We start from the raw sequence: 72,089 nt of genomic DNA on the forward strand, positions 1-72,089 counted from the left end.
GCACCCACATGTAACACAAAACACAAACACAAGTCCACAGTGAGTGATTTAGTGCTTGTGGTGCAAATACAATTTATCGTGAACAATGGTACAGTGTAGTCCGGATAAGTGCTGGCCCCTGGCGACAGCTCCGGATCGTGTTCAGCTGTCTAATAACAAAACAAAACACTCACGATTTATAATACACGTTATCCTTCCGGTTCATCTTTAACCATGCAAAGGAACAGATCACTTCGCTACACCCCCTTTTGTACCGTCAGTCATGACCACGTGTGGCGGAGTGTCCCGCCCCTATATTTGTGCACTGTTTATTATTATTTGTATTATTGTTTGCGGCGCGGATAAAAGTGCAGCGTATTTGTTATTGTTTTTATATTTTAAAAATCTCGTGAGGATGCGTGGCTGATTAGCTACTGATTTATTTAACTAGCTGTCAGTCACGCATCCTTACTAAACTCGTGCAGACTGTGGCCTAGGGGTAATAAGATAATTAACAGCTCGTTAACCCCTCGGCCAGAGTATAAGAACCTGCAGCTGTCCGTGTTGCAGGGAGGGTGTACAAAGGAGAGTACGGGGAGCGGAGAGAGTGAGGAGAGAGAGAAAAACTACATTTAAAAAACAACTGCTAAGTATCATGCTGGTGCTAAAACCAGCACACTTATTTGTTTCTATTTGTTTGGCCAACGCGACTTTTTGTTTTGTGTTTTGTTTGTTTAAATCTTTTGTTTTGTTTTATTATTTAATAAATACGCTGAGCGCAGTAGCGTTCAGCTTCACCCGCCCATCCATTGTTTTGTTTCTGGTACTTCCTGGTCCGTGACGTCACCACACACGCCACTCAACAGCTGCTCGACCACATATGGTGTCCTGCGTGGGACAAACAACGCCTCCAAAAGCCGGACCAGGAAGGAAAAGGACATTTTTTTTGTTTTTTTCAAAAAGTGTTTTTTGTGTTTTGGGGGAAAAAAATGCTGGAGAAACAGTTGCGGGGAACTGGAGGACCTCCTCGATGGTCTGGAAGACCAAGGCTGGTGCCTTGCTTGTGGGGTGTATGGGCACACTGTAGCGATCTGCCCCTTCCAGGACGAGGAGGAGGAACGGGCCCAGGAGAGGAAGGCAGGGAGAAGGAGCAGGAAGAGAAGGGTGAGAGGTAAGCTGCAACAGCAACAGCAACCGCAGCAACAGAAGGAGGATGATGATGGCTGGGAGGTTTATATTGCGAACCTCTTGGCGGAGTTGTGCCCTGGCTGTGGGGCATATGAGCACACGTTGGCCATATGCCCCAAGAAATACGGAAGGAGGGGTTTCAGCTTCAACAACATTACTGGGGAGTTGGTTCCAGACCCTCACCATTCTCTGTGTAAAAAAGTGCCTCCTGGTCCCATTGCCCCTGATTGGAACCCTTTTGAAAGGACTGCAATGGGCATAGTGGGTCCACTGAGCCCCTCTGATTCTAGATATACACACATTTTAGTAGTGGTAGACTATCCTATGAGATATCAAGAGGCAGTGCCATTGAGATCCACTTGTACATCAGCAATCGCCCAAGAGTTAATGCAGATAGTATATAGAGTAGGGATCCCCAAAGAGATTCTGACCGATCAAGGAACTAAATTGTCTAAATCAAATTTATAAATTGTTAAAAAAACATTCTATTAAGACCTCCGTTTATCATCCACAAACGGACGGACTAGTGGAATGGTTTAATCAGATCTTAAAACAGATGCTGAGGTGGTTTGTCAATCAAGCAGAATAATTGGGCAAAACCTCTTCCCTACCTCCTTTTTGCAGTGAGAGAGGTGCCACAGAGCTCATCAGGGTTTTCTCCCTTTGAGTTGCTGTATGGGAGACAACCCCGAGGTAGCCTCGATCTTGTAAGAGAAAGGTGAGAAGACCAAACCTATAATTCCAAAAATGTAGTGAAACATGTACTATTTTTGAGAGACTGATTGGTCGCTTGGCACAAGAGAATTTAAAACTGGATCAACATCGCCAGGAGCAACAGCACAACAAAAAAGCAGAATTCAGACTTTTGACCTGTAGACAAAGTACTGTTGCTACTTCTCAAATCAGAATCTAAGTTATTTGCTAAATGGCAGAGACCTTATGAGGTGACTCGGGCCATTGGTAAAGTAAATTATGAAATTAGACAACCCGATCACCGACATGAACTCCAAATTTACCATATCAATTTGTTAAAACCTTGGAAAGTACGAGAGGCCTTGTTCATAGCTACTGATAACCCGGAAGAGGATTTTGGCCCCATTGTCAATCCACTTAAGGTAAGTAAGATTCCGACAGGGGAACAGTTGCTCCCTGGTCAGAAACAGGAGCTGCAAGAATTGGTTTAAGGATTTGGTGATGTTTTTTTCTGATGTACCCAGTAAAACTAATGTTATCGAACATGCTATTGTCACTCTACCAGGTGTCAAGGTCAGAGAGAGACCGTACCTGATCCTGGAAAGTCACCAGGATGCAGTTCGCAAGGAGGTGGGGGCAATGCTCGAGCTGGGAGTCATTCAGCCATCCCGGAGCAAGTGGTGCAGTCCTATAGTGATGATTCCTACGAAGGATGGCACCACTCATTTCTGTGTGGATTTTCATAAGGTGAGTGCAGTCTCAAAGTTCAATGCATATCCTATTCCCTGAGTGGACAAACTCCTCGACAGACTGAGGAAAGCTCAGTTTATCTTGACTGGATCTGATGAAGGGATTCCACTAACTCACAGCTCGCGAGAGAAAACTGCTTTCTCTACTCCAGGTGGGCTGTTCCATTTCCCGACCATGCCTTTCGGACTGCATGGAGCCCTAGAGACTGATGGACCAGCTCCTATGCCCCCATAGGAAATATGCAGTCAAATATATTGATGATTTGATGGTTTTTATCTCTAACTAGAAATAGTCTCTTGCTAGACTTTCGGCCATTCTACAGTCTCTGAGGGAAGCAAGGCTAACAGCTGATCTGGGTAAGTGCGCATTTGGCAAGAAAGAGACCCAATATCTTGGTTATATCATGGGTAACAGTCGGGTAAAGCCAGTAGCCTCCAAGGTCCAGGCTTTGATGGAGGCGGCGATCCCAAAAACCAAGTCTCAGGTGAGATCACTACTGGGGTTAGCAGGCTATTACCATCGCTTTATACCAGAGTATTCCACCATAGTTCATCCCCTGGTCGATCTCACCAGGAAAAATGCACCAAATTTAATTAAGTGGACAGGTGAGTGTCAGGGGGCCTTTGATATGATAAAGAGGAGACTGTGCCAAGCCCCTGCCCTAATTACACCTGATTTCAGCAAGTTCATCCTTCAGACTGATGCCTCCGACATTGGTCTAGGGGGCTGTCCTGTCCCAAGAAGTAGATGGAGTAGAACATCCCATTTTATATATGGCAAAAAATGGCTCTATGAGAGGGTATGTGGGTGATTCACTGAGAGAAGCAGAGCTACTTAGTTTAGTTGAAATGCCACCCAGCCACTCTGATTTATTTGAAAATACCAACAATGGTAATTTGTTCTTCTTTTATTTGAAGACACAGTTATGCAGCACCTTCAAGTGCTGTAAAGAAAATATATGGTTCAAAACCAAAAGATGAAAGACAAAAAGAAAATAAAACACTGTAACAAAACTACAAAAAGTGCTTCTATAAGCAGGGTTTCACCACCTCCACTAACCTGCAAGGTACAAGATCAAGTGATGTCCTCCTATTCCCGTAATACTTTAGATCCCCCCTGAGTTAAAATAAATAATGTCCCAGGGACTGTACTTCACTTGTATGGGTACGTGGTAACTAATGACACAAACGCCCATATAACTTGTGGTATCTGGTGCTGGACTAAAATGCTGATTTTTTTTTCTCGGGAGGGGGGACAATCTGGAGAGCTAGGGTTAGCCGTGTGTTCCTTTGGTGCCACTCTGAGGGGTGGGATATATGAACAGAAGAGAAGGAATCTGAGCTGCAAATCTACCTCCCAACCAGGCAGGGCGCTAAGTAAGGTTGGTGGTACACCTTCACAGGGATCGGCCAACTCAATGGTAGGTCGGAACCGGAAGTCGGCCATCTTGGGGAAAGAGCGTAGCTGTAAGACTGCTGAACGACTCTATTGTGATCAGCTGTGTTGTGTGCAGTGATAGGATAGAGTGGGGCGCCACACTGATTACAGGGAGGAGTTTAGCAGATTATTATTATTATTATTATTATTATTTATTTCTTAGCAGACGCCCTTATCCAGGGCGACTTACAGTTGTTACAAGATATCACATTATACATTATTTCACATTATACAGATATCACATTATTTTTTACATACAATTACCCATTTATACAGTTGGGTTTTTACTGGAGCAATCTAGGTAAAGTACCTTGCTCAAGGGTACAGCAGCAGTGTCCCCCACTGGGGATTGAACCCACAACCCTCCGGTCAAGAGTCCAGAGCCCTAACCATTACTCCACACTGCTATACGCGAGTATGGCCCCTTACGCCGAAACGTAACCTAGCCAGAGCGTTGCTTTGTTTTGGCAGATGGAGACCATGGGAGCTGAAGCTACCAAACCAGCACAACCACCCACAGTACCTGCACTGCCACAGCACAGTCTCCTGGACTTTCCCTTGGAGAACCTTCACTTCCCCACCACCTCAACCCATGTGTGCACTTGTGAATTGGACTGTGATTATTGTTTATTATTTGAAACCATCTTCTTTCATTTGGGAACTGCAATCCCACCATCTGTGCTCCCCCAATACCATTGTTGGTAGAGGGGGTAACTGCACCATAGTTGTGGACCTTGATTCCTTCCTGCACTACTCACATCCTGACACCCTTATAAAAATAAAATTAACATCTGTGCCACAGCTGAGTGCATAGCTGTATAATAAAATTGTATAATGGCACAGTACCGAGAGCCAATTAACAGCAGTATACATAAATATGAAATAATTAAGTAGCAGTGCCTGGTTACTGAGGGAATATTTACACAGTGGAGGGTAAGGAAGTTCAGTAGTGAAACCGTCATGTGCTGTTCTTGAAAAGAAACATGGCTAATAAATTGCATCGTATTCTACTGTGATGCAGGTTTCATCTGGGGCTGTAGTATATGTATATGACTATAATTACACGTTGAGCAGTATAACTGCATGGTTGAGGAAATATTTACATGATTTGGGGTGTATTTCTGCTCGGATTGGCTAAAAAGACCTTTATAAATCACAGACATTCATATCTTTATAGTTTTACAAGCACTTTTCTTATTTCTAAATCTGGACATGAAAAAATTATAATAACAAACTGTCTTGATATTTTATTGGCTATGTCATTAGGGCACAACATCTTTTAAATCCTAAGATAATTCATCTCTCAATGTAACTAATGTCGAGGTCATGAGATCATTTATCCAGTGATCTCTCGACATACAAATTAAAATCGTCAAGATCCAGATAAAAAAAATGTCTTGTGACCTTGACCTACAATAAAATGTTTTTTTGTGTTTTTTTTCGACCCTCATAACCAAAACAAGGCCATTTGTAGCTTTCAGCCAGTGAGCAGGAAGGATTTACAACAGAAACAACTGGTGACACAGACGTCAACTGTTCTGATTGATTGTGAATTGAGGTTTTAATGTAACATTCCAATTTGTTTGATTGGAAATGGTTGTTTTAGAAGATAAGAAGCCCACCAACTACAGTGCTTGGATAAGTAAAAGTTTCTAAATGACAATTTTTTCAGTTTTTCAGTTCAGTTTCATGTTTATTTTTGTTTAACACTGTTTATTCACTTGATCTGTTTTTATTAAACGCACATTAACCACATTTGAACTGACTGACACAGCTGTCCCTTTTTGCTCTGTAGACAAACATTGATTTTTTTGTCACAGGGATTTAAACACGGACAACAGTGTTCAGTGACATATATTTAGGAACTGCCTAATCTAATGACATCTGTGGTAAAATAAGCTTAGCTTTTTCTTTGGTTTAGCAGTAACAGTGGCAAATTTCAGACAGGCATCGAAGAAAAACAACATTTGAAGTCATACAACAATCCTGTAGCCTAAAATATATAAATATAAAATACACTGCTAATAAACTCAGACACTACCAGTTGGCATTAACACTTGGTTATTGAAGGTCATGACACACTGATGTCTGCAACTACTATACTGTTTTACTTGTTTACTACTTGCCAGCTTTAAAATCTAAACCTAGTTGTTGTTTCCCAATCCCTTCATCGTTAAAGACCAACACAACTATGTTCAACTAAGGTTTGAGGAACCGCTGAATAACTGCATTTGGTACTAAAGCACAGGGACTTGACAGGCACTCTCAACGGAACTGAACATTAAATTACATTAACATTTTATAAAATTATGTTTACTTCCTGACAGTGTTTGACTAATAAATAGTTAAATAGTTTAAATCCTGCAGTTCATAACCACCAGTAATGGTGGTGAGATTCACTTTAGTAAAATAAGTAAACCTTTTAAGATAAGTTTGTTGTGAAATGGTTATATGCTCCTTTAACACTAGCGTTCCTACCCGGGTCCTGACCCGGGTTCTGGCTACCCGGGCCACAATCCTGCGTAGTGTGAAACCACGTACCTGGGTTGTACCCGGGTCGGCAGGGCCCCATCTCAGGATGTTGGTCAACATGCTTTGACCCGGGTCAAGCAAGACAAAATCATGATGGATGTTCGTAAGCGGACAAAGTTACAAACGGCCACGCCTGTGTGAAGGTTTCTCTTCCATAAGCAACATTTCTGTTTATTCTGTTTAGCCATATTTTTGTTGATCGAGACATACCATGAGCCAGATTGCAGCAGGGATGAAACATTTGCTCTAATCAACATTGTGGGCCTATGATTCAATATAGAGAAGAAGGAATGGAAGCGTCTGTAACAAGCTGCTTCCAGGGCATGGTGTACATGCATTTACTTGCTTCTGTCACCCAGGTCATCCCTGCTTCTTCAAAAAGCAGTGTGAAATCACGTAGCTGACCCACATGACACTGGGTCGCGACCCGGGTAGGGTCCGACCCAGGTAGAGCATGCCAGTGTGAAAGGGACTATAGTGATGCACTAATGCAGCTCTGTGCCCTTTCTCTGGTTGAGAACATTTCCTCTGTTTTTGCTTAGCCGAGTTTCATTGGCCTGTGCATTATTTTTTTTTCTTGTTATGATTTACAGCACAATTACAAACCAAGATCATGCAACAGTCTCTTGACACAGGGGTTGTACCGACAGACTGGAGAATTGCAAACGTATACCAATCCACAAAAAGGGAGACAAAACCGAACCAGATAACCACAGACCAATAAGCCTGACTTCCATTATATGTAAACTTATGGAAACTACAATAAGATCCAAAATGGAAAATTATCTATATGGTAACAGTATCCTGGGAGACAGTCAGCATGGTTTTAGGAAAGGGAGATCGTGTCTAACTAACCTGCTTGATTTTTTTGAAGATGTAACATCGACAATGGATAATTGCAAAGCATATAACATGGTTTATTTAGATTTCCAGAAAGCTTTTGACAAAGTCCCGAATAAAAGATTAATTCTCCAACTGAATACTGTAGGGATTCAAGGAAATGCATGCACATGGATTAGGGAGTGGTTAACATGTAGAAAACAGAAAGTACTGATTAGAGGAGAAACCTCAAAATGGAGCGAGGTAACCAGTGGTGTACCACAGGGATCAGTATTAGGTCCTTTGCAACTCCTAATCTACATTAATGATTTAGATTCTGGTATAGTAAGCAAACTTGCAGATGACACAAAAATAGGAGGAGTGGCAAACACTGTTGCAGCAGCAAAGGTCATTCAAAATGATCTAGACAGCATTCAGAACTGAGCAGACACATGGCAAATGACATTTAATAGAGATAAGTGTAAGGTACTGCACGCAGGCAATACAAATTTGCCTAATAAATATCATATGGGAGATACTGAAATTGAAGAAGGAATCTATGAAAAAGACCTAGGAGTTTATGTTGACTCAGAAATGTCTTCATCTAGACAATGTGGGGAAGCTATAAAAAAGGCCAACAAGATGCTCGAATATATTGTGAGAAGTGTTGAATTTAAATCAAGGGAAGTAATATTAAAACTTTACAATGCATTAGTAAGACCTCATCTAGAATATTGTGTTCAGTTCTGGTCACCTCGTTACAAAAAGGATATTGCTGCTCTAGAAAGAGTGCAAAGAAGAGTGACCAGAATTATCCCGTGTTTAAAAGGCATGTCGTATGCAGACAGGATAAAAGAATTGAATCTATTCAGTCTTGAACAAAGAAGACTATGCAGTGATCTGATTCAAGCATTCAAAATTGTAAAAGGTCGACCCAGGGGACTTTTTCGACCTGAAAAAAGAAACAAGGACCAGGGGTCACAAATGGAGATTAGATAAAGGGGCATTCAGAATAGAAAATAGGAGGCACTTTTTTACACAGAGAATTGGGCTGTTGGGGCCTGTTTAATAAACAGGCCATTGTGTACATCGGAGCAGAAGCGCTCCTGACTTTTCTGCCTACAACTGTAAATAGAAAAAGGGTTTGTTTGGTTATAGGCCGCTGTGTTGGGCATCAACCCGTTTACCTAAAGTCACTCTTGAACTGTGTTAAAGTTAAACAGAGTGCAGAAGATCTGTGAGTCACCCCATGGGACTGTATAAATTAATCGGGGTGCAAAACAAACCTTTGAGTACCACTGCTGGAAAGTTTCCCAAAGGACTGTAGTTTATTTTTAAAAAAGGGGACACTGCAACCAGCAGACAAAGATACACCCAGTTTCAGGTTTCAGTTTTCAGTTTATTGTGTTGTTTTTTTTTTGGGGGCGGGGGGGTGGGTTGCAGTATTGTAAATAGTAGGCCAGCAAACAACGTGGTTCTTGAGCTGCAACTTCAAAGCATCACCGATAGAGGGCGCACTTGGCTTCTGGAAAAGAAAAGACAAAGGGAAGCAGTGTTAATCCAATTGAATCCGTAGAACTACAAAAATAATAATAAACATTAACCTGTACTTGCCTGACCTGGACAACGCGACTGGTCCAACCTCAAGACTGGAATACTTACCATTGACCTTTGAAAGAAAGTACACTCTGTGTGCCACTCTGACCGGATTACAATTGATTGCACCAGTAATTACTTACCTCCGAGTGACCTGGGTGGGCACCAAGCCTTCACTAACATTTTCATACAATGTTGGCTCCTTAATGTCTAATGTACTGATACCACATACAATGTAAAGGGTTAAATAGAGGCTAACTGTATATTGCTTAGCCTCTTCAAAATGCCTTCTTCCTATATCTCCCCCGCCCCATTCATTTCTCCCTTATTGATTAACTTGAATAATGTTTTTTTTCCTCCAAGTGATTTGAAATGTATTGTGGCGCAGCTCCATCCCCCCTCCTCACTGAGACGTTTTTTTTGAGCAATTGGTTAGTTTATACTTATAGCTCTCTGCTGGGCCAGTAACCTAAGGCAATGATAATAATTGTAAGGCTTGGTCATTTATCTTGTTGCTGGTGTCCGATCACCACTACACCTTGGCAACCTTTTGTCTTGGCTGCCTTCATCTAAACGCGTCTAGTAGATTTCAGACACGAGTTGTTGTTTTGGAAAATATGGCATGGGAGAAATGTTTCTAAATGCTAAAGTAAATTAAGCAGAAGCGTGTACCTGGAGGTTACGATTTCAAATGATGAGCGTTATAAATATAATTACTGTTGCTACTAGCAGTTGCATACACAATGAGAAACACTTTGATTCAAAGCTTTATTGTTTAATAATATATAAAAAAACAAGCAAAAATAAACAAAGGCTAACATGCTCCCATATGTAAATATTGCTTATGTAAAGTATGAGTGAAAGGGTTTGAGGGGCCGTTCAAATAAATGGCGAACTAAATATGTCATATAGCAAAAAAGATACATATATAGCAAAACAAATACATACAGCAAAAACGATATATCATATGCAGCATATAGCTAAAAAGATAAAATATAGCATAGAGCAAAACAGATATATCACTTAGCAAAATGGATATATCGCATATCAAAAATGATATATGTCAAAAAAGTTATAACATATGTTAAAAAAGATATGATATACCAAAGTCACGTGGTTGTTGTGTTGATCCTGCGCAATGTGCAATGTTCTAGACGTCGAGACGAGTACACTTCTAAGTGCATTTAGAGCTGAATCAGAACAAAATCAATACATACACCTGAACTAATGCCATGGCAGAATCAGTAAATGCAGTTATTGACCGGCTGACCGAGAACAGACATCTTTTGACCACTCTGGTCAATGCAATAGAAAACAGTAAAAGTGCTGGAAGTACCGCTAGGCAAGCGCATGGAAGTTAGAACCGGGGATCGGGGATTCAGAACTGGGAAAAAACACACACACACATGCACACACACACACACACACACACACACAGAAAATAACATCTGTAGCATCAGTGAGTTCTGATTTTAATGTGTCATGATTAGTAAAATGATCCCCGGTTCCCTTTCAATTCGATCAGATCAGAGCTGCCGATAGGCCCCTTCCTGGGATGACGCACTCGGTCCCGCCCACGAGGGATTAAAACCGTCATCCTGAGGAAGCCATTTCTCTTTTTCCATCGAACCCGTGAGGGCGACCGATGCGACCTTGCGGTTGGTGGTTGTCTTCTCTTTCAGGGAACCAGGGTTACGGCAAGTAACCTAATGTTCCCTTTCAATTTGAAGACGACCACCGATGACATTATGTATGGGATAATGTATACCAGAGCCGTCGCGAGGTAGAAGGAATGGCAGCATGCGAGGGGACACTTCTTAATCGCCTAACCAAGGTTATATACCCGAAGGTTAGCAGTGCGAACGTGCAACCTCTAGAACCCTTGTGCCTACTGAAGGCATGGAAGGATCTACCACATTGAGGAGGTAGAACAAGACAAAGCTGGATCTCCCAGGGCTGGCCTCGTAAGAGCTGGCATAGAGTCAAGAACCATGTTCTCCTGGGCCACCGAGGGGCCACTAGGAGAACTGTCGCTTTCTCTAACCGGACCTTCTCCAAGAAGGCTGGGAGCAATGGTATTGACGGAAACACGTAGAGGAGCGTTCTGGGCCATTCGTGGGCTAAGGTGTCAATGCCTAGTGGAGGGAATACCACAGGGGCCAATGTGTCGTCTCTGCTGAGGCAAGGAGATCGACCTGCGCCCTTCTGAACTGTTTCCAAATGTGATCCACCACCTATGGGTGGAGTCGCCACTCTGACGGATGCATACCCTGCCTGGAAAGGAGGTCCACTAGTCCGTTTGCCACTCCGGGAAGATGCGTCGCCCGTAGGGACAGCAGGTTCCGTTGTGCCCATATTAGAAGCCTGAAGGCGATGCGGTACAACCCTTGGGACCGAAGACCACCCTGGTGGTTGACCTATTCCACAACTGATGTGTTGTCTGTTCTGCCCAACACATGTTTGCTGTGCAACACTGGGAGAAAGTGCTGGAGGGCTAGGAACACAGCCTGCAGCTCCAGTATATTTATGTGGAGGGATGTCCAGCGGCCCGACCAGGTGTGTGAGCCACTGCTCCCTCCCACGACTGAGCACAGATTAGCCAGTCGTCTAGATAGCTTAGTACTCTGATCCCCTGTAACGCAAGGGGGCCAGGATAGCGTATACACACTTTGAAAACGTACATGGGGCCAGGGAGAGGCCAAACGGCAGCACAGAGAACTCGTAAATGCTTCCCTGAAAGGCGAAGCGGAGATACTTCCTGTGCTCTGGATGAATGGGAATGTGAAAATATGCGTCCCGTAAGTCCACAGTGGTAAACCAGTTGCCTTGTCGGATGAACTGAAGAATGTGATGATAAGTTAACATTTGGAACCTCCTTTCCCTTAGGAACTTGTTGAGGAATCTTAGCTCTGAGATGGGGTGGAACCTGCCGTCCTTCCTGGGTACTATGAATTATCTTGAGTAGAACCTCTCTCTGCAGGAGGTGGGGTCTACGAGATAGATGGCTCACTTGCACAGCAAGGTGGCCACTTCTTCTTTGAGTACCAAGACCTGAAGAGACTCCGACACGAAAGTGTGCGATACTCCTCGGAGGGGGAGATCCAAACGGAACTGCAACGCGTAACTGTTGTACAATAGCAAGCACCCAGGTGTCTGAGGTGCAAGCATGCCAATATTGCAGCTGTTTTACGGTAAAGTGGGTCTGAGGCCGCAGGCCCTCAGGGCTTCTGCTGGGGCTGATGAGGTTGGGGCGGAGCTCTCTGTGGCAACTGTCTAGAACGATGGCCCTGGAATTGCCTCCTGGAACACTGTTGCGCGGAGGAAGCGCGGCTCGTGTTCCTGGCAGTTTGTAGAGGGGCTCTGTTTCCCGTCGCTGCTGAGGCCTGTATGCTGTGCCTCAGGTCACCCAGCGGGGCCGTGGGTACTGGGACCGTTCTTCTGATGGTCCTCGCTCAGGGGGCTTGCCAATGGCTCGACCTACTTCGCGCCGGGGCACGGGTAGGGAGCAGAGCGGCCACCTGCTGAGTTGCCTCAAGCTGCCGGTGGGAGTGCTGTAGAATCTCCTCCACAGCTGGACCAATGTATGTCCAGAAGATATCTGCGAGCCTAATAATGCCGCCTTATCTGCAATCCAAATCAGGTACCATAGCTTTCGACAGCCATAGCTGTCTGCGAGCTACCATCAGGCTTGCCAGGCTTCGGCCTAGGGCAGCGTACTAGATATGAGGCGGAGCTCCGTGGCCATCGGCTGTGGGAGCGGGGTCTCCGTGAGCACGCCATCCAGGTATGCGGTGAGAATACTCACTGTGTTAGCTAAGCGAGTCACCTGCGCTTCATAAGCCCTCTTTAGGTTTGTCTCCATAACCCTACTTACTTAGCATCCTTACTTAGTACCGCAGCTGGGGGAATCACTCGACAGCAGGGATGCGGCAAGGCCTAGCCCAGTGGAGGAACTACTCTCCCAAGAAAGAAATAGACAATCAATCACGGGGTGACTACACAGGCAGTCGCTCATACACGACAGACAGTAAAAGACAGAGCAGCCTACAATGCAAGCGAGAAGGCTGCTGAAAGGCAGAAGAAGAGATTCAAAATTAGAGAGTCGGTGATTCCAGTAAAGCAGCAAGCCAGCTTTCAGCACGATTGCAAGGAAAATACAACTCGACTCAGAAGCTCTTTCTATCAATATGCTCAGCTAGACATAGAGGTTACCTTACCATCTGGAGAAGGAAAAAGAGAAATGGCTTCCTCAGGATCACGGTTTAATCCCTCGGTGGGCAGGACTGAGTGCGTCATCCCAGGAAGGGGCCTATCGGCAGCTCTGATATAAAGAGCTCAGTAATACCTACCCAATGGGCAGGCATATCTCATACATAATGTTGGTGGTGGTCTTCGAATTGAAAGGGAACTGGGGATCATTTTACTAATCATGACACAGTAAAATCAAAATTCACTGATGCTACAGATGTTATTTTCTGTGTGTGTGTATGATTTTTTTCTTCTTTTTCGTAAATACCCGATCCCCGATCCCCGGTTCTAACTTCCATGTGCTTGCCTAGCGGTACTTCCAGCACTTTAACTGTTTTCTATTGCATTGACCAGAGTGGTCAAAAGATGTCTGTTCTCGGTCAGCCGGTCAATAACTGCATTTACTGATTCTGCCATGACATTAGTTCAGGTGTATGTATTGATTTTGTTCAGCTCTAACTGCACTTAGACGTGTACTCGTCTCGACTAGTCTAGAACATTGCACATTGCGCAGGATTAACACAACAACCACGTGACTTTGGTATATCTTATATCTTTTTTGACATATTTTTGATATGTAATATATCCATTTTGCTATGTTATATATCTGTTTTGCTCTGTGCTATATCTTTTTTGCTCTATGCTATATCTTTTCTGCTATATGCTGTATCTTTTTTGCTATATGCTGTATCTTTTTAGCTATATGCGATATCTTTTTTACTATATGATATATCGTTTTTGCTGTATGTATCTGTTTTGCTATATATATACAGTACTGTGCAAAAGTTTTAGGCAGGTGTGAAAAAATGCTGTAAAGTAAGAATGCTTTCAAAAATAGACATGTTAATAGTTTATATTTATCAATTAACTAAATGCAAAGTGAGTGTACAGAAGAAAAATCTACATCAAATCAATATTTGGTGTGACCACCCTTTGCCTTCAAAACAGCATCAATTCTTCTAGGTACACTTGCACACAGTTTTTGAAGGAACTCAGCAGGTAGGTTGGCCCAAACATCTTGGAGAACTAACCACAGTTCTTCTGTGGATTTAGGCAGCCTCAGTTGCTTCTCTCTCTTCATGTAATCCCAGACAGACTCAATGATGTTGAGATCAGGGCTCTGTGGGGGCCATACCATCACTTCCAGGACTCCTTGTTCTTCTTTACGCTGAAGATAGTTTTTAATGACTTTCGCTGTATGTTTGGGGTCGTTGTCATGCTGCAGAATAAATTTGGGGCCAATCAGATGCCTCCCTGATGGTATTGCATGATGGATAAGTATCTGCCTGTACTTCTCAGCATTGAGGAGACCATTAATTCTGACCAAATCCCCAACTCCATTTGCAGAAATGCAGCCCCAAACTTGCAAGGAACCTCCACCATGCTTCACTGTTGCCTGCAGACACTCATTCGTGTACCGCTCTCCAGCCCTTCGGCGAACAAACTGCCTTCTGCTACAGCCAAATATTTCAAATTTTGACTCATCAGTCCAGAGCACCTGCTGCCATTTTTCTGCACCCCAGTTCCTGTGTTTTCGTGCATAGTTGAGTCGCTTGGCCTTGTTTCCACGTCGGAAGTATGGCTTTTTGGCCGCAAGTCTTCCATGAAGGCCACTTCTGACCAGACTTCTCCGGACAGTAGATGGGTGTACCAGGGTCCCACTGTTTTCTGCCAATTCTGAGCTGATGACACTGCTGGACATCTTCCGATTGCGAAGGGAAGTAAGCATGATGTGTCTTTCATCTGCTGCAGTAAGTTTCCTTGGCCGACCACTGCGTCTACGGTCCTCAACGTTGCCCGTTTCTTTGTGCTTCTTCAAAAGAGCTTGGACAGCACATCTGGAAACCCCTGTCTGCCTTGAAATTTCTGCCTGGGAGAGACCTTGCTGATGCAGTATAACTACCTTGTGTCTTGTTGCTGTGCTCAGTCTTGCCATGGTGTATGACTTTTGACAGTAAACTGTCTCCAGCAACCTCACCTTGTTAGCTGAGTTTGGCTGTTCCTCACCCAGTTTTATTCCTCCTACACAGCTGTTTCTGTTTCAGTTAATGATTGTGTTTCAACCTACATATTGAATTGATGATCATTAGTACCTGTTTGGTATAATTGTTTAGTCATACACCTGACTATATGCCTACAAAATCCCTGACTTTGTGCAAGTGTACCTAGAAGAATTGATGCTGTTTTGAAGGCAAAGGGTGGTCACACCAAATATGGATTTGATGTAGATTTTTCTTCTGTTCACTCACTTTGCATTTAGTTAATTGATAAATATAATCTATTAACATGTCTATTTTTGAAAGCATTCTTACTTTACAGCATTTTTTCACACCTGCCTAAAACTTTTGCACAGTACTCTATATATCTTTGTTGCTATATGATATATCCATTTTGCTATATGCTGTATCTTTTTGCTATATGCTGTATCTTTTTGCTATATGTTATATCTTTTTTGCTACATGACATATTTAGTTTGCCGTTTTTTAATTGAACAGCCCCTCATAGAAAGGGATGTATAACAATACACAACCGTTTTTATATTATAGGAGAGAGAGAGAGAGAGAGAGAGAGAGAGAGAGAGAGAGAGAGAGAGAGAGAGAGAGAGAGAGAGAGAGAGAGAGAGAGAGAGAGAGAGAGAGAGAGAGAGAGAGAGCCCCCCCACCAACTTGGTACACACTATTTGTAGTCAGTGACGTTTGCTGGGTGGTTGTGGGGGGGAGGGGGGTGTACACCATGCCCAGCCTTTCAGAAACTGCCATTCACAACTGTCACAATGCTACAAGTTAAACAGAAACAACCAAATCACCATAACCTTTTCACTACAGAACATACAAGTACTTGCTGATTCTTGCCAGCACTTACTTATAAGGGTTCTGAGGCTGCGTCTCTTTTATTTGTCCATCACCAACTGACAACTAATTGTTAACACAGAAAAACATCACTGTAAAAGTACACTGTTGAAAAACAAAAGAAGAAGAATGGCAAGCGCAATCAATGGATCCTCAAACAAAACAGGGAACTTTTCTAACCAATTCATCCAGCCTTCGTGGCAGATTGGTCTCTGGTCTGTCGCGTATGGTTCTGTTGTGGCGGTGGCCGTATTTGGTAATCTGATTGTTATTTGGATAATCCTGGCTCACAAACGAATGAGAACCGTCACCAATTATTTTTTGGTGAACCTGGCTTTTTCTGATGCCTCAATGGCTGCCTTCAACACCTTGATAAATTGCATATATGCTCTCAACAACGAATGGTACTTTGGTCAAGGTTACTGCAAGTTTCACAACTTCTTTCCCATCACGGCTGTCTTTGCCAGCATCTATTCTATGACAGCCATCGCCGTAGACAGGTAAGCAAAACGGGCAAATAAACGTTTGCAAAAATGAAACAGAAGGTTTGCATTTTGATGCATTTTAGTTTAAATATAATTTTTAAAAAGTCCTGTTAAATGTGAAAAAGTCAACAGCAGTATGTATGTATTTTGCTTTTTTTTTTACTCTACAGTTTAATATTTTTCATTAAGATTAATAAGGATTTTCAATTTTAGTAGCCTTTTACAAAGTTACGATTTTTTTTTTTTTTTTTTTACTAAAGCAGTAGAAATGCCTTGATAATTAAAAACGGAATCGGCATAAAAAGGAATTATATGCGCACATTTTCATACACACTAAATCATATCCCAGGTTCAGTAAACTGTCTACGCCCTCCCACTGTTAAGTAGATCCATTTTTTTAAAATCGCTTGTTTTTATTGAAAAAAATGGCACGTTTCAGATGTGTGCATCACAAATAATCTCAACTCAAGTAGGCTGTCACGTAAATTAACATATATAACAGTAACTAACATCTTTCATCCATGGGAGGAGTCTAAGGATTGCCAATAATTCAATTTTCTCTTTCTTGCTTACTTTGATAATTAAAACGTTGAAATTTGTAATACAGGTTTGATACACCATATCTGTTTGATCTGTCAAATCACCAACCTCCCGCGTTTGATTTCAAATGCGTTTTATATAGAACGGATTTTAAAGGATTCAATAGAATCAGTTGTGTACAGATGAGAGTCTTTCAATAGAACTGAAGTTATCAGAACAATGTGATCCTGTTCCTTTAATGTTACAGATCAAATTTGATTATTTTGTATAATTGAATTTGTATGTTTTAGTTCAAAGGCAAACCAACACATAATGTACAATATGATACTAAATTGCTGTTTTGCATAAAGGTGTTAGGTCTTCCCTCTGCTCAAAATATGTTGTCTATTTGTCTTAAAAAGAATCACTTCAGAATTGCATTTCTTATTTTTGCTTTTATTATTAAACCATTTTAACACCTTGTCATCTAATACATCTGAATACACAAAGCTTTGTTTTACAGACTGTGCACTGCACACTACATAGAAAAAAGTGTTCCATATAGTCCATAGTTTCATATGAATCCTTGTTTTGTTTAGGTTTCATGTTGTTATATACTGAACACAGGGTTCTATAGAGTGGGTTCAATATAAAACCAAAGGGTTCTACTGGATCAAAAACCAAAACCACTGTTATATTGTGCCTCTGTTATTTAAAATGTTTGTATAACCTAAACAAAATAAGGTGTTCTGAGAAAGACCAAAGGTACCATGTGGTGGCATTTACCAGGGAATTTAGTACTGTATTTGATTTCCTATAATATTTTTAGTGTGACCATCTCAGTGTTCTACAGAAACCTCTGAAGCAGAAGTCTGACAGCTGCTCCGTTAATAGAGATACACTTATGCCATTAATAGAGATACACATATGATAATCTGCATGGGTCATATGAATTGTGACAAAAAAACTATGCCAAATTTTGTAGTGGTTTTGTGGTAAATACTACTAATCTCCAGGGCTAAGACGAATCCTCTAAACTCATTTCACATGTGACGTTATTGAAGTTAATCAGTAAGAGAGAAAGGCTACTGTGCCATCTTGTCAAATATTTAATTAACTTCTCATTTACTTTGGATTAATGTCTGTTTTCTTTTTGATTAGAGGACATTATATTGAAAGGATACTCTTTGATACTGAAACAGCAACAGGGTTGGACCGACTTGCATTTTATATGAGGATACTAATGTGTATTCAGTGTTAATAAAGTTCACAATAAATGCCCTGTGAGAGAGGTTTCTTCTGTGGAAACCTAGCCATTGTTGTTGTTTGTGAAGTGGTGACGTATGCATGCTTTCTGGCTGTTGAACACTTATTGACCCACACAGTAGTCTGTGCTCGGGGCATGATCATTTCAAAATGGACAGAGAGGAGTACAGCTTTTTGGGGCGATTTGTAATTATTGTTTAGTGAGGTAAAACCTAATAATTGTAATTAATCAAACCTTTTTGATAACACCTTTTCCAGTGATTCCTTAATTAATAACTATTTAAAATAAGCGATAGCTTGTCTGAATAACCCTAAGTGCTAAGGCTGGATAGCCTTCCTCATTCCATTAAAATCGTGTGATCTTTGAACTCTGCTAGCTTCACCCACTCTTTGTCTATATGTCATATGATTTGAATGAAATGCAGAAGACTGTTCAGTGCCGGCACTTGAGATTCTCCAGACAAGCTCAAATCAGATCAAAGCCAAGAGAAAGAAAATAAAAACTAAACAGAAGTATATTTTCATGAAGATTTATACACTATACATTTCTGAGTAAAACTGTAAGAAACTGTGTTATGACCAATTGTCTTTAGCCTATTGTCTTTGTCAATACAAAAATAGTGGTATTGTAAATTGACACAGCTTCTATTTAAGCGATAGTGCCCGACTGCCCGTTTTTGAAGGCTCTACCATGTGGTAGTTGACTGTCCAATAGATGTGAACTGAGCTTTCATTAAGTCAAGTCAAAGTTCTACCATGTGATAGAAGCCCACTAGAGCTGAAAGCTACTGAATAGTTTTCTAATTTACATTTGATTTTGACAAGCCGTAAGCCATATCTTGATCATGTTCTTACCCTTTTAGGTATGTTCATGCTTAAGGTTTCAATGTAGCATTTTTTTTTAAATACTGGTATATAGTGTGTTTAGTCTTTAAAACTTGTGAAAAGGAACACAAAGAAAAAAAATGATTTACATGTATTTTCCCTCCTTATTATGTAGCACACCCTTAATGACAACATCTGGTCCTGTATCAATGAATATATATATATATATATATATATATATATATATATATATATATATATATATATATATATATATATTGTGAGACAGCAGAGAGGGGGTTAAAACCTCTCTGCAGTAAAAACATGTGCGGAATGCACATTTGTCTGGGTTAATTGTTTTTCTGTTAATTGTTTTATTGTTAATTATCACCTGCACCTGGCTATGATTGTAAATTAGAGCCAGGTGCAGGTTTTATAAGGAGAACAGTCAGTCTGCTCTAGGCTGCTGAGTAGAAGGAGGCAGGAAGAGGTACTCTGCTTCCCAGCAGTCGTAAGGTAAAGTGTGTTGTATTGTTTAGTGGGGAAACAGCTTAGCTGTCCCACTGGTAGTCAGGGTGTTCCTGTGTGTTAGTTAGTGCTCGTACAGAACTAGGTGTTTGTTTTGTATTTTTGTTTATTTTGTGTTTATTAAAAATTAGCGCAACCGCGCTGTAAAAATCAATTTCTGTGTACCGGGTCAATTTTTAAAGGGGCAACGAACCCGAGTGGGTGAAGTTCTTTTACATTTGGTGGCAGCGAGTGTGGGCGCCCCTATAGACCCAAAGATGGATTTTAAAGAATTAATAGAAATGATTATGAAGAGCACCGCTGCTCAGGAGGAGCAGACAAAGAAAATGGAGAGGTGGATGATGGAGGTGGGGTGGGCACCGCCGAAGACTCAGGAGCGGGAACCAACTGAGCTGGAACGGTTGCTCCAGGAGTGGAAGCAGGTTAGCGCAGCTCCGCAGTCTCCCGAGCCAGAAAGGGAGGAGCTGCTACCGCCGCTTCCGGAGCCCAGAGGGGAGGAGCTGCTACCGCCGCTTCCGGAGCCCAGAGGGGAGGAGCTGCTACCGCCGCTTCTGGAGCCCAGAGGGGAGGAGCTGCTATCGCCGCTTCTGGAGCCCAGAGGGGAGGAGCTGCTACCGCCGCTTCCGGAGCCCAGAGGGGAGGAGCTGCTACCGCCGCTTCCGGAGCCCAGAGGGGAGGAGCCGCCGCTTCCGGAGCCCAGAGGGGAAGAGGCGAAAGGCATACCTCCACCACAGCCCCGACCACCACCCCTGCGGTCCAGTCCGGCACAGCTGCGTGCGGTCCCTTGCTCCTCGCTCCTGGACACCCTGTCGGTTAGCCTGGACTTCCCGTCACTAGACCTAGAGCCCAGGAGTCGGCAGAATCGGGCACAGTTCTCCACCTGGTCCCCTGCTCCGCTCCTCCCGGACACTAAGACGTCGCTGTACTGCTCCCAGACGTCGCTTACGCTCCCCCTGGTCACTGCTTCGCTCCCCCTTGGTGACCGGACGTCGCTGCACTGGGTCCCAGCTGCAGACCTCTTCCCGCTGCTGCAGCCTCCAGTGCCCCGGTTGTCATTCCGGTCGCCCCTGACAAACCGTTGGGGTCCCGTGTCGCCGGTTCGCGGTCCCTTCCTGGCAGTGCCGGAAGGACCGACCCATCCTCAAGCCCGCCCGTGGAAGAGGGCGGCAATGGACATTGCTGGACTTGAGGCTGGGTGGTCTTTTAAGGGTGGAGGGAGGTGGCCGTGGTATGGCCGGTGTCTTGAAAAGACATGGGGGGGGGGATGTGTGAGACAGCAGAGAGGGGGTTAAAACCTCTCTGCAGTAAAAACATGTGCGGAATGCACATTTGTCTGGGTTAATTGTTTTTCTGTTAATTGTTTTATTGTTAATTATCACCTGCACCTGGCTATGATTGTAAATTAGAGCCAGGTGCAAGGTTTATAAGGAGAACAGTCAGTCTGCTCTAGGCTGCTGAGTAGAAGGAGGCAGGAAGAGGTACTCTGCTTCCCAGCAGTCGTAAGGTAAAGTGTGTTGTATTGTTTAGTGGGGAAACAGCTTAGCTGTCCCACTGGTAGTCAGGGTGTTCCTATGTGTTAGTTAGTGCTCGTACAGAGCTAGGTGTTTGTTTTGTATTTTTGTTTATTTTGTGTTTATAAAAAATTAGCGCAACCGCGCTGTAAAAATCCATTTCTGTGTACCGGGTCAATTTTTAAAGGGGCAACGAACCCGAGTGGGTGAAGTTCTTTTACAATATATATATATATATATATATATATATATATATATATATATATTAGATTTGTAATCCGGTATGGACAAATATACATTTTATTGTCTTTATAATCCAGGTCTGGTGACCAAATAATAAACTCCGGTTATACACAGCGATGCGTAAAACACGGAGAACAGTAACAGGGATTGCAGCCCTAAACAATAAACACAGTATCTCTCCCACAATATACAACCACGGTCACCAGTCCTGGGTGTGTGCTGTAGTGCTCATGGTGGGCGATACAGTTTAAAGAGTGACAAATAGTGCAGTGCTGTTCCGGGTTCAGTGCTGGCCCTTAGCAACAGCTCCGGAACGTGTTAGCCATCTATAAACACACAAGTAACAATTATAGACAAGACAAAACAAACACTCACTATACTTTTAATACACAGTGCACAGGTCCTTCCGGGTCTATTTCGAAACCAAAAACGAAGGAAAAGATTTACAATTCTCTGGCTCCTTTTATGTGATTATGCATGACCCCTTGGTAAACGATTACAGCTGACTCTATTGCCTGCAGCTGCTACCTCGTTTACCTTCCAGGTCAATACATTCCCGCACCGGAGACTCGTCTTTTTCCAGGCTAACTGACTTCCCGACCCAGGGAATGAACTGTCAGGCCAACCTGTCCAAAGCCTTTCCCTTTCCTTAGTTAGTTCCCTCACAGGTCGAGAGGGAGATTTACAACCAGAATTCATTATATTTCCGTCACATATCCTCATTACCGTGTAGAGTTATTTGGGGATATTATGCGGGTTGGGATATAAACAGGGTCTCATGTTATCCTATGGCGCCACCACGCAGAAGAAAGTAAGGGACATTTAAGCACTCCATATTCAACCGTTTTACATATAAACAAAGAAAACTGAATATAATCCATATCTGTACGTCTTTTATTGCAATATTGTATTAATATTACAGTACTGTAACATCAAATAAGTTTTTCTAAAGAATGTTTACTTTAATTAAACAATAGCAGAAATTAATTATTTGTCTAGATAGCTTAAAAAAATGCTGCATACTTTAATTAGCTAGCTGACATGATATCAGCGCAGGGGGAAACCAGTCCACTAAAACAATTACCGCACCATAAGCTTAAGTTTATTGCTGTAACGCAACATAATTACTGTAGCTAACAACTCAAACAACGCTATGTGCAAAATCAGTAACAACAAAGCCAGCTCCCGATTTCGTTAGAATTTACTATCAGGGGACCGATCAATTCCGAATTGTTTTGCAATGTTTTGATGTGAAATCTTTTGGTGTTCCTTCACAGAGACGTATCATTTCCTGTTTCTGAGTGTCTGTCAGGTATTTTCTTTTTCGAGTAGACGTTTTTGCTTGTAGCTATGTACAGTACATCAGGCTAGTTATGTAGCCAAAGTCAGTTTAACCGATATTTTGAAGGCGTGACTTCTGAAGTAACGCCCTTCCAGTACCGCTTTTGATAGGGTTTACACAATGTTTAATAATCTAGGAATAATATAATTGGTTAAATTTATTTAAAACAGTACAACTCATCTGCGCAGCTTTGGTAGACGACTCAAATGGGGATAATAAACGGGGTTCCTAGTGATAATAAAAGAGTTAATTTAACACAGAAACCTGTGGTGAGTGGCAAGTGGTTTTAAAAAAAATGTGATAATAAGCGGGTTGGGATATTAACCGAGGGGACATTAACCAGGTTACACTGTGTGTGTGTGTGTGTGTGTGTGTATATATATATATATATATATATATATATATATATATATATATATATATATATATATATATATATATATTAGCTCAAAGAGCCAGCTGCCCAACGTTTCGATATGTTGTACATATCTTTCTCAAGGGAGCCTGTGTTTGAATCCAAACATTGGAGGTATTTATAGGTTTTTGACGGCATGACAACTACTTGTTATTGTTTACATAAGAACATAAGAACATAAGAAAGTTTACAAACGAGAGGAGGCCATTCAGCCCATCTTGCTCGTTTGGTTGTTAGTAGCTTATTGATCCCAGAATCTCATCAAGCAGCTTCTTGAAGGATCCCAGGGTGTCAGCTTCAACAACATTACTGGGGAATTCAACATTCATTTACATTCAAATTCATGATTTATTCTTACATGATGTAATGGTGTTCTATATATTGTGACATCATTTTTACTTCTATCTTTGAATCTGTATTAATTCTAATTAACACTACTTTATATAAACTTATATTTTTATTATATCATGCAATGCTGGCTCTGAGGATCAGTCTAGATTTGGCCTCCCCAGCGCATCAGCATGCACAACTTTTGAATGAATTTTGTTTATTTATTTAAATGTTATATATTTATTGAAGTTAATTAGTTCATTCTTTTCTGTTGAGTCCCGCTGGCATAATCGTGTTCAGTCTATTTATCCATTTACTTTCTTTTATTCTTCTATATGTCGCATTGTCTAATTTGAGCTGTTCTAATACTACAAACTTTACATCATTTATGTCATGTCCCTGACTGGTGAAGTGCTGTACTATTGGTTCATTCATTTTTTTATTTCTAATTAATGAAAGGTGGTTCTGAATTCTTTTATATAAAGTAGTTCCAGTCTCTCCAACATATTTGATTTCATCACATTTTTCACAGGCTATTCCATAAACAACATTGCTATTTTTACAGTAGGTATTAGTTTTTAGTGGATATGTGGTGTTCTTATGTTTAATTATATTTTTACGTTTGTCTGTGTATTTACACACTTTACATCTACTAGTGCATATGTTCGTAGAACCTATTTTGTCAATTATTCTTTTATGTTTACTGTGAACTAAAATATCACCTAAATTAGCTTCTCTTTTGAATGCTACAACTGGGGCCTTAAGAAATACTTTTTTAATTTTTATATATATTAATGTATTGCTTATATTCCAGCCTTTAAAGTTCAGCATTAGAGAAGCTTGTAATATAGCGCTGTCCAAAGGATGGCTCTTTAGCCACATAAGGCTCATTGAACATTGACCTTTTAGCCAAAATTACAGCTCTGTTATAATACATTGAAAATTAGTTAGACTTTTCTGCCATTTATTAGTTTTTTTTCATGATGAGAAGTAAAATATTATTTTAATAATAATGTTCAACCATTGTTATTTGTGAAGCTCCAAGTCAACATTATATTGATTCATGAGTGAAAGATGCAGGGAACTAAAAGAAAATTAGTTAGACTTTTAGTATGTATTCAGAGTTATGAGGACGTTAGCAAGTCATCTGAAAAGGTAAGTGGTGTGAAAAAAAGTGTTTCACAGGGGGCACACAAAATAGCTCCTCTCATCGAAGTTATGCCAAAAACCTGCGACTCTGTTATTCTGGTGTAGGTTGTTATGACACAGGAGGGGACTGTACCGCCGCGGCACGGCCAGGCAGAGGTGCACTCAAGCGTGACTAATGGAAACGGGGTATTACTGTATCCAGATGGTTCCACCCTGTTCATCAGTAGCAAAAATAAGAGTGGAATTACCTGTAAAGCTCTACATTTTTATTTAAAACAGGACCAGCAGCCCGGTTTTCCAGAAATGTAATTTTACAAGACAGCCATGGCTTTACTGACACTGATCTTTTATACAGGGTTTAGACAAAACATAGAAAAACCTCCCATAATACAACCAGCCTGGACAGCAATTATCTGACATGACTAGGACACTGTGAAAATCGCGATTTCACGGGCTGCACAGAAATCGTGAAATTAGCCCAATACCGCCATTTTTACAATATTCTTATACAAAAAAAAAATAATACCACATTAACAAAACTGTACAGCTCTGATATGTGCCTGGGTGTAATATTCGCCATGCACACAGTGCTGTGCAGTGATTATGTCATGAGACTATATGCAATCTAAGCGGGAAATTAAAATACTACACACTATAAACAAGAAAATGGATGTCTCTAAAAAGGCTAAAAATGTGTCTGCAGCAGACCACGTAAAGCAGTATCCAGCAAGTTTACACGTCAATGGAGGTAAGCTCGTCTGTACGTCCTGCAACGTTACTGTAGATCACTACCGTACAGCAGTTGTTGACAGCAAGTGTTCACCGAAACAGAAAGGCGGAAATCCAGAGCAGTACTGCTACTGCTTTACTTGAAAAGAAACAAAAAACGGTCACTTCCATATTCCAAAAGTCCACTTATTAAATTTTGACCTGACAGAGGCGTTTGTTTGCGCAAATTTCCCTCTTGAAAAATTGGACAACCAAAAGTTACGGAAATTCTTCAGACAGAGTGTAGCAAATGGTGGAGCGATTCCTTCATCAGCCCAGCTGAGACGTGAATACTTACCTAAAGTTGCCGAGTATCACAAGCAGGAGATTATGGAATTGGTAAAACAGTCTGGTTGATTGTCAGTGGTCACACTGACGAGTCGACCGATGCACAAGATCAGTATGGGTTACACATTGTGTTTGTTTTGCAAGACCTAAATGGTGAACATGCATATGACGTACTAGAACTGAAAGCTGTCCTTGCAGATACACTTTACCTACAGGCTGTTAATTACAACACCGTTTCACAAGCTGTTGTAAAGTGCTTGAATAACTTTGATATTAATTTTGATGTCCGTGCATTTATCTGTATATTTGCTGTTTTAAAAAAAAAAAAAAATCTGCACACGTAATTTATAACATATTTCCCTGCACATTCTGCGAAATACGATACTTTACCCGTGACACTGCCGTGAATTTGAAAGAAAATGGACTTGCCCTTCTAGACTAAACCAAGTTGCAGGCTTTTCTATATTACAGAATCTTAGTCAGGGTTATTTGCATAATAAATGACATATGATTAAGTAATCTTTGGACAATCAGAAAATGAATCCAGAAGTCTGGTCATTCTTGAGGCTGTTTTAAGACATAATCTGGTACTCTACACCACAAGACTTCCGCAAGGCCAGTAAGAAAACATCTTTAGCACTTTGTTGTGTATCCTTTTTTCTGTTACTGGATACACAACGCCCAAGTTAAAGCCCCCCACAGTGACTAATAGCTCTGATTAAATGGCTGCTGTTGGAACAGAAATCAACAATTTGCCTTGTTGCTGGTGCTATAGTACGGATAAGCACAGTACTCGATAAAGTGTTTTTTTAGTTTCTCTTTATTGAAGACAAATGTTGTTCAATGTTCAGGGCATTTATCTCTCTTATTTTCTGTTTTACAACAAAATATACAAATGTATAAACTCCTTGTACAATTTCACCTTTTTAAGCGCCAGCCCTGTAAGATCTCTAATGGAATCGGTCAGGTTTTGCTTTGTAATGTGTGTCAGACAGAATCCTGTTGCAGATAGAGGACTCTTCTCATGCAGCCTCTTGAGACTGACACTTCTGTTACTGCAGCAGTGTCCCCTGCCTGCCTTGAAGGGAAAAGAAAGATGCATGTTGTGTGTGGAGATAAATCAATGCACAGTACTTCAATCACCAAGTCATTTCATGTGAAATTAGACTCACATTACTAGACTAATTACATCTGTTATTACATTATAGTTTAAAATAAAATTTCCAATGTGTAAAAAAAAAATCATTTTAAAACATTCTTCTGTCTTTGTAATATATTGTATTGCATACATCTCCAGTAAACACTAATTTGGTTTACATAAATAGTTTATGTATTTTATTAATGCATTCTAGTCACACGCAATGACACCTCATTTATCCGCAGATTTCACACATCTGTGGACCTATGTCCCCCCAAGCACGCAGATAAATGGAGATCCACTGTATTATATGAAGTGTAGGATGCCAATACTTTTGTCAGCGACTGTATATATATATATATATATATATATATACACACTGATGCACAATGAAAACGCAACAGTCTAAGTTTTACATCAATAGCTCATTGGGCACGTATATAATGATATTTACATTTTAAATAGTGAGCAGATAGGTTTGTTGATTGTTTGAATAGTATTGTTTCTTGGGATAACAAAACTTAGCTCAAGTCATGTGATTTCATAAAAACGCCAGGTGCTCAGTGTTTGGTATTTGAGTTAAAATTGCCAAAAAGAGTTGATTAAGAATCTGTTTAAATAGCCATTCAAAAATACATGATTTTAATTAACGCAAGAACAGCGAAAGATATAACCATGCCCCGCTTGAGTAATGAAGATCGCCTGGTTGCTATCAACATGATTGAAGGCCACCTGTCTGTGAGAGAAGTTGCCCGGAGAATGAGATGTTCTGCTTCAACAATCAAGACGTCCAGAGAAACCAGGAAACCAGCTCTGTGAGAGACTGTGGCAAAGTGGCTGCTGATTGGAAACAGGTGCAGAGGTGATGCAGTGCAGGAATAATCACAAGCCAGGACACTATAATCCGTTTTGGAAAAAGGCGTCTCTTATTTGTAACTCCCGGTCTGGCGACCAAACAACAAACCTCCGGCAATACACACCAATGTGTAAAGCACAGAGGTAACAATAATAATGGGTTGCATGCCAAACAATAAAGAAACGTTATCCGCCCCACAATAATACAATACACGGTCACCAGTCCGGGTGCGTGCAGTAGTGCTCGTGGTGGGTGATAACAATTATACAGTGACTGTGGTGTAGTGTTGTTCCGGGTAGTGCTGGCCCAAGGTGACAGCTCCAGAGACGTGTTAGCCGTCTAGTGATTTACAAAACAAAAGACAATTACTAACAACAACAAACAAACAAAAACACTCACGAATACTTTTCTCTTTTTGGGTTTCTCTGGGTCCTTCCAGTTTCACTCTTTTTAAACCAAGCAAAGGAGTAGATTGCGATTCTCCGTCTCCTTTTATGCTATCTCGCATGACCCTTTGGTAAACGAGTGCAGCTGTCTCTACAATCTGCAGCTGCTATGTTGTTTCCCTTCCAGGTCAATACGTTCCTGCAACGGAGTCTTGCCTTCCAGACTGACCAACTTCCAAGCCCTGGGAAAGAACTGTCAGGCCAGCCCGTCCAAAGAACTCTACTTTCGCTGCTTAGCGCCCTCCCAGGCCGGGAGGGAGATTTACAACCAAGATTCATTATATTTCTGTCACAGGGACAGGCCATGTCATGGAAGGCAGAGGGTCACCACACCGGCCCAGGACCGTCACATCTGACTGATCCATCTGTATAAATGTTTTCAGACTGCAGTTGCTGCAGCACGAGAAATTCCAGGAAAAAATAACCAGCGCATCAGCAGAATGACTGTAGCTCACTGTCTGCATGAAAATGATTTGCATGCTCGGAGGCCGTTCAGGGGTAACAGCTGTTGACAGCTGAGAGAGGAAACTGCTGTCTTCTGTGGGCCAGAGAAGATCTGAGGTGGCAGCAGAGAGAGTGGTGGAGTGTTTTATTCACCAATGAATGCCGCTTTGCCCTTGATAGACCTGACAGAAGACAACGTGTGTGGAGACGTCATGGTGAGCGTTATGCTGACTGTTGAGTTCTTCAAGCCAATCGGTGGGATGGTGGAAGTGTGATGATGTGGGGAGTAATCTCCTTTAACACAAGAACGCCTTTGGTGTAGATTGATGGCAACCTTACTGCTTAGTGATACATTGCCAAAGTCCTTGAGGCAACAGTTTTTCCGTTCCTGCAAGCCAATCCGGAAGTGTCGATTTTCCAGCAGGACAATGCAAGACCACACAGTGCTAGGAATACAATTGCACAACTTCAAGAAAACAATGTCGATGTCTTGCCATGGCCAGCTTTTTATCCTGACCTGTCCAATAGAACATCTGTGGAACAAAATCGCCAGTGCCATCCACAGGAGACAACCGCGACCAGCCAACCTTCACCAGCTGGCTGCAGCTGCACAGGAAGAGTGGCGGAACATCCCACAGCAGTCTATCCAGAGGCTGATCAGGTCTATGCGTCAACGCTGCCAGGATTGTGTTAAAGCTCAGGGAGGTCATACCCGATACTAACTTTTTAACGTTTTCGTTTTGACAGTGTGTCACGTTTCATACTGAAAACTTATCATGAGTCTTTGATCTGTATTTTTGTTCACATTCTCTGTGATTTTGTTTGATATCTATGTTTAAAATATTTGATTAAATCTATTAGACCTGAGTGTTGTGTTTCTTTTGTGCATCAGTGTATGTATGTATGTGTGTGTGTGTATATACAGTACTGTGCAAAAGTTTTAGGCAGGTGTGTAAGAATGCTTTCAAAAATAGACATGTTAATAGATTATATTTATCAATTAACTAAATGCAAAGTGAGTGAACAGAAGAAAAATCTAAATCAAATCCATATTTGGTGTGACCACCCTTCAAAACAGCATCAATTCTGTGGTGGTGCTTAGTGTGCTGCTAAGATTCCATCAAAGTGTTTGGCATTTTAATGGTATGCCAATGGTATTTTTTGTAAATAAAAAGGTGTTTGTAGATAAGGCTGCATGCTGCATGCTCTATGCTTCATAATAGCACTGTGTTACCAAAACTGTTAAAATAGCTGATACACTACAATGTGGTGACTTCTAATGAGCAGATACACCATTAAGGTGCCTGGAGATCCAACACATTATCTCCCTCCTTATTCATGCAATTCAAGTTCATTTTCTTCACAAAGCCTTTTCAAACCAGGTCCATTGTGTTGCCATGCTGCGTTGTTTTGTGGTCTGCTAATGGTACGGCTCAGATTTCTTCAGAGTAATTTATTGGTATTATAATGATATCCCAAAGGCATGTTTGGAAAGTTTCTCTTCTATACACAATTCATTAGGTGGCCTTTTAATAATTAAAACAATAATAAAAAAAAAACTAGACAATGTAATCTAATATCCAGGATGTTCTGATGTGAGTCATGGACCCTGGAAGCAATAGTATAAATAGGCACAATTATTGGAGGAACATTTGTTTTCTCTGGAATGAGTTTACATAGAAGTTCTCAGGTATAACTAGGGCTGTGCATCGGCAGTGTCTTCACGATACGATACATATCACGATACTAGGGTGATGATACAATACATATCACGATATAGTAAATAAAGTGTAAAACATAAAAATTACACAAATATTGTTCCTTTTCATTGTGTAAGTGTTTGGAATAAAATGGGTTTTGGTCAAATAAGATTCACAACCTGATTTTCTTTTGTTTTCTGATTAATCTTTAAAATTATTAAAAACAAAATTACAAATACTTTAAATTATAGGGGCTCCCGAGTGGCGCATCCAGTAAAGGCGCTCCTCGCAGGATGTGCCCTATAGCCTGGAGATCGCAGGTTCGAATCCAGGCTATGTCACAGCTGACCGTGACCGAGAGTTCCTAGGGGGCGGCGCACAATTGGCTGAGCGCTGCCCGGGTAGGGAGGGCTTAGGTCGGCAGGGGAATCCACGGCTCACCGCGCATCAGCGACCCCTGTGGCCGATAGGGCGCCTGTGGCTCTGCAGCGGAGCCGCCAGATCTGTGTTGTCCTCCGGCACTATAGGTCTGGTGGCGTTGCTGTGGATCTGCAGTGCGAAAAATGACGGCTTGGAAGGAGCACGTTTCGGAGGACGCGTGTTCCAGCCTCCATTTCCCGAGTCGGCGGGGGGGTTGCGAGCGGTGAGCCGGGGATACAGATAATAATTGGGCATGCTAAATTGGGGTGAAAACCGGGGTAAAAATAATTGGCGACGACTAAATTTAAAAAAAAATAAAAAAATACTTTAAATTATAATAATACAAAAATGATAAATAAAACTTTTTTTTTAAATTAATTTTAAACCAAATACTGTAGCTGAATGCTACCCTCTGCATGGACTTGTTTTACATGCCAGTTTAATTCAGGAATAGATTATGTAATATAATAAATAGTAAGAAATGTGTACCTTGACTTCAAAGTATGTATAAATTAGTTTTCCAAAATACTGTAGAGACGCAAATGAAATGCACTAGGGACTTGTGACAGGGAGGACCCTGTCGCTGGTTCTTGTGCAGATGTGTGTAGCTGGGACGCGTAACAGGAGACGTGTTGCTGGGCAACCAATTGAACAGGTAGGGTTGCCCGGCGCTGAGCTCATCGGGAGGTCTGGATTGGCTGGGGGGCGTTTCCGGGGAGGCTGAGCAGAGCTCAAAAGGAGTCTGCACCACAGCTCGAGGTGACTGCACCTCTATGCTACACAGACGGGCGCTTTGTTTACATCAAGGAGGAGAGTGTCTGCTCCGCAGGGTAACTACTACGGAACCCTTCAACTGCAAGACGGTGCCTGTGAAGGCTCTGCCCAGCCAGGACCGTCACAACGACCCGGAGTCGCTGGGAGGCCGGGACTTTGGGAGCAACAGCAGTAGGTTAGTTTAGGGGATGTAGATCCCAACCAGTATAGAGAGGGTAACGTAGTAGGTTCCTGGAGCGGGATGTCTCTTTTAATGAGGTTAGCGCTCGCCTTGTGTGGGAAACATTTATTTTTAGCTTTGCTTTGTTTTCTTTATTAAATCTGACACTAGGGCTACCATTGCTGGTACCACCTGTGTGTTTATTAAATCTATAAATAAACAAGCTGGCACACAGGTTGAATTTTGCCATGTTGCTTTCCATCATTAAATTAACTCTGATGATCAACAATGTAACTGTCCCCTGCTTAGCTCTCCGATTCATTTCTGGCAGGCTTGACATTCTGTACACAGTGATTTAAATGTTGGGGCGAGGCTGCTAGTGTACATACTAATAAATAGTTTGTTTTTTTGCATGCAGTCTCATATTTAACATATTTACAAAAGTATTGCAGTGTACCGATACAGGGTTCACTGTATCGGTAATCGTATCATCAAGAACAATATCACAGTTCACCGTGCGAATCGATAAATCAGCACACCCCTAATTATCCCCCCATTTTTCTGCCGAAATATCTTCTTTGAATATTGCCTCACCGATCAGGAGAACTAAAGATCAATCTGTTCATACTGTCATATCTGCCTGAGCTCGCCTGGTCTCTGATTGGCATCCATTTCATTCATAATTGTTTTTATTTTTTTCAAATCTCACTTATTTCATGTGCTGAATACTGTGCAATCAACAACTGTTCTGATTGAATGTTTTTTTTAGTTGTGTTGATCTAGCACAGTAGATTTACAGTAGAGGTAACAAGAGACTATAATACCTAAAAGCCTTCTCAGAAGAATACAAATGCAGCTCTGCTGGGCTATTATGTTAGTTCTATTTAAATGATAGTGCCTGTCGGTGAAGGCTGTACTGTGTAGTAGTTGAACACGACTGATGTCAAGGTCAACGACCACGTGGTAGAGCCTTCATCGAAAGGGCACTGTCGCTATTGGAAAATTATATTCTCATTATTTTAAAAAACACTAGATTTACCTTGAACTTGGAAAAAAAAAAAAAAAAAAAAACTTTTTCCTTGTCAGAGTTGCTTATAGTTTATCTGGACAATGCCAAATACCTGTATGGAGCAATATTACTGAATTGTCCATGTCTCGGTTTGTTGTTGTTCAAAGATGCTGCGATTGGCTGATTCAGCAGTTGCAGGTACAGGACTGGTTGCTTTTGTCGGTGCAATGTACTGATTGGCTGGTTTTGGTGGATCATGGAATCCATTTGGAGCAATTGGGTCTTTGTTTAGCATTTGCTGTCCAATATATGTGAACTGAGCTTTCATTATTGCAAGTCATAATGAAAAAGCTGGCACTTGCGTGGATTGATTTTAAGTTTGATTCACGGATGATATGACGTTGCAGCAGTCATTAGAAACCCATTAGAGCTGGAAGCTGACTGGCTGATGGTACGGAATAGTTTTCAAATGTGAAAGAGTTGGAGGGAAGGGGCTGGGTCAAAAGGAGGCAATAAAGGCTATGTCTTAATCATCACTCGCAGTATACATTTGTTGAGTGTTGGGTGGCACAGTGCACTAAGCTGTGCCATAGAGCATGCTTTGTTTTGTCTAATAATACAAATGCATGCTTTACTCTGTAACTAACACCGAAGAAAAGTCTTAATTGTACCCTGTTTCTTGCATCATGATATTAACTGTTATACAGATACTGTCTGTTTCCTACATTTGTTGCTGTACTCCTGACTATTGAACAGTAAATACTGTATACATACATGTTTTGGATGAAAGAACTGGAAACACAGTAGATTTGTAGCACACACCTTTGTATAAATGGGTTGTTACTCACATCGCTAATTCATTTGTTCTGCAGATTGCATCCCTGACAATCTGTATTTTATTAAAGCTGGTGGTGGTGGTTTCAGCCATGGTGGGAAACACAGCAGATCTGACAAATAGATAGTAGGTTGTTGGTTGGTAGGTGTGCACAAATTACTAATGTTCCACAAGTTTCTATTTTTATCCCTATTATGTAGGTATCAGTTACAGAGCGAGAAGAAAAACAAGAAGTGTAAATAAGTACCTCTTGTTTTTTATACTGTTACTGGGATGTATGAACAAAAAAACGGAGACAAATCTAGGGTTTCATACAATTTCTGTACAGTAATTGTGAATATTAGCAAACATTTTATCTTTACTTGTAGCTCCTTATTATTTTATGTTACAATGTAAGTAAGGGCTAATAGTTACAGGACACATACCCATACATTTATAGTACTAGGTAAGCCATGTACTTAATGCATGCCATTTTGCGAGCACAATGATGAGTTTGAGGACATTATTTGAATATATAAGCACCATAAAATATTACTAATAAAACCAGAATATGAATACTGCCTGAAACTGAATCATTTAAAGAATGGCTGCCATAATTTAGGTTAATTTAATTGACCCCGTTGTTTAATTAACTACACCTAATAGCTACATTATGCTGTTATTTGTTTGTATTTTGTCACTTGCAGAAACATTTTTTTCTTTCTATGACAGTGTTGCTTATTTTCATTTTTTTTATCTGTCAGAAGTTTGAGTAGTTGGACTTATTAACTTGAATCAGGTCACAATTTTCAGTTTCCCTCTAAGGGAAGGCATTAGTCTTGGTCTATACTCATACATGTCAACCCCTAAGTGAGACCCCTGCTGAAAAACCTTGGGATTGATGAAAAACCTTAACCTAGACCACTAGATTTTGTTTTTTTGGGGGTGGGGGGGGGGGGTAGGGGGTGCTGGTGACGGATCGAGATTTTTGCACATGGCTGACAGCTATGCCACTGACCTAGACTTAAGGGCTATGCACACTGGGAGTGAAGCAAACGACATGAATACAGCACGAGTACATTAAAAAAAAAAAAAAAAAAAACTGTAAAAGAAAATACTGTCTGCTTTTACTCCTTTTGTGGAAACGAAATAAAATAAATAAAACAAAGAAATAGTCTGGGTACACCACACACACAAAAAATGACATTTAACAGAGAATGTTTATCTGTGATCTAGTAAATCATTAAAAAAAGAATACATCTGCACATTTGTTTGTAAATACTGAGAAAATGAGTTTAATATACTTTTTTTATTGATTTGCAGTTTTAATAAAATCTTCAGTTAGTGTATGAATGTGATTATTATTATTATTATTATTATTGGTCAACATTATTAAAACAAAGAAACGTCATTTTACAGAAATACGAAACCAGTGCATGGCGCTCCTAGTCACTTTGACCAAAATTAAGGTGAAATAAAGAGACATATCATCAACTTCCAATTGTTCTGTTATTTCTTACTATATGGCATCTTTCTTGTATTTTCTTTATAACCACTGACACTGGCATCATAAAGAATATTATATTTTTTGACTTTAATTAATTACATTCCCATTGATGTCCATTTTTCTTTTCTTCTGTGATAATTTATGTGTGAACGAGACAGTGTCAGTCTGACAGCCTCTCCTTCGACTGTGTCCGAGTAATGACGTGTTGTGTACAGAAACATAGAAGTCTCACGCAGACAAACCATCAGTTTGAGACAACAAGGCAATTCTATCTTTGGAGTAAGGGGGGAGTTTGCGTTGCAGCTACAGGACTATAGAATGGTAATGTATACCTCTTCATGGTGACCCCCCCCCCAAAAAAAGAAATAATACGCTTGGACAGTTGTATTGGGTTTACTGCTGTATCATGTATAAAGGGTTTCGCAGCCTCGCAAACAATAACAAACTTATGCACAAACGTGAGAATCCATTGCACGGCCGTGAGACTCTCAAAATTGTGAAAAACCGTGAGTTTCACAGGTAAATCTTGAGACTTGACATCCATGTTAATACTGAGAGTAGACCACAACGTGTCTGCTAAAGTAAGTGCATTCATTTGTATGTCTTGTCTTTCATTTTCTTGGAGGACACAACCTACATCTATAATTGTTTTATTTGTTGCTGGCTTATTGTACTGCCAGATCCTGCTAGAACTACAGCAAACACACTGAATGTATCTTTGATAGCTGCAAATATGACCACCATTGGCACTAAGCTGTCAAAATCAACTCTCTTGTTGTTTAGGTACATGGCTATCATACACCCTCTGAAGCCGAGACTCTCTGCAACAGCAACTAAAGTGGTGATTGTGAGCATCTGGATCTTGGCGTTTGTTCTTGCCTTTCCGTTATGCTTCTACTCCAGGACTAGACAGATCCCAAATAGAATTATCTGCTATGTGGACTGGCCCAGAGGTTTTACTGATCACTTCATGTAAGTCAAGTTATATTTTACCTTACTTAAGTTTGCTGTATTTTAAGACCCTTTTTCTTTTGTTTATTGATGAACAACTAGCTTAGTAACATGTCAACTGAAAAAAGTGCCATAACTGTTTATTTTGTTTGTTTTCTTTGCAATTGTAAAATAATAGTGCTAATCGGGGTATGTGAAATCAACCATAAAGGACTACATACATTCTGTGTTTTTTTTGCTTGCTTGTTTGTTTTCATATAGCAGCATCTAATAAATTACTGAAAATATCTGCTTTAAGAAAAAGAGATGACCTCCTTTTCTAACTTCTGTTTTTCCTGCAAAACATAAAGGGCCCAGAAGGCTAAACAATGGAAAAACAATGGCGCTGACACCAAATAGTCATGTAAGATTAACCTTTAACATGATTAGGGCAGCTTTCAGAGGCACAATGGAATAATAGATATCTATTCTTGTAGCCGGGTCGCGGCAAGAAAGAGACTCGGAGGCAAGGAAGCTGCAGTGTAAAGTGCAAACGCACACTTTAATAAATAAAATAACACAAACACAGAAACAAAGGAACAGACACAAGGGCCAAAATAAACAGGTAAACAAAACACTATTGTCAGGCTGGCTGGGCATTCGCCTTCACAGAACCACAGATTCAAAACAGTGTAACTCACCAACTCCCTTCTCTGAGACACAGGATTTCTGCCTGCCTTTATGCAGATGTCCACTCCCCAATTAACACCAATCTGCACTAACTGGAGGTTGCTGGTAGAGACATTAACTCTGTCCCTGCCACAATCCTCAACTCCAACCTGTGATGATGACGTGCAATGAGTGTTAAATAAATCAAATATACTGGCTAGGCTACGTTAAAATAAAACCAGATATGCTATCTGATGGATTACAAAGAAGTACTCACTGTGAACTTGATAGAGAGCCCATAAAATCAATTTATATAATTTCCAATCTTTGCTTATAGGCATTCCTGAATGATGAGGTAAAATGAGGTAAAACTCATATATGACAAATGGACCCCTCTGCCCCTATTTAGTTGTATAGGGATTCTAGATCCATATGCTTCCCAATAACAGGACCGGGTACATATTCAGTGGAAAAAATGTAATGTTACAATTAAAAAACATTAATTATTCCATTAAAAAATCATTTGACTTTTAATGCAGGGGTTTTTAAATGTTCAGTATTTCTGTCTGCTATTGAAAGGTAGAATAACCAATAGGCAATTTTAATTTAAACGACAGTGGGGTACATCCAATAAATGTAGCCAGCAGTGGATCTAAGCACTGCCACTGTTTAAATAATTAATTAAGGGCCCAACGTTATTAACACTAAACATCACACAATTCATAAGTCTATTTTTGTTTATAAAAATATGAAAAAAAACTATTTAATGGTATTTAGATCTGACACTGTTTAGACCAAGAGAAAACTCCCCAGCATATAAACATATAACATTTTTTTATATACCATGTGCTGTTTTTGTTTAAATCTTTTATTTGTTTCATGCAATAAAACACTGAGCGCAGGCATTGCGTCTCAGTTTCAACCCCAGTACTGCCTGCCTGTGTGTTGCTTCCTGAACCTGACGTCACCACCCACACGCACCACTCAAGTCCTCTGTGACAACAACATACAGTGCTTTTAATAACAAAACAGCAAGTTTAGCCAGAATCCCACGCTGCAGCTATGTAAAATGTAACTGCATATAATAAACTACACTACTCTGTTGTGTCATCCAAGCGATTGAGAGAAAATAAAAGCTGATTGCATGTGTTGTGCACATTATTTAAGTACAATCCTGTATTTTATTTAACTTATGCAAGACTGTATATAACAGAAATATCAATTACAATTTGTAAATACAACAACTCCACTGCCAGGGAAATTAATCTCTTTTAATGCTGAGGTAGTCTTAACCCTTAGCGGTCCATTTATTCAGCGCTTCTCAGGAGCGTCAGGTCCAATTTATTTTCACATGCGCTGTTTATTTTAGACTCGCTGTTTAAAAGTATTTTTTTTTCACAGTAAAACAGGTTTAAAAAGGCACTGCATATCAACAGGACACTCACTACTGCATCTCCAGCCCCACCCCACCCCTTGTTCGCTGTATTTTTCACATACCTCTACATAGTCGTGCATACCGATAAATCATCTCCTGATCACTCGTTTTATCACCAAACTCCAGTGGTTAAAGAAACAGGCTTATAACCAGAAGGTTCTCGGTTCAAATCCTACCTCAGCCACTGACTCATTGTGTGACCCTGAGCAAGTCACTTAACCTCCTTGTGCTCCGTCTTTCGGGTGAGACGTATTTCTAAGTGACTCTGCAGCTGATGCATAGTTCACACACCCTAGTCTCTGTAAGTCACCTTGGATAAAGGCATCTGCTAAATAAACTAATAATAATAATAAAAAAAAAGCTCTGCAAATGTCTGTGATATTCTTTGAGCGCTGGATGCAGAGGCAACTATCTTGTTTGTTTATGTCCGTGTTATCTATGTGGTGTCGTGGTGTCGGGGCTATCTGTATTCATTAGATACGCCCCCCCCTTTTTTTTTTTGGCTTCTCTCGGCTCCTATCGGTCTCACTCGGCCATTGAATCGTTTCTCTGCTTTTTCCGGAGAAAAAACGACAAGAGACATGTCTTTTTGATGATGTTGGACAGGGTCCAAAATGTACTGACAAGCTGCATAACTGTGAAATAATATATATATATTCCAATAAGCATCCAGGTGCTATTTCGAGCAAATATTGTAGATTTGTATTACTCTCTTGATAATGGACATATATTATCGCTATTATGTTTTGCTTTGTACAGGTATCATATCATTGTAACAGTGCTGGTGTATGTGCTCCCGTTGGTTGTCATGGGTATTACCTATACAATAGTAGGTGTCACTCTATGGGGAGGAGAGATCCCAGGAGACACTTCTGACAAATACCATGAACAACTGAGGGCTAAAAGAAAGGTGAGCAATTTATATTTTACACAGAAGATTAAATTCATTGATAACAGAAAATCCACTATTGATAAACTATATTCAAATAATGTATATGGTATGTGTACTAGCTATGTCGATCATGGCCTCCATTTTGCTGTATAAAGTGCTGAATTTCATTCCAAAGAGGACTTATTATTTCTGTGTACAGGTGTTTTTGACAGTGTACAAACACAGTTATTAGAGTCCTAAATTTAAACTCAAAAGTCCATAACGGCATCAATAATATATAGAAATGGAGATTCCTACAGCAAATTCTGATACAGATGTCAACTTCCATTTATTCAAGAACTTCACTTACAGGTTACAGCACATCATTTTATTTCCACAGTTTCAGATCTTGAATCCTGCTAACATTTAAGAGGGTGCTGTATTTTCAGGAACCGTTTTTAAGACTATGGTCATGGCTTCCGGTGTCCCCATATTGTCACTTCACTTGCACCCGCATTCTCATTATATATTTTTATGAAGGGGATCAAACTGAATGGTTTGTTATTGAGCATCTGTACACTGCCCCTATGGCATTCCTTTGAAGATAGGAAGACAAGTTATTAAATCAAACAGCTGGAAAACTTTAATTTAAAATTGATCAAAATGATGTGTGCATAATCATCATCTACCATGATGCTTTTTTTGTTGTTAAGTTCATTGAAATATAAAAAAAATAGTATGTGCTTATGGTTTGGTCCCATGCTGGGTCCTGGAAGTAATCACCTGATGAGCAACATAGTCAGTGCCTCTTTGTTTCTTGCTGTGGGGCTTTTAATCTCTGCAAACCAAATGGGACTCAATGGTCTGATAGCCATCCAAAGGATAGTACCTATGCACTTTTAATAGTGGATAAACATAACAAGTAAATGTTGCTTCCTGAACAGTGTAAGGACTGTGATAAACGGATGAAGGATTCAGGGTTCATAAAAAGCCTAAGCTTTTGGGACATCGTTTCTTTGATGTGATGTGAATACCTAAAAGCTCCTTCCGAGGCTGCTAGAACATTAGGAGTCCATTCACTGCAAATGCAATAGGAAGTTTAATCTGACCTAAGAATCACAGCACTGCTCATATTGAAAGTGCTGTTGAGGTATTGATTTTAGCCAAGATGCAGGTGGAAAAGAAAACTAAATCAAGCACCTTAACTTAAGTTAATAGTTGATATTAGTGTTTAAATGTAAATATAATATTGCACGATTAAAAAGACAAAGCCAATATGTATTACGCTAATTTATACTTCTTTTACCAATTTTCAAGATTGTTTGCAATAAAGGACAAAGAGAAGAATGACTAATACACTTTATTTAATTTACTCTTTCAACACTGAATATTATTATTATTATTATTATTATTATTATAATTTTTATTTATTTATTTATTTATTTATTTATTTATTTATTTCTTAGCAGATGCCCTTATCCAGGGCGACTTACAATTGTTACAAGATATCACGTTATTTTTACATACAATTACATTATTTTTTACACATGATTTTTTACATACAATTACCCATTTATACAGTGCTCAAGGGTACATACAGCAGCAGTGTCCCCCACCTGGGATTGAACCCTCAAAATGGCACCCTGCTAGTATCAAATAACTTTTTTATACTATTAGTAAAAGTATGATACTTAGTACTGAAAGAGAAAATCTTTTTAGACACATCTGGTGAAATCAATGTTATATATAACTGCTCCCTTGTAATACAAAATACAACCTGGGGCAAGTTAAATGTGTGCACCCCCTCAGCTAAGGGGCATACATGTGCTATTAGAACAAGACTGACAACACCACCCAAATCCAGGGTAAATTACCCATTGTGGGAAAAGAGCCCATAGTTTACTTATTAAGAAGGCATGGAAGACTTATTTGGTTTTATTAAACGTGCCCACATGTGGTAAACATTATGTTTCCATTAAATAATAAAAATGTATCCTTTTTAAGAATACATGTTTAAGTGCCTGCTCCAGGAGGATGAAAATAATTCTGTCTTCAGAACAAATCTAAACAGAGTACTGCCTGAAATGTTTGTTTTTGTGAAATAAGAACTAAAGTGGGCATTCTCAAGAAAAAAGTGACATATATAATTCTCCATCATACTTCTTCTTGGATACATTTTTTACTTGAAAGCTTATTATTGAGTTTGTAGTGTTTTAGACAAAGTTATAAAAATAGATATTTAAAATATGTTTTCGTTTCCTCAGTTTTGATCATCTGCCAACATACATTTGAAACTTGTAAAGAATATTATAATGAGTATAAAAAATATGTGGCTTGAATTGTAAAAGCTGATAAAACAATACACATTAATAAACATCACATACAAATACAGGATTCCCAATTAGGAAACACTAAAATTCTTCATTAATGTAGTGTAACGTGACAAGGGTGATATATCCGGGAATGTGATTTGTACCACTTTTTTTATTTTTCTTATTTTCTTATATTAGATGACTTAAATTAACTCGTGAGAAAGATTAGACCAAAAAAGCAAGAAAATGGGTGGGTTTGTATTATCATTGTCTAGACCATGTGTACCCACTCAAGTCCTGCAGAAAGAACTAGATACAAAGAGCATTCTCTGGAAAAAAGATAAATTACAGAGAAAATGTCCTGAGTAAAGTTACCTAAGATCTCAACATGAAATGGGGATGATGATAATGGTAGCAAGCTGTTAGATACAATAATCAACACAAATGATGGGGGGACACTCTGTAAAACAGTATAAATTACAATGATTGTTTCCTGTTTGTATCAGTAGATCTACTATGGACCCTATTGAAGCATATCAAAAGTCATTTTTATAAATGAAAAACATTTTATTCATAAAAGCAGATCTTAAATAAAAAGCCTTCTTTAATTAAATCACAATTTGTTATAATGATTTTACGCTTTGGGAATACAATCTTATAGTAGAACAGCTTAAATGTCACCTTTGACTATTAAATGTTAATATATGTAAAATGAGAATAAAAGTCACACTGATACTGTGCTTGGCCAAAAAATAGAGATTGCACGTAAAATGTGTCTGCAATGTATGTCAATTTATGTGACCCAAGAAATTGTCATGTGATCCACTATACCCAGAATCTCTGTGGCTTTACAAGAGACATGATTTCCCCACTCATCAAAATGGCTCAATTGACAAGTATGTCCAGCAAGACTCATTTGTAGAAAACAGCCACCAGATAGCACAACTCAAGAAGGGTTGCTACACGTGCTACAGTGGCCCAAATCACAGAAACCTTTAACACTGGACAAGGCACAGCTATTTCCACTCAAACAATGTGTAGGGAGCATGTCACTCTATTTTTATTCTTTTGACAGTCAATGTTTAAAGGTCAGTAATAGCAACTGTTGTAAGTCAATGTTAATGGTTTGAAACCTATGACAACCCTGAGTTTAAAAATGCTACAAAAGTAGGAAAGAAGTGAGCAGGCGTTTCCAGTAAATTATTTATTGATTGAGTCTGTTGTAATCATTGTAAGTTATAAAATAAATTAAATAAAGTAAAGACCCCCTCAAAGTCATTTCAGACATTTTTAATACAATGACAGTAGGAGCATTGACAAGAACATATCCAGTATTTAAAATCCACTCAACAGCATGCAATCCAAGAAATCGAATTTGAACTGGAAATGTAAGGTGTTGAAACAAAGTTTCAGATGATATTCAAGGTACTGTGTGCCATGAATGAACAATTAAACAGCTATCATCGGCACCTAAATGAAGATAGCACCTTGGAAACAGTTCATAGTTTGAAACTCCAGACCAATTAGGCCTGCCTTTCATCTTCAGCTTGCTGCTTCATTTGCACTGAAGCCATACAAGTGACCAAGTTACTGTATATAATATGCTGGTAACTTACAACTTCTCAAGAACACAAATTAAATTACAGTTTGTTTTTTTTATCCCCCACTGGGGATGCATGTCATTAGGGTTACAGTGAAGGCGTCTGTAAGTAATATGGTAATTCACATTTAAAAGTTTCGAAAATCCATAATTCAATTGAGATGAACCCTTGGTTGGGACATTCTTTAACTTTATTGCAAGTATTACAATATTTGAATAGGAGGAGGTTCCTGTCTGTCTGGCTTTGCATATCATACTTATATACGTCACAATAGTATTTTTAGTGAAGTGGTGCAGCAAGCCTACATGCCCAAGGGATAAATACATTATTTTTTCCAGTTTCTGATTATACATATATTACAGAAAACTGCAGTCTGCACTATTGACGATAGGCCTACTTTGTTGAATTTTATAAGCAAAGGCAAAGCTTATATTTACTATCTAACGTAATAAAATAAAAATGCATGTGTGTTAAGCAAGTCTATCCTTGTGAATTGTAATGTCGCAGTGGCCACACATAGTGGTTTTTTTCTCGACTGATAACTGCCAGACATTTTCACTGGATAAGCTTATTGTTTGCAATTTGTTTTGCTCACTCACATTATCATAGTTGGCAGCACACAGCTACTGTATGTCTGCCTTGGCCAGTCCGCAGTCTAATAGAGTGGTTACTGCAACATCATGTGGCCATCCACCTGCAGTCATATACATTTGTGTTTTTGTCATTCTTATGGATAGATAATAAATAAATCTGGCTTACACCACTGATCTAGAGAACTGCCTATCCAAATATGATAACACATATAACAGAACACACAGCCCACAGTGTCATTGAATGCATGACGATTTTTGACGTTGCAAGATCTAAGATGAATGTGTCAGCTACCCCTTGAGTCCTTGCTACCAAAATTCCTGTCTGCTTTATACAAGCAAAACATGGGATTAAAGGTTACAGAATCTGAAAACAGTGATCCTTAATAAATGTTATCAGCAAAGCTCTGGAATCCACACAAACAGGTTCTGACTTGCCATTATTATATGATTCACTGTGGCAGGACGGCTGAAAGGTGAGGTCCTGTGACAGACAGAATGATTCTTAGTGATAAATCTCCCTCCCAACCTGTGAAGTTGCAGTGTAAAGGGAACAGAGTACCCTAGAAAGGGGGCACAGCTGCGGTACATTAAGTCATAGCCCCAGTGGGAAAGCGATGTAGCAACCGCAGATTGGAGGAGAAACGGCTGCACTCGCTAACCTAGGTGGTGTGACTGAAGGTACAAATAGGGGACGTGGCTAGGTCATCTGTTCCTTTGTTTATGGTTAAGAGAACGCTAAAGGACGAGCGAAATGTTACTGTGAGGGTTTATTGTTTGTTTTGTCAGTTCTGATTGAACCGTCCTGCTGAGGAAGCCGTTTCTCTTTTTGAATCAAACCCGTGAGGGCAAACGATGCGACCTCGTGGTTGGTGGTCATCTTCTCTTTCAGGGAACCAGGGTTACAGTAGGTAACGTAACGTTCCCTTTCAATTGAAAGATGACCACCAACATTACTTATGGGAAAGTATACCAGAGCAGTTGTGAGGGAGAAGGAACGGTAGTGTATGAGTATTTAATGTACTATTCATGTATTTAATGTAATATTTCATGTATTATGCTACTATCATGTATTATGCACTTTCCACTGTACTTAATGTATTATGCATTTTTCACTGTATTGTTTTATGTATTGTCAAGTATTATGCATTTATCTGTATTTAAAGTATTATGGATTTTCTTGTTGTTACTGCATCTTGTAAAGCGCTTTGTGATGGTGGTCCACTATGAAAGGTGCTATATAAAATAAAGATTGATTGATTGATTGATTGATAACGGACGCATCAGAACCGCACAACCTCAAGGACCCTCGTGCCTAATGAAGGCAGGGAAGGATCTACCACGTTAAGGTCTTTATAGACAGATACTTCAACTCTATGGAGTGTATGGACTCAAACGGCGCTTCGTGAGAGCCTCCAGTACAATATCAAGGCACCATTCGGGAGAACAGTCCTCCTGGAGGACGTAATTGCTGCACGCTTTTGAGAAACCGGGTAGCCAAAAAATGCGCACCCAGAGATACCAAATCTATGGGGGCATGGCACGCAGAAATAGCTGCTAAATACACCTTCAATGTGGAAGGTAACCTACCAGCATCAAGCAGATCTTACAGAAACTGTAAGATAACAGGCATGGGGCAAGAGACTGGGTCATGACTCCTGGTCAGACACCAATTCTGGAAATACTTCCACTTGTAGGCGTACACCGACCTAGTGGAGTCAGCCCTAGAGTTCTACAATGTACCCACAACCGTGTCTGATAGCCCTAGGGCTAACCAGCGGTCTCTTTCAGGGGCCAGACCTATAGCTGGAACCTGCCCGGTTCTGGGTGCCAAAGAGTACCTTTTGCCTGACTGAGGATATCCAGGCGAAGCCTGGGGGCCACTAGGAGAACTGACGCCTTCTCTAACCGGACTTTTTCGAGAAAGGCTAGGAGTAACGGTATGGGCAGGAACATGTATAGGAGTGCTCTGGGCCACTTGTCGGCTAGGGCGTCGACACTGAGTTGACCACCTAAGCACGTATGAGACACCGTCAGCCGATAGTGTCTGTTGCGCTTGGGATGAGATGTCTGCAAGCCACAACCAGACTAGCCAGGCTCCGGCCCAGGGCTTGCCCTTGAAGACCGGAGATCTGGAGCAGCTGCTCGACAGGAGGCACAATTTGGTGGCCACCGGACCGGCGTGGTCCTGCTGCTGGCATCCAGGGGACTTGCAAAAAAGTTGCAGTCCCATCGGTGTCAACGTCAAGCTTGATAGCGGTGGCACGCTGGCTTCCTAGGCCACCTCAGAGCCAGGTTTCACCTCGGCAGAGAGATCGGGTTCCCCTCCTACCTCCATCACACAGGAGAAGGAGGCCTCACCCCAGGAGGCCTCTATAGAGAGGGAACGGTACTTGGGGCAGCAGCGGAGCTGGAACTGCAGCCGGGGCCGCAAGTACCTTTCTGGACAGGAGCTCCAGGACCATCTGAGCCTTAAGATCCATGATGTCCCTTGCCTGCTTTGAGCGCTTCACCCGTCTCACTTGCTGAGATGGGGAGCGGCTATGGAAGGCCTGCGTGTGGGGAATGTCCAGCAGGGGGTCCTGGGACAGTCCGTGGAGGAGGGGCTCTGGATCTCCGAGAGCTGCCGATGGTCTGGCCGCAGGGTACGTGGAACTTGCCTTTGTGGCCCTTTCCAGTCGGTTTTCTAGCACCCAGGGCTGAAAGGCCGCACAGATGCTACAGGCCACATCACTGTCAAGGGCCAAGATGGCGTGCTGGACACCCAAGCATTGTGCACACAGGGTATGCCTGTCTTCCTGAGTGTTTTTAGCCCTACTGGACGTTCAAGCGTGAAACCCGGCCTTGCTTGTCATCACGGTGGAGTGTTCAACACCGATTGCACCGTGTGTTGTGTGTACAGTGTGCACCGAACACTGTGTGCACCGAGTGCACCATGTGCACTGAGCACTGCGTGCACTGAGCACCATCTGCACTGGTTGCACCGAGCACTGTGCATATCAAGCACTAATTGCACCGTGTATCGTGTGCACCGAGTGCACCGAACACTACTTGCACTGAGCACTGTGTGCACCAGTTGCACCGAGCACCGTATGTGTCAAGCAGTAATTGCACCATGTATCGTGTGCACTAAGTGCACCGAACACTTTGTGCACCGAGAGCACCGGTTGCACCGAGCACCATGCATACAAGAGAGCCAAGGGCGATATACGCACCGAGGCACTAGCACTGTGTGCGTTGGGCGCTGTGCGCACCGATGCACCGAGCACCGTGCGCACCAGGCACCGTGTCCACCGAGACCCATGCAGCACCGTTTGCACTTGCACCAAGCACTGTGAGCAACGCGCACACTGAGGTACCGAAGTACCAAGGACTCAGCGTGCACCGAGGTACTGAAACACCAGGGGGCAGCTACACAGCAGTGCCTACCCTAACCGCGTGGTCACACACCTGGTCAGCGCGTAGCATGCACTAGGGAGAAACAAGGGCCAAAGCCGCGGCGGGAGAGCTGAAAAGTAAACAGCAAACACAGACAAAAACAGTTGGGGGAGAACACGCTAGAGTTTGTTATGGAAGGCTCAACTCACCGAGGTGGGTGGGCCTACGCAACCGGCGAGGTCTATTCTACAGTGGGGTGTATGTAATATAGAGCCCAGTGGAGGAATACATGGCTGGTCGGCTGTTGTTGTTAACAATCGCGCTGCAGCTAATCCACAGCACAACCCAGATAAGTAGGGTTGTGCAGTCTAATGTACAGTAGGAGGGAAGTGCAGTGGCAGCCAAACAAACAAGGCCCAATCCAGCTGCCAGATGGCGACTGGTGGAATCACTCAACTGCGGGGATGTGGCAAGGTCTAGCCCTGTGGAGGAACTGTATTCTCCCAAGAGTGTAGTTTTTAGTGAGAAAAAACACACAAACACACTTCTTATAATACTGCACAGGCAGTTGCTCACATACAACAGACAGTAAACAAAAAGGCAGGCTGCAATGTGAGGAAGACAGGCTGCAGTGACAAGCAGGCTGAAGTGAGGAAGACAGAAAAAGAAACTTCATTTTGGAGTCACTGATTCTAGGAAAGCGGCAAGCCAGCTTTCAGCACAGATGCAGTGGAACTGCAGTCGACTCAGGAAGCTCTTTTTACAGACAATGTTCAGTTTAACACAGGTCTTACCGTACCATCTTGAGAAGCAAAAAGAGAAATGGCTTCCTCAATATGACGGTTTTTATCCCTCAGTGGGCGGGACTGAGTGCATCATCCCAGGAAGGGGCCTATCGGCAGCTCTGATATAAAGAGCTCAGTAATACCTACCCAATAGGCAGGCATATCCCATAAGTAATGTTGGTGGTCGTCTTTGAATTGAAAGGGAACCAGCGTTTAATAGAGACCTGACGTTTATTTACAATATTTGCCAGCAGACTCACGTATTGGAGACAGGCAATTATTTGAAGTTTTATAGTATAAATTATTTTGTTTTACCTTATTAGTAGAAATTCTATACTTGGATAAATAGGACACTTGTATGTTTAATGAAGGGCTTGTCCTTTATAAGCTCTTAGAAACTGCAGGTTAAATTCTGGTTTCTTTGAATGATATCTCACATTAGCCAAGTCAATGATGTAATGCCACTCTGAAAGATAGTGTAGTCTTGATTTATAGATTTCCAACCACATGATAGGACAACAGCATGGTATTGCAGCATAATAACAGGGAAGTGCAATCAAAGGCTGCTAAGAAAATAAAGGCATTTCTAATTTCCTTTATCCTGCAGCAAGAAATATGTTGACAAAACTTTATTTTTGTTACAATTTGTTTTCAACTTAATTGAGTTTAGTGAGGATTCTAAATGACCTCTACAGATGATAAGTGTTCCCTCATATAGTAATCGATTCTGTAAAATCAAACACAATTTGTAGGGTGTTTTTTTGACCATTCTAACAAGGCAAGACTATAAATATTGATTCAAATCTTGCTTTTGAACAGTTTATAGAACCTTGCTTATAAATGGTATGTGTTGTCTTTTACTATCTTCTATAGAAACTGTATTCAAAAATCCAGTGGCTATCACAGGATGCATTTTCACGTGGATTCTATTCAAGGATTCCAGAATTCCAAGACAGTTCTGACTCTTCAGATGGTTTAAAATGCAGGGTACAAGATAAAAACCAAATACAAGTTATTGGCTACAACAATGCTAGTTTGTGGAATAATAGAGCTGCTCAGGCTATTGTGTCTGTGAAGCTAAAACCACAAGCAATCATCAGAAATTATCATCAGAACTTTGAATGGGAATCAGGGATCAGACTGATGGAGGGAGTAGCAGACTGATGAACTAAACATTTCCTTTGGGATCAGGATTGGGGGTCGTCACAGTTTATAGACTTTATAGGGAGATTGCAAAATGGATCAGGTCAACATTGCACAAGGAATAAGACTGGATATGGAGTGTAACCAAATGAGTGAAACAATCTGTTCTCACACATATTTTCCCTAAACAACTGATTAAAGACTGATTGATAAACTGCAGCCAAGGACCCCTGACCTCAAGATTTACTGTATGAAGGGAGGTTCTGTTACCTAGGAATGCTTCAGTATACCAACTGAAACAATTGTAGCACACTTTGAGGTTTCTTTGTGAAATGTAAAACAATTGGAAACATATTGAAAATGCTGCTTCATTAAAAAAAAAAAAAAAAAATGTTACCAAATCTGGGCATTGTCCAACATGGCAGAGCAACCCAGAGGTTTGGTAAAACATGTTGACTATGGTTTAGAATGAAGATTCATATTTGAGCATGGCTGTGATGTCTACCAAGCATAGTCTGGCAATGGTTACCATGGTCAATAATGGGCAAATCATGGTTTATGTTAATAGTTGCATGAGACCACATTATGTACACATGGTACAAATTCCTGGAAATGTTGACAATGGAGGAAACTTCTGCCAATGTATGTGTTGTTTTTTTTTTTTTGTTTTTTTTTCCCAAAACAAAACATTTGGACATCATTGCTTAGATGTTTGTCTTTTGTACAGATGGTGGAAGAAGAATGGGAATGTGTAATATATGATAAGTATGTGTAGAAATTAAAGCACATTTTTATTTCCCTGTCCCTCAGGTTGTAAAAATGATGATTATTGTTGTTGTGACGTTTGCCATTTGCTGGCTGCCCTACCACATTTACTTCATATTGACTGGAATATACCCTCGTTGGAACCGATGGAAATACATCCAACAAGTGTACCTTTCTATCTTCTGGTTGGCCATGAGTTCCACAATGTACAATCCCATTATTTACTGTTGCCTTAATAGCAGGTAAGTACTGCATCCAATAGAAATGGGGGGAAAACAAATAAAAGAATAGTAATAAATAAAAGTTAGCATTTTTGAAATGTCATTATAGTAGCTGTTTTGTACAGAACCCCTAAAGGGACCTCGTGCGCAACCAGGTACTATATTGTGCACACAAGTTAACAAGGTGGATAGGTTATAAGAAAACAAATGCTTCGAAGTATACAAAAGGCAAAAATAGCAGAAGTGGGTCAGATGAGGCAGAGGAGGCAGAACATACTGAAAAATAAGCAGCACATTAAACTAAAACAATAAAGTGAACTGAGAGACAAGGAATCAATTTATGTGGCTTTTACACACACTTTAATAAAAAGAAAGCACAGAATGACTGTGTTAATGAGTTTGTCAGAACACTGTGCTTTGCTGGACAGCCACTGTTTATTGTAGAGGTATGTATTGGTGACTTCATGCGACAGTACTGTCTGTCCATCAGTTAAACACTGTCTAAGCCGACAATTGTAAATATTTGACAGAAAATGGTGATGCTTTAGTTGGTAAACTTATATGCATTGATGGAAATGTCCAGTGTGATTTTTGACCCGTCTCCTGATGGCTTGCACCACCCAGTTCTGTCAATTTTCTTTTCTTTTTATGATTTCAAGGCGAATAAACCTGGCATGTTTTGTGCTGATGTCATGTTCGTACCTTCTGTAGATACTATTTCCGTCAGCACAGCGATTGCCCAAACATTCACAAAGTACCAGCTAACTTGGGAAAATGTGGCCTCGACTTGCACAGATTCTGCTTCATCATACATGTCAGGGACATTATTAATCAGAAACCAGAACTGCTGCGCATCATATTCCGCATTACCGATGTTTCAATTAAAAACATTTTTTTACCGTTTTATCCCTATTTTAATATATGTCAAATAAATTCCCGGAATTTTTTTTAAAGATAAAAACCAAAAACATGGAACACTAATTATACAGTAGACTACATCATACAACTGTTCATAACTCCTGAAGACTAACTCACAATGGAAAGCTATTTTACCCCATGAAAGTCTTCATGATAAGGAGTACATTGAGTCATGTGTGTCTGAGTGATTTGCAAGTTATTATTGGGACAGACACGTTGATGATCGAGACCGATCCTGCTTTTGTTTACAGAAAGTGGGTTAAACTGCAATGCAAAATGTAGCTGATCTACAAAAATGACAGTATTGCAAAGACAGAGAGAAACTACAAAAGAAGAGAAAATCACAATCTACCACAATCTCTTACAAGCACTAACCCGTGCACACGAAATACTAGCCTTCTTTTTTAATACACACCATGTCCCTTTAGGGTTTCCATAGTTTTGGCCATATAGTTTGTAAAATCAGTGTTTGTTGGTTTAGAACATACCCTCTGTGTTTAGCTCTGTAAAATTGATATATATTAACTGTCCCAGCTTCTTAAAAGCATTACACATTCTCTACCCTAAATTACTGTAAATTACATCTCTTGTGTATAGAAAAATATCAAACAGAATTGTATACACTTTGGATCTCAGAAAGCAACACGCACTGAATATCAATGCATTTTGTGCCAAAACCCTGTCACTATGGTTTTATTTAATTAAAGTGTGTGGCTGAGTTAATGAAACTGCTATTTTGATAGATGGACAGGTCAGTTATTCCTGCTGGAAACTTTCATATGCAAGAAGGCATAACAAGATGTTTTACATGAGTTCCTCATATAATAAAGAGTCTGTTGGCACCCAGACATTTAAATAGATTTGGTTGAATTGAATAACAAGTTCAAAATATATATTCAATTTATCTAACATTTCACCTTTCATACCTGTAAACAATTTCAGAACCAGTAATCAGCAGTGCCTTCGTTAGTTCAATTCTGTATGTGTTAATGGCTATCCAGTCATTCAATCTCAAGCCCACAACTGCTTGTTAAAATGTTTGCTACTATATGAAAATCTGAAATGCTAGCAACTATTTAAATGTTTTACACTTACTGACACATAATCATGGTGCTGCCTTGATAGGTTACAGAAGACTGTCGCTGAATTGAACCAGTTGGGACCAGACTGTTGAGTTTAGAGATTTGTTCAGAGTACTGATCACAATCTCTACCATTCAAAAATGCCTTTGTTTTATGTTTTTTTATACTTGTATTTCATTACATATCAGTAATAACCCTCATCACATATATTATAGTCTTTGGTTTCTACAACCACTATTAGCAAGTAATTCATTATGACAGTATGGTTCGGATTTTAAGTCAGTTTGGACCACCAGGGTTTGGATTGGAGTCTACTGTAGAATACAGCCTTGCAAAAGTGTAGTAAATAAAAAATAAATTAAAAAAAAACGTTCTATTAATAACATTGTAAAATACCCCATAATTTAATAAAAATGTATTTTGAAGAAAATATAAATGTATCTAAACCTACCTACCGTATTCCTTCGAATTTAAGACACCCTCGAATTTAAGATGCAGCCCAAATTTACCACCCTCAATTTACCACTGAGCTTGTATATTGTGCTAGCAACTGTATGATACTTAAGATGGCGTCTCTGTCATACACATTTTAATACACGCAGCACTGTACTGTACTCAAATTTATGACGCAGGCTATTTTTAAGAAGCAAAAATTGTTAAAGCATGTCTTAAATTTGAAGGAATACAGTAAAAACATTTTTATTTTATTTTTATAATACCATTAAGTAATTCAGCTCAGCACACCTTACTGTCACCACAGTAAATTATCTACAGTTAATGCTTAAGTAGTTACTATATAATTAGATTGTTTTTAATAATTGAAATACTTTGATACTGATGATTCATTGTATTGTTCATTTTTTTTGGTGTAAAAATTCTGTCATGTGTGTTTAACCCAGGATACATTTGACTTCTTACTTAGGTTTAGAGCTGGATTCAAGAGGGCATTCCGTTGGTGCCCATTCATCAAGGTCTCCACCTACGACGAATTAGAGCTAAAAACAACCCGGTTTAACCCGACTCGCCAGAGCAGCATGTACACTGTCTCCAAGATGGAATCCAGCATGACCGTTGTCTTTGAGCCCACTGAGGGAGACAATCCAGACCCTGCCAGGAAGAAAATTGCCACTTCTCGAGACACCAGCCTCAACGGCTGTTCTGGCAACAGCACCAAAACATCAAGGAGTTCGAGCTTCTACAGCACCACAAACACTTCTGTGGAAGAGTATTCATGAAGCCTACAGACATGCATGGATTGTAAACTGGAAAAAGCATTGTAAATCCTATAGCTTAGCATCAAACATATATAGAGGACACTTTGCAAACAGGTAGTACACTCTTTGCAAACTCTTTTGTGTTTCCTCCTAAGTAACTTAAGGGAACTGTTTTGATAAACACAATTAAGTCCATTTCTTTTTTTTTTAATGACTAAATTTAAATGTATTGAGGTAAAACAATAAGAAACTAAGACCGTATTGTTTTGAGCAAACTCTTAACAAATCTAAATCTTTTAAATGTAATTACTGATAGGCACTGGGGGAAAAAATCCTATTGTTTCCAGAGCAGTTCTCTTGGAAAGAAATGCACTGCAGTTCTTGAAGTAGCTGAAGTGAATATTATGTTTATCTGTCCCACTGAACATAGAGGAATTATATTCCTTAACTACAAATACCTTCCTAAAACGAAAATAGTAATACCAGGCTGTTTTTCTATTTTGTAAATAAGCTTCTAATGAATATTCCAAATTAATTGTTTAAAGTCCTATTTTCTTTTGGATTTACAGTTTCTCTTCATAGGAATTAAGGATAGGATTAGAATAAGTAAGAATGAATAGAAAGAATATATTAAGTATGTATTAGAATGGCATGCATAATTTACTTCCTCTAATATGTATTGAACATCCTGGGGTAGTGTGATAGCATGGACAAGTGGTCAAGCAGGCCGACAAGGATCACACAGCAAGAGGAATGTGTTTAAGGGCTTCTGGGCCCCTTTTTATTTATTTTTTTTAACAACATAATTTTACAAACAAAAAATGGCTTCTGTCAGACCTTTACATTGGAGTTAAAAGTGAATCTGGTTACTTAGGATAATATGGGACAGAGACCAATAAACACATGGACAGTTTAATTAAGAAAAAATAATAATAATTAAAACGATGGAAGCATTAATATGCTATAATTAATTGTACTGTAGCATGTTCCATCTCACGAAAGAAGGGACTGTTGTTAGAAACCTATATTTAGATACTGGAATATGAATTATGTACTTGTACAACAGACCAGGAAATGTGTGTTTATTAGAACACTCAGAAGTCTATAAACTGTAGAATTTATGGAGGTCAACCTATTTCTAGTGTAAAAAGTAATTTGTATGTTTGTTTAAATTTCAATCAAGTGTCAATTTGTGCTTTAATACTACACAATTGTATGGTGCAGTATTTTGGTTCTAATACCACAGCATATATCATTTTGATTTAATGCAGACCCCTGACACACACTGCATTTCTTTTATTTAAATGATATCGATCTGTATATATGATGGATGTCACTTGGACGTTAAAAACTATGGTTAACCCTTTCATTTATTGCAATTTGACAATATTGGAACCTATTCTTAAAACTTTAAGGAATGTTTTTTAATTGTACACATTATTTGAAAACAGAGATAATGAAATTAACTTAAAAATAAAACAGAAAAAAACATTATTTAAACCAGTTGTTAAAGTTGAGCCCATTATCTTCCCAGTAATCTGACATTATCATATAATGTGTCTTGACCTTTGAAGGTAGAGGTCCATTCCTATGGAAAAATGTAGATATTATCCAAAAAGAAAAAAAAAAACAGAAATTGAAATGCATGCAAGACATTTCAGAAGAATCTGAATAAATCAATTAAGATTTCAAAGTGACTGGAGTGTTTAAAAGCTAATGTTGAAACATCTTCAGATTAATTTAAGAATCACCACAATTCCAATAATGTTACAATTCTGAAAGATTTTTCCAGTTTTGGGGATAAAGGGTATAAAGCATCATACCGGAATATCAGATATGTATTTGTAAATAAATGTGTGCTCTTAAAGTAAGATTTTAGAAACATATTTTGTTCAGCTATATATATATATATATATATATATATATATATATATATATATATATATATATATATATATATATATTAACAGTGTTTTTTCTATCTTGTTTGTGGTATGTGCAAAGCAGGTTTCTTTTTAAACATCAATGTATGCCTAAATCTTGGGTCCAGTTACTTAGCTGTGCTTATATGGTTATGTGAGATACTTGCACTACGTTATCATAGTCTGCATCTATTATATCCGTTATTTAAATTTGTCATGTTCAGTGTATTAGAAGTCCACAGAAAAAAACAAACTCCTGTGTAGCGCATGCTACATAATTGGTGTATTGTATTTGTAATATATTACTGCAGGGTACAACAGTAAATGGGTACAGCAGTACAGGATACAGGGTGCAGCAGTAAAAAGTGTGGTAAAGTTTAGTGGTGCGAAAGGTGTTCAACAGTAAAGCACAGGACAAAGATTCAAAGAGTGAAAATTTACTATAATAAAGGTTGACTTTTCACAGCCTTTTATAAGATTAGCCATACACAGCTTGTGATATGGCTAACAGCTAGTCAACTCCCCCCAAAAATGATCCCCAATCTTGTGTGTGCCCTTAAAGCCAGCAGCAGGCGGACACCATCACATACAAAACCTGCTGCTCCTGCTGGTTGCAGTAAATGCGCTCCGGCAGGGCTGCCCGTGAAAAGGGTGTGTGTGTGACAATAGCTGCTGCCAGTAAAATATACAGTACCACTAAAGGGAGTCTTGTTGTACATTGTGTATTTATTGAAAACCTTACTGTTTATATTTGAATGTTTATTTATTATATGGCGGTCTACAGCTTAATAAGTCTTCTTGTTTTGTAATAATTTTGTTGATTTGTAATTAGACAAATTAGCATTTCTTCATTGGTGCTGTGAGCTCTTTGCCTTTAAGGTGTTGGATTGCTTTAGGCAGCATGTGCTTTACATGGATTGAATTTGTTTTTTTAACACATATATGCAGATATAATGTTGTATAATAAAAGCAGCTGAACAAATGGAGAACATCCAAACTGTATCAATCACTGAGACTACAAAATATCCATTATTAATTCATACTTCAACCTCAATTTATTATCGTCATTTAATATAAATGTTTAAATATCAGATTAATAAAAACCTGAGATTAACAATAAAATCTGCCTTAAAATGAATGTTGAATGATTTTAAATCCTTTAAAACAGTATAAACCTAAAGGAACAATAGCTTGTCTCAGAATGACTAAGACCCTGTTCACACTACTGGGCCGGCCCTGGGCACAGTAGGAATTTTATGGTATATATTCAAAAAAACACTTTGACTTACTGTTATGGTGTGTAACAGGGTGATGGTCTGAGCTTACGCACATCCCCACCCGCAATCACATTATTAAACACAGGCATTTTGAATGCAGGAAACAGCAACTTGCTAGTGTTGACAGGTATAAATATTTATCTTTGTAATGGATACTTCATTGAGATTGCAAATGACTATCAGGTTGTACATAGAATGACTGACATTCACAAGACAAACTCACAACTGATCACCTAATAGTACTACTGCTCCCTCCTAAGGAAAGACACAGCATTAAATAACGTTAAATACATTACACAGGTTTCTTCTCAATTATACGTATTTGTTTAACCTGCATGAATACCGTCTTTGTTTACAAACATGATCGTTAAACTATTCTATCATTGTTATTATTATTCTCTTGGAAGATTACCAAACAAATGGCTATAACAAAACCCTTGTCCCACATGTAAATGACAACTTCAATAAGGGAATCGACCTAATCTAAATACAGCAATACACCCTCACATATCAAGTACACTTTGCTCAACAACATGCACGATACATAATAAACCGCTGCTCTATCGCCAGTAGAATAACATTAACAATAATAATCACAATAACAGGCATTGAAATATTACAGTGAGGGTCTCACCGTCACATGGTGCATCAACGATCTTAATATTTGTGGATGAGATCAGTATTTTGTGTGTGTAAAAGCAAGCAGCTAAAATAAATGATTTGCATTGTAATGTATAGACACTTCTGTAGCTATGTATATCATTGTGTGCAAAATAAACAATGGTGGATGAATATGCCAAGTCGCTGCATTATTGACCATTATGGAGATCCACAATCCTGCAGTTTTTATATTTATCGCTTAGTTACTAAATAACAGGAAGGTAATTGTGACAATTTAAGCTTAATTATGAATGCACTGCAGCTCATGTATTATGTGAAAGAAATAGCCTGAACGTTAACCCTCTAGATTTGTTTTATGTAATATTTTTATAATTAAAGTTGTATGATGTAGAAATAATGACCATTCAATATTGATCCACTGCCGTCTTGCCTAGCAGATCATTCAGCTTTCTATTTACCTTTCATGTGTGTGAGAGTATGGGAGTGACTACTGAGCTACGTAACCACATTGGTCATGTGATACGAAAAGCCAGCCCTAAGTCTGCTTTGCGTTCATACATATGTAAAGGCCGGCCCTGGTCTCGGATTGCAGGCCCTGGGCCACATCCAAACGGCAGCCTAAATCTGGGCCGGCCCTGGGCTGCCTTTTCTTTTTTGGAGCGTTCAAATATGGGAAAAGGCGGCCTATATTCGCAAGTGTGAACGGGGTCTAAGAAGGGATCATAAACAGTGCAAGAGGCAGTGTTGTGCAATGCAGTACCAGTACAGATTTTTACCCCTGACATTAAGGTCTGTAACTACTAATGTGCAGGGTTAAGAGGCCTGCTTGTAGGCTGCAGGGTCATCAGTTTGCTCCCAGCCTCCAAATGAGGAGTAGTAATTAAAAAATAAATAAATAATTGACTAACGTTGAAGACAATATGCAAATCCTATTTCGAATCCAAATATTTCAGTCAGGACAATCGTGCATTAAATAACCACCTTTATTATAATACAAAATATTTCCAAAAACATTGAACACAAACAGTTGAAGAAAAAAATTTAAAGTAGGATACAATAGTTGGAGCACAGCCTCATCCTTCGGAGCATTACCGTCTGCTAAAAAACAAAGAATAAAATAATAAATCTATGCGATGTGTTCAACCCGGTGAACAAAAAATATTAGGCAGAGGAGCATCGTATACTCCCCGCAAAAAGGGAAGAGAGGCTGAGAGATTTGCGGAGAATCCTTATTTGCTAAAAATTCGTGCACCGTGTACATCACGGTGAACAAAAACCAGTTGTCAAAAACAAATACAAATAAAAATTATATGTAAATTATTATTTGTTTATTTAGCAGACGCCTTTATCCAAGGCGACTTAAAGAGACTAGGGTGTGTGAACTATGCATCAGCTGCAGAATCACTTACAATTACATCTCACCCGAAAGACGGAGCACAATGAGGTTAAGTGACTTACTCAGGGTCACACAATGAGTCAGTGGCTGAGGTGGGATTTGAACCGGGGACCTCCAGGTTACAAGCCCTTTTCTTTAACCACTGGACCGCACATATTTATGGCCACCTACACCACCTCACACATTTTGCTGAATGGGCAAAAAATATCAAAAATAAAAAAGTGAATTGGAGGTAATAGAGGGAAAAAATCACATAATGGGATCCCATTTTTAGTGACTGGATGTAATGGAGGGAAAAAAAAAACTTGAAAGAAAAAAATCTCCGGGGCCCTAGACCTTCCGCCTCCCCTCCACGCCTAACCATGAACATAGTATAATTATATATAATAATAGGTGGCATCATATAGCAAAATGGATTTGTCAACTATAACAAAGGATATGGTAGGGTTGAAATCTCATAAGCATTTGAAGACAACCGACCAAGCTTTTTGATGACATGTGCAGGAATGTTGGCTGAGCAGCTGTGGTTCCAGCGCCAATCCTGAAGGAATGACACAAATAGTTCAATAAAGAAAGGCCGCCTTTTTGGGTATCTAGGAGACTTGCAGAAAACCAGGATCTGGATCAGGATCAGGTTCTGCGCAGTTAGCAACAGCAGGTCTTGAGGGGCGGATCAGGGTCTGAAGGCCAGATATCTCAGCATGGAAGCTTGGGGAAACAGAAAACAGAATTAGTGCAAGCAATATGAACTGTTTCTACTTCCCTTAATTTATCAGATTTACTTTGTTTAAGAAAGATAGAAAACACCCCTTGAATTGCAGAAGGACCTCGATAGGTAGCTAGAGGGAGCAGAAAAGGGCAAATACAATTAGAACGATATTTTACATGTTTGAAATGTATGGAATACATGACCTGAGATTTAACATCTATATGAACTGCAGCAGGACACCTCGATAGGTAGATGAGATTGAAGTTTAAGGTCTATATGAACTGCATCAGGACGCCTCGATAGGTAGCTGAGATTGAAGTTTAAGGTCTATATGAACTGCAGCAGGACGCCTCGATAGGTAGCTGAGATTGAAGTTTAAGGTCTATATGAACTGCAGCAGGACACCTCGATAGGTAGCTGAGATTGAAGTTTAAGGTCTATATGAACTGCATCAGGACGCCTCGATAGGTAGCTGAGATTGAAGTTTAAGGTCTATATGAACTGCAGCAGGACGCCTCGATAGGTAGCTGAGATTGAAGTTTAAGGTCTATATGAACTGCAGCAGGACGCCTCGATAGGTAGCTGAGATTGAAGTTTAAGGTCTATATGAACTGCAGCAGGACGCCTCGATAGGTAGCTGAGATTGAAGTTTAAGGTCTATATGAACTGCAGCAGGACACCTCGATAGGTAGCTGAGATTGAAGCTTAAGGTCTTTGTGAACTGCAGCAGGACACCTTGATAGGTAGCTAGAAGCAGAAAGGACAATTAATACGATTAGTACGATATTTTATGTGCTTTAAAATGTATGGAAACATGGCCTGAGACTGAATTTTAAGGTCTTCGATGCGGGGGTCTGATGCTGCATCAGAACTGGTTTTGGTGGCGATTGCCTTGCTTGAGATCCCACAGTAGCAGACACGAAAATCGTTTCTAGAAAGATCCTTGAAAGGCGGAGAAGCATTTGGCGTGTAGTGTGTGACAAACTCTACGACTCCTTTGTGATGGGTAGTTTGGAAGATGAAGGTTGGAGCAGATCCTGAATGTCCCGCAGCGACATTTATATGCAAGCTAGTGAGTTAAAGGAAACATTATTTGTGAGTAGTTACACACATCGTAGGGAGACATCGATTCTATATTAGAATTTTGAGTAGTCGACATGACTGAGCATGATTGAACTGCGATTAACGAAGTGATATTGTAATCTGATGAGTAATAACGTATGTGAAAATAGGCACTAATTGCATTGAGTAAAGCAAAATTAGAAATCTACAGTAAGATTTTCAGCATGCGACCCGACAAAGTATGATTAGTATGGATAACAATTGCCGTTAAGCTTCAAGGGGAATGAAATGAATCCATGTGCAAAGCATTCTATGAATTAGAATAGATTTTCTATTGGATCCGTTGAGATGGTTCATCGATCTGCAGGATTGATGAGTGAGTGATAGAGTTCAGTTAAAATCGGGGTTTAGAAACAGTAAATTAGAGAAAGCAAGCGCACTAGATTCTAAGGCAGTAAGCAGCTTTTATAAAAACATATAGAAATATCTCTTTGTAACTTGATGTACCACAGTGTACAAGATCCTGCTTATAGGTTGATGGAAACTTGATGTTATTTATCAAATTTATTTACAATATACATTTCCCCCTTTATTTCTACTTTGAACATCTTAAAATGATTAAAAAAAGAAGTATAATGGCCTGCATCAAACATACATGTAACTTTTTACATTCAGTACTCTATTGCTTATCATTCAGAAAAGTCTTTGCAAGATAACTGTCAAATCTGTGCACCGAACATCCCTTTCCTACTGTGCTTCTTTTTGTGCCTGTGCATATTTCTCTGCAGAGTGTGTCTTTCTCAGCAGTGGTTGAAGTAGCTCTGAAAGTCTTTGCAAGATGTGTGCCTGAAGTTGTACTGTACAAGCAGGATCCCTTTCAGAGACTCACCAGTCAAATTGTTCCTTTCCTTTGTCCACTGGCTTTGGATCAGTGAAAAAAACTTGCTCTACATTTACATTCTGAGAGGGAACAGCAAAGAACTGTGCAATCTTTAACAGTGCTGAGTGACTGTGACAGGGTTGGCTTTTCTGGTGATGTCAGGCCAGAATACAGGAAGGAAACAAAGGCAAAATACTGCGGTGTAAAAAGGCGCTGTGGCGCAGTTTATTTTTAAATACAAAAATAAATCAAATATTTTAACAAAAACACACTGCTCACAGAGCGAAAATAAAAGTAAAACAAAAACAAATCTCGAACAAAAACACAACAAAACACAGGTCAGGCTGGGCAATCGCTTTCACTGATCCTGTATTTAGTTTGGTTTTTAAACTGCTCTCGCTCTGTTCTCTCCTCTGAACACCCACACCGAGTGCAGAGAGCTGCAGGCTTTTATTTACTGTGGCCGAGGGGTTAACAATCAATTATCTCATTACCCCTCGGCCACAATCTGCACAAGTTTTTTTAATTACTACTGGCAGAGGACGAGTTGCTGACCTCGCCTCTGCCAGAACACATATGCTGTCATACAAAAATACATATAAATAAATTATAACAATAATAATAATAAACAAATACAAAATAATAAAGCTGCACAGGGGTGGAGGTGTACCCCGTTCCAAAATAAATAAACAAATACATTTGTTTAAGTAATGTATGTGCAGGGCTTCTCTCCTGCTGCCCTGCTACATATCCCCCCCCCTTGTGCAATGCACACTTGGCCCCCAATGGCCACCTTAGTCTCAAAGTCCCAGAAGAAGGGAAACAAGGTGTCCATGGGGGCGGCCATGGTGGGAGGTCCTTCACCCCCCACTTCTTCATGGCTGGCAGTTCCCTCTTACGAGGCTTCAGCCACACTATCTCCCACAGCGAAACTGCTGCAGGGGGAGCTGGTCTCCTGACCCCCCCCCCCCCCCCTCTTCATGGCCGACAGCTCCCATTTTTGGGGCTCCTGCCACACGATCTCCTACAGCGAAAGTGCTGCTGGGGGAGCTGGTCTCCTGACCTCCACCCCCCTTCTTCATGGCCGGCAGCTCCCCTCTGTGGGGCTCCGGCCACAGTATTTCCTGCTGCCATGCAGGACTGGCAGCGAAGCAGAGCCAGCAGCGACCCCGGGTGAAGAGGGACCGCCAGCAACCCTGGGCGATTCAGAGCAGCAGGCAACTCCGGGCGATGCAAGGCAGGCATCCCTGGACTGTGATGCACTGGCATCCCCGGGCGAAGCAGAGCTGGCGACCCCAGGCGACGGTGGCAGCAGACCCTCGGGAGGCAACGGCGGCAGCGGACCCTCAGGAGGCGATGACGGCAGCGGACGGCGAGAGGGGAGCCCCTGGCCATGAAGGTTGCAGTGGGAGCTTCACTTCTCCCCCTGGTGAAGGAATCAAGACGAGCTGGTGGGCTGGGGTTGACCCTCTTCGTGGCTGCTGCAGCCAGACGGTTTTTCCCCATGCTCTGCTCAGCAGCATATGCAAGGGCTGCTGAGGACCGCCAGCATCCTGTCCTGGTCCTTCAAGTGGTGTAGGGAGAGGCAGCTCTTGCTTCTCTCCCTCTGGCGGTGGTGGAGACAGAGGCAGCTCCTGCTTCTCTCCCTCTGGTGGTGGTGGAGACAGAGGCAGCTCCTGCTGCTCTGCTCCTGGTGGCGAAGGCAGCAGGGGCTCCTCCCCTTCTGGCTGCGAAGGCGGCAGGTGCTCCTCCCCTTCTGGCGGCGAAGGCGGCAAGGGCTCCTCCCCTTCTGGCTGCGAAGGCGGCAGGGGCTCTTCCCCTTCTGGCGGCGAAGGCGGCAGGGGCTCCTCCCCTTCTGGCTGCGAAGGCGGCAGGGGCTCCTCCCCTTCTGGCTGCGAAGGCGGCAGGGGCTCCTCCCCTTCTGGCTGCGCAGGCGGCAGGGGCTCCTCCCTTTCTGGCTGCGAAGGCGGCAGGGGCTCCTCCCCTTCTGGCGGCGAAGGTGGCAGGGGCTCCTCCGTCTTGGGTACTGGAGATGGCCGGGTCTGGTTCACTGCCCAGAACCACTCTGCCACGTCCCCAACCAGGCCCTGGTTCCACGCCTCCTCATATAAGGGGTTTCTGTAGAGGCAGTCCTCCCGGTCGTGCCTGAACACGCCACAGGTGCTGCACATGGGGGCTCCTTCAGCCCTCCACCGTTCCTGCTCGGCTGCCCAGTCCGGGGGTCCCAGAAGGGTCGGAACCCTTGACCACCACCTCTTGCGCTATTGCTGTTGTGGTTGCTGCCGCTTCTGTTACTTTTTGCAGCTTTTCCTACCCATTTTTTTCAAATAAATAAATAAATAAATAAATAGCTAAATAATCATGCAGTACCCGCTCTGGCCTGAGTCCAGGAGATGCTGCAATCCCACGCAGGACACCATGTGTGACAGGGTTGGCTGTTGTGGTGACATCAGGCCAGAATGCAGGAAAGAAACAAAGGCAAAATACTGCAGTGCAAAAAGGCGCTATGGAGCCGTTTATTTTTAAATACAAAAATAAATCAAATATTTTAACAAAAACATACTGCTGACAGAGCGAAAATAAAAGTCAAACCAAAACAAATCTCAAGCAAAAACACAACAAAACTCAGGTCAGGCTGGGCAATCGCTTTCACTGGTTCTGTATTTAGTTTGGTTTTTAAATGTCGCTATTAGGACATGCCCAGAATTGCAGTTCTGCACGCATCAGCAGCAGCAAGGGGCGAGCCGGCGAATTTCAAAAATCCACCCGGACAGAGATCGGAAGCCCAAAAAAGAGGACATGTCCGGGGAAAAACTGATGTATGGTAACCCTACATAATGCCATCAATATTTCAGTAAAACAATATAGCTATCAACTTTTTGTATTCGGTAACTACTTAACAACTTAACAAAGCGGAAATGTCTGAAATTAATTACCAGCTGTAAACAGACCAGCTCAGCAGAACCTTACAAAACAGGGCAAGGCTTCCAGGCTACTTTAAAACTAGATAGAAATACATCAACTGGACATATTAAGTTATTTTAAATGCACATTTTTGTAAATTATGTTCTGCTTGAGCCATATTTTGGCAAATTACATGTCAGTTACTTTGTAATTTTACAGTTTTGTTTACAGCAGTTTGTGTACATTTTCATTGGAGGCTTGCTGTACAGTAATTCATTTTCCAAAATGTTCCAGAAATCTCCCACCACATCCTTTGAAACTGTATTTCCCATTTGAGGGGTGTTCGGTCTTGGTTGGCCTCTGACTGACATCAGGTTGCACCTCAAATGAGAACAGCTCCTGCTGGACTGGAAGATGAGATCCTGGGCCATACTGTGTAATCATTGCAGATTTTCGTGACCCATAAAGCTGTGCCTAGTTTTTTGAACATGGCAGCCTTACACAAATCGGCCTGTGACTTACAGATTCAACCTGACATTTAGGTCAATGCCTTGTGCAATACATATCTACCCCTGGATAAAACATACACAGTACACCAGGTCCCAGTGATTTCAAGGCTCCTTCTGCCCAACCATTATTGATGGGTTAAAACCAAGCCTCTGAGCTAGATACTGACAGGGATTCCATTGTTGTGCATTAATACACTTTTAGGGTGTGCTGCATTGCATTGTAATGTCATGTTGGAAGGACCATCTCAAACAACACAACCATATACCACCTTTAGTGCACTTTTATAGATATTTATGGATTGTAAGATATATGGTAATTCTAAAGCATCAAATAACTGTGTTTTGTACTATATATTTAATATTGCTATGATATCACTATATATATATATATATATATATATATATATATATATATATATATATATATATATATATAATGTTGGTTGTTGATTGTCTGTGTCTAATAACCTTATCTAAGCATAGATATTTTAAAAAGTGAAATGTAAATTAAATGTCAGACCTGTTGAATACATCTAAAACTACGTATAACACTATTTTGGGGGATATTTAGTCAGTGTGTTAAAATCTATTTAGAATGTTTTAAATGTTTAATTGTTAAAATATTACCTTATATACCACATGTGCTGCCAAACAAAAAGGTACAGTTGTATACATTTATTTTTGTAAAACAATTCTGTATTGAAGCAGTGGTGCATTAAAATGTGTGTTATCTTTATGGATTTCGTGCTTTCTGCGGGCCTTGTCACGTTTCCACTTGTTTAAATATTTTAAATAAACAACTCATAACTGGATTGTCTAAAAAATATTTTGGGGGATTTGAAGTACACATCACAGATGCACAGTGATGCAAATGTCATCTTATATAGTTCTCTACAGCAACTCCAGTCCAGACTTCATAACCTATTATGAAATAGTATTTCAATGCAGGTGCATTCTTAGGGTGAATGTATCATATCAGTTCTGTTTTATACAACATTCTGCAAAAATAAATTATTATTATTATTATTATTATTATTATTATTATTATTATTATTATTATTATTAATAAAAACATTCATATTATTCCTGTTCTTTCAAACCACAAATCCATAATTGCTGTCTCTACGCATTAATTAATATTCATGTGGCTTCAGTTAAGTATAGGTAGTGGCTTCTGTTTTTCAGGTTTTATTAATTGTATTTTTCGGTGCTTATTTTTAACTGTTTTCAAGTTACATTGAAATCGTTTTTTTGCGGGGCTTTCGTTTGTGATATACTATATGAAATGAGTGTTTTCGGTTACTTTCCAAAATGCTTGAGCGTTTTTTTTTTGTCAAAATATGCATAGTAACTCGACAGTTCTTGCACACTTAAATTGTACCTTCTTTCCTTTGCTGTCTTCCACAACGAAATCCCTATGGTCACGAGCACATTTTTCTGGGGTTTTTGTGTGTAGGCATTTTTGTACATTCCGCCACAGTTCTGTTTTAAATCCTCCGTATCTTAACTGTAATACAGTTTTAAATCCCGCTAACAAGCCTCCATCCTGATTGTAATCTTGTTTTAAATCTCAAAAGCGGAGTCTCCAATACAAATGTAGGAATGTGCTGTCATTCAATAGTTGGGGCAGGTTTAAAATATTCAGAACGAATCAATGATAGATACAAGTCAGGAAGGCGGGTCATTGCCCAGCAGCACTGTGAAATGTGTTTATTATTAATTTTGTAGTAGGTTTTATTTTTTTTTTAATAGGAAAAGGGTAAAGTCAACGTGAATACCATTTCCACAGTTTTTCCGGTGTTTTCCGGTGTTTATTGGCTATCCACCGATTTCATTTTTTTGTATCGGGGGTGTTTTATCGGGTTTTATATGTTAAAACCGAAAATCAGAAGCTCCAAGTATAAGTAAAACTCAAGCTTCATTTGAAAAACAAATGTAAACTCATACTGTTCACAAGTAACTGGTAACATAATGGGTCTAATATAATGGTTACAGGTGATTAAATGTAGAGGATCCCACATGTACTTTCATAAACATGACACAGACCTCTGTGAACATTCATGTGTCTGTAGTATTATTTTTATATTGCAGAAATAAATGTTTGTAAACCTAAATTAAATAGTGGATTTGAAGAATCGGTTAACATAGGATCCTATGATTTTCCTGTTGCTAAGCACAGAAAACATTTTAATCTTTGTCTACTGGAGCTAATGCTAAAGGCTAATATGAAGACATTTAATCTTTGCACTTTTGCACATTATTCATAATGGACGTATTAAAGATATTTGCATTAAAATTACTGTCACACCAAGCAAGGCTTTTCATCTAGATTTTAAAACAATTCATTGTTTGAATTACGTATTGCTAAAATAACAGAAGGGAATGTGGGATTACATGAGCTCGACCCTTGCAGTCTCTCAGCAAAACTTAAACTAGAAATTAACCCGGATCTATCATTTGAGACTCATATTAGGGAAGTTACTAAAGTGTCTTTTTACCATTTGAGAAATACAGCCAAACTTAGACCTATTATTTCCGTATCTGATGCAGAGAGACTAATGTATGCCTTTGTTTTATCTAGAATTGATTATTGTAATGCACTTTTTTTTGGTATCTCAAAACATGTAGCCCACTTGCAGCTTCTTCAGAATACCGCCACTAGAATTCTGACTAAAACCAGGAAAAGTGAACATATTACCCCTGTTTTGGCCTCTTTAACTGGCTCACTGTGCAGTATAGAATTGATTTAAAGATTTTGCTGTTAACTTACAAGGCCCTAAATGGATTAGCACCTAGTTATTTGCAGGAGTTACTGACCCTGTATCTTCCAAACCGCACTCTGAGATCACAGGATGCAGGGCTGCTGGTTATTCCTAGGGTCAACAAAAGCAACCCAGGAGGCAGGGCTTTTTCTTGTAGAGCTCCTAAATTATGGAATGCTCTGCCTTCGTTTGTCAGGGAAGCTGGGACCATTATAGTTTTCAAGTCAAGACTAAAAATGCACTTTTATAAAATGGCTTTCTTATCTTAGTGGTTTTTAATGTAACTTTAAAAATTGTGGCATCTAAGTACTTTTCATAAAGGAATATGATTAGATTTTCAGAAAGATTATGACTATAAATGTTGCTGTTAAGCTACACCATTCCACTGCAAACCAGTTTTTTTTTTTCATTTTTAAACAGCAGTTAATTTGATCCTAGATCTGGTACCTTTTTGTCTCCGACAGGCAAGAATTAAACAGTTTTTAAATGACGAACCATATGAAAAACAGAACCTCTATATAAATAACATGTACAATAAAAAAAAATGCTTTCCTGTTCCATGTATTGAATGAAAAAAAGTGTACTGTAGTGATATATTTTAGAATGCGATCTCTATGGATTGATTTACATGCACGTGAAAATCGACTCCAGTCATGACTGTGTGACGTTATCACGCGAATACATTGTGAAACAGCAAAAGGATGTCCTTTTGGCAGCACGACTTTAAGGGCAAGGTCAATCGCTTTCTCATGATAGAAATAGCTGTAAAAACCCATGTAAACAGAGCAGGAATCGTGCTTGTGGCTCATGAGATTTCAGCAGTCAAAATCCCGTTCTTCTGACTTAATCTCACGTAATCCTCCACCCCCAAACCCCCACAATGTACATTTATGGACTAGTTCAACACTAGAACCGCCACGGTTATACTCATTCTCATGGTCGAACATCCAGGAACTTTGCACTCCAAACAGAGACTGGGGTGAAAATACGTCATAATATTGCTACGTTGAAGCTCCGGAGAGACAGGTCCAAATGGCAGCCATTTTACAGAATCCAGGATTTGTATTATAAAAATAATACTTTATATAGACCTAGGATACATACCTATTGGCACTATCGCTATAATTTATTACCTAGGAAACAGGATGACTCATTCTTTTGCTAGTATGAACTAGACTAGGTATTATTAAATTGGCCTTTCAAGACAGGGTTACATACATTTTCCATTCATATGTATATGCATCTGATGCACATTTAAACAAAAACGAGCAATAATTTAACTAATTATTATTATTATTATTTATTTCTTAGCAGACGCCCTTATCCAGGGTGACTTACAGCTGTTACAAGATATCACTTTTTTTTGTTTGTTTTTTTTACATACAGTGACCCATTTATACAGTTGGGTTTTTACTGGCGCAATCTAGGTAAAGTAACCTTGCTCAAGGGTACAGCAGCAGTGTCCCCAACCGGGGATTGAACCCACAACCCTCCAGTCAAGAGTCCAGAGCTCTAACCACTACTCCACACTGCTGCCTCTACTACTCCACACTGCTGCCTAATATTGTCACTTATTATTATTATCTGTACTGTTGCTGAGATCACATTTATAATCATCATCATAATTTACGTGTGCAGAGATACACTGATGGACTGACTGTATTACTGACAAATGTCTGCAATAATAATAATAATAATAATAACAATACATCCTTTACATCTTTACAGCATATATATATATATATATATATACAAAATACTGTGCAAAAGTTTTAGGCAGGTGTGAAAAAATGCTGTAAAGTAAGAATGCTTTCAAAAATAGACATGTTAATAGATTATATTCATCAATTAACTAAATGCAAAGTGAGTGAACAGAAGAAAAATCTACATCAAATCCATATTTGGTGTGACCACCCTTTGCCTTCAAAACAGCATCAATTCTTCTAGGTACACTTGCACAAAGTCAGGGATTTTGTAGGCATATAGTCAGGTGTATGATTAAACAATTATACCAAACAGGTACTAATGATCATCAATTCAATATGTAGGTTGAAACACAATCATTAACTGAAACAGAAACAGCTGTGTAGGAGGAATAAAACTGGGTGAGGAACAGCCAAACTCAGCTAACAAGATGAGGTTGCTGAAGACAGTTTACTGTCAAAAGTCATACACCATGGCAAGACTGAGCACAGCAACAAGACACAAGGTAGTTATACTGCATCAGCAAGGTCTCTCCCAGGCAGAAATTTCAAGGCAGACAGGGGTTTCCAGATGTGCTGTCCAAGCTCTTTTGAAGAAGCACAAAGAAATGGGCAATGTTGAGGACCGTAGACGCAGTGGTCGGCCAAGGAAACTTACTGCAGCAGATGAAAGACACATCATGCTTACTTCCCTTCGCAATTGGAAGATGTCCAGCAGTGCCATCAGCTCAGAACTGGCAGAAAACAGTGGGACCCTGGTACACCCATCTACTGTCCGGAGAAGTCTGGTCAGAAGTGGCCTTCATGGAAGACTTGTGGCCAAAAAGCCATACCTCCAACGTGGAAACAAGGCCAAGCGACTCAACTATGCACGAAAATACAGGAACTGGGGTGCAGAAAAATGGCAGCAGGTGCTCTGGACTGATGAGTCAAAATTTGAAATATTTGGCTGTAGCAGAAGGCAGTTTGTTCGCCGAAGGGCTGGAGAGCGGTACACGAATGAGTGTCTGCAGGCAACAGTGAAGCATGGTGGAGGTTCCTTGCAAGTTTGCGGCTGCATTTCTGCAAATGGAATTGGGGATTTGGTCAGAATTAATGGTCTCCTCAATGCTGAGAAGTACAGGCAGATACTTATCCATCATGCAATACCATCAGGGAGGCATCTGATTGGCCCCAAATGTATTCTGCAGCATGACAATGACCCCAAACATACAGTGAAAGTCATTAAGAACTATCTTCAGCGTAAAGAAGAACAAGGAGTCCTGGAAGTGATGGTATGGCCCCCACAGAGCCCTGATCTCAACATCATCGAGTCTGTCTGGGATTACATGAAGAGAGAGAAGCAACTGAGGCTGCCTAAATCCACAGAAGAACTGTGGTTAGTTCTCCAAGATGTTTGGGCCAACCTACCTGCCGAGTTCCTTCAAAAACTGTGTGCAAGTGTACCTAGAAGAATTGATGCTGTTTTGAAGGCAAAGGGTGGTCACACCAAATATTGATTTGATGTAGATTTTTCTTCTGTTCACTCACTTTGCATTTTGTTAATTGATAAATATAAACTATTAACATCTATTTTTGAAAGCATTCTTACTTTACAGCATTTTTTCACACCTGCCTAAAACTTTTGCACAGTACTATATATATATATATATATATATATATATAGATATATATATATATATATATATATATATTTGGGGGGTGGATCCACACATCGGCTGGGAGCTTGTAGGCGCAGTTATCAGTGTTTGCAGCCAATAATTTAGCTGCATATGGTTATTTTGCAACGACAGGTTCTCTACGTAATTGTACATTATGTTATAGCAAAAAAAAAATGTCCTGCCACTAGAATAAGCATATTTTTATGAATTTGCAGTACATCAGCAAAACTCCCATAGGCTATTTAACACCCGCTATTTTCACCCCAGCCACTGGTTGGCTAAGCGGAAGTGATGCGGCACCGACTACAACCGCCGATGGCAGTCATTATCACTGTACTTTTTAAACATCATCAATATTAAAATGAAAGACAAACTATCGGATACAAGCACATCGTGTCAAACATCTGCACAGCTGAAACGCCGTATTTAAATGAACAATTAAACAGAAAAGCGGTTATTTTCTAACTTACCACATATAAAGCACAGCTTTATGTACACACAAAACTGTAAAAACAAAAGTAGTTTTTAATCTAAAACGAAAGTAACATATGATTTCTCTTGCATGTGTGTCACTCACAGCACAGAATCCAGGTTGAGCTGTTGCAGCTTGCAGCTATGCAGTTTTCTGATCGAAATGTTTTTGCTGCAGCGCTGTGGCTAGCTTCAGATGAAATCTTTATTCAAAGTAAAATCATGTATTGTAAAAGGCGGTTCTAGTGTTAATGAAATGTAACTTTTAGATGTTCCACACACACAAATATAAATTCTAAGTAGTAAAACTTGTACTTAGTAGAAATTACATTTTATATAATTGTGTGCGTGTGTGTGTGTGTGTGTGTGTGTGTGTGTGCTGGAAAAGTAACCAGGCGAACAAGTAGCTAATGCACGGCGTAATTCATAATGTGCGCGACAACACTTGAATTCATGAATTTATCTTCATGGCAACGCATGCAGCTCTCCTCACGATATTCAGAGACATTCTTTTCCTGCTTAGTAAGCAGACACGGTCATTTAAATATCCCCTCCCCTAAATGACTATGAATTGAGTAATCTGCATTGGTACGGCCGATTTTTTTCCTAAATCAGAACTGCATAGCAATGCATTTCCTGAAAAGTACTGCAAACACGTCGTGAGGAAAACTGTCATGACTTGTGCATGTAAATGCCGCCATTAAGAAAAAAAATAATTGCTCCTCTTTATCAGATTAGTCAGCCAGCCACAGGTATTGTTCAAACCTGAATATTATGTTAAAACAGGGCAAGACAAAGGTTGGCATGCAGCTACCAACACCAACAATAAGGCAGATGAGAATCTGAAGCATATATGGGAGCTACTGTAAATCAAGGTCACTACTGTATAAACAAAAATGCTATCCCGCTACCTTAATTATAAGATCCAGTACCTTTTTGTTTACAAATTAACCCCTGAGTTAAAACAATATAATTATTTCAACTGCTAGAATTAAATAAGGGGAATCTGAATATTCCATTTTAGCCGTTTAATCAATAAAACACCAAAATGCTGGAATTAAATGATATTTTGTATGCAGTCAACTGTGTGCAATTTGTACTGTTTCTGGACTGATTAACAACACCTGCTCATGCGTCATTCCTCCCTGCTTAGCACAGTCTGATTTGCCATTGCTTATTCCTTTGGAGAAAAAAGCAGGGAAACAGTGGTACAATTGCCCTACAGCTATTACACTTAATAAGATGAGAATGCTAATGTCCTCTAGCAAGT

The 72,089-nt window shown here is 40.1% G+C and overlaps 1 protein-coding gene across 1 annotated transcript; it reads left to right on the forward strand.

Annotated features, from left to right (window-relative positions):
- The first annotated feature begins 16,019 nt into the window (after positions 1 to 16,019).
- On the forward strand, positions 16,020 to 56,320 carry LOC117420988 (neuromedin-K receptor-like). Its single transcript, XM_034034816.3, has 5 exons — positions 16,020 to 16,591; positions 35,812 to 36,000; positions 38,822 to 38,972; positions 49,553 to 49,749; positions 52,651 to 56,320. The coding sequence occupies exons 1-5, from the start codon at positions 16,221 to 16,223 to the stop codon at positions 52,961 to 52,963; spliced, it is 1,221 nt and encodes a 406-aa protein (XP_033890707.2). The 5' UTR covers positions 16,020 to 16,220; the 3' UTR covers positions 52,964 to 56,320.
- Positions 56,321 to 72,089: the final 15,769 nt, after the last annotated feature.

The sequence above is a fragment of the Acipenser ruthenus genome, chromosome 1, assembly GCF_902713425.1.
Source record: "Acipenser ruthenus chromosome 1, fAciRut3.2 maternal haplotype, whole genome shotgun sequence".
Taxonomy (NCBI): domain Eukaryota; kingdom Metazoa; phylum Chordata; class Actinopteri; order Acipenseriformes; family Acipenseridae; genus Acipenser; species Acipenser ruthenus.

Excerpts from the sequence above, each read along its gene's own strand:
- LOC117420988 (XM_034034816.3), top strand. The coding sequence starts at position 16,221 with ATGGCAAGCGCAATCAATGGATCCTCAAACAAAACAGGGAACTTTTCT. Across the intron at positions 16,592-35,811 it reads ACAGCCATCGCCGTAGACAG|GTACATGGCTATCATACACC; the intron begins GTAAGCAAAACG and ends CTTGTTGTTTAG. Across the intron at positions 38,973-49,552 it reads AACTGAGGGCTAAAAGAAAG|GTTGTAAAAATGATGATTAT; the intron begins GTGAGCAATTTA and ends CCTGTCCCTCAG.